Here is a 71,619-nt window from a genome sequence, read left to right as displayed (position 1 = left end):
GACTGTAGAAGGCTTTTTACTTGGTTATGACTCAAACACAAGGGCATATAGGGTCTTTAACAAGTCCACTGGACTAGTTGAAGTCTCATGTGACGTTGTGTTTGATGAGACTAACGGCTCTCAAGTAGAGCAAGTTGATCTTGATGAAATAGGTGAACAAGAGGCTCCGTGCATCGCGCTAAGGAACATGTCCATTGGGGATGTGTGTCCAAAAGAATCCGAAGAGCCTCCAACTACACAAGATCAACCTTCCTCCTCCATGCAAGCATCTCCACCAACTCAAAATGAGGATGAGGCTCAAGTTGATGAAGAAGGAAATCAATCAAATGAGCCACCTCAAGATGATGGCATAGATCAAGGGGGAGATGCAAATGTTCAAGAAAAGGAGGATGAGCAAGAGCAAAGGCCGCCACACCCAAGAGTCCACCAAGCAATCCAACGAGATCACCCCGTCGACACCATCCTCGGCGACATTCATAAGGGGGTAACTACTAGATCTCGTGTTGCACACTTTTGTGAGCATTACTCGTTTGTTTCCTCTATTGAGCCACACAAGGTAGAGGAAGCACTCCAAGATTCGGATTGGGTGATGGCGATGCAAGAGGAGCTCAACAACTTCACTAGAAATGAGGTATGGCATTTAGTTCCACGTCCTAACCAAAATGTTGTAGGAACCAAATGGGTCTTCCGCAACAAACAAGATGAGCATGGTGTGGTGACAAGGAACAAAGCTCGACTTGTGGCCAAGGGATACTCCCAAGTCGAAGGTTTGGATTTCGGTGAAACCTATGCACCCGTAGCTAGGCTTGAGTCAATTCGCATATTATTGGCCTATGCTACTTACCATGGCTTTAAGCTTTATCAAATGGACGTGAAAAGTGCCTTCCTCAATGGACCAATCAAGGAAGAGGTCTATGTTGAGCAACCTCCCGGCTTTGAAGACAGTGAGTATCCTAACCATGTCTATAAGCTCTCTAAGGCGCTTTATGGGCTCAAACAAGCCCCAAGAGCATGGTATGAATGCCTTAGAGATTTTCTTATTGCAAATGGATTCAAAGTCGGAAAAGCCGATCCTACGCTCTTTACCAAAACACTTGAGAATGATTTGTTTGTATGCCAAATTTATGTTGATGATATTATATTTGGGTCTACTAACGAATCTACATGTGAAGAGTTTAGTAGGATCATGACACAAAAGTTCGAGATGTCTATGATGGGGGAGTTGAAGTATTTTCTAGGATTCCAAGTCAAACAACTCCAAGAGGGCACCTTCATCAGCCAAACGAAGTACACTCAAGACATTCTAAACAAGTTTGGGATGAAGGATGCCAAGCCTATCAAGACACCCATGGGAACCAATGGGCATCTCGACCTCGACACGGGAGGTAAGTCCGTGGATCAAAAGGTATATCGGTCGATGATAGGTTCTTTACTTTATTTATGTGCATCTCGACCGGATATTATGCTTTCCGTTTGCATGTGTGCAAGATTCCAATCCGACCCTAAGGAATCCCACCTTACGGCCGTAAAACGAATCTTGAGATATTTGGCTTATACTCCTAAGTTTGGGCTTTGGTACCCTCGGGGATCCACATTTGATTTGATTGGTTATTCGGATGCCGATTGGGCGGGGTGTAAAATTGATAGGAAGAGCACATCGGGGACTTGCCAGTTCTTGGGAAGATCCTTGGTGTCTTGGGCTTCAAAGAAGCAAAATTCGGTTGCTCTTTCCACCGCCGAAGCCGAGTATATTGCCGCAGGCCACTGTTGCGCGCAATTGCTTTGGATGAGGCAAACCCTGCGGGACTACGGTTACAAATTAACCAAAGTCCCTTTGCTATGTGATAATGAGAGTGCAATCAAAATGGCCGACAATCCCGTCGAGCATAGCCGCACTAAGCACATAGCCATTCGGTATCACTTTTTAAGGGATCACCAACAAAAGGGAGATATCGAGATTTCTTACATTAATACTAAAGATCAATTAGCCGATATCTTTACCAAGCCTCTTGATGAACAATCTTTTAACAAACTTAGGCATGAGCTCAATATTCTTGATTCTAGGAACTTCTTTTGTTAAAAATTGCACACATTGCTCTTTTATATACCTTTGATCATGTCTCTTTTATATGCTATGACTAATGTGTTTTCAAGTCTATTTCAAACCAAGTCATAAGGCATATTGAAAGGGAATTGGAGTCTTCGGCGAAGACAAAGGCTTCCACTCCGTAACTCATACTTCGCCATCACTCCAAGCAACTCTCTATTATTTGGGGAGAAATGAGCATCAAACAAAAGGACCGGACTTCATCCTTGGGGGAGAAATGAGCCCAAGGCAAAAGGACCGGACTTCATCTTTGGTATAATCTTAACTCGTTTATTTATGACCAAAGGGGAAGAAAAGCATCTCGAGGGCTCTAATGATTCCGTTTTTGGCGATTCATGCCAAAAAGGGGGAGAAATGAGAAATGAGCCCAAAGCAAAAGGACCGCACCACCACCTATTTCAATTTTCAAAAAACTCGGTGTTGAATATTTTTTCAATTGGTATCCTATCGTATTCAAAAGGGAGAAAGTAGTATTTCAAAATGATACATTAAAACCCTCTTGAGCACTAAGAGGTGGATCTCTTCTAGGGGGAGTTTTGTTTAAGTCAAAGGAAAAGCATTTGAAACAGGGGGAGAAAATTTTCAAATCTTGAAAATGCTTTGCAAAATCTTATTCATTTACCCTTGACTATTTGCAAAAGAACTTTGAAAAGGATTTCCAAAAGAGTTCGCAAAAACAAAACATATGGTGCAAGCATGGTCCAAAATGTTATATAGAAAGAAACAATCCATGCATATCTTGTAAGTACTTATATTGGCTCAATTCCTAGCAACCTTTACACTTACATTATGCAAACTAGTTCAATTATGCACTTCTATATTTGCTTTGGTTTGTGTTGGCATCAATCACCAAAAAGGGGGAGATTGAAAGGGAATTAGGCTTACACCTAGTCCCTAATTAATTTTGGTGGTTGAATTGCCCAACACAAACAATTGGACTAACTAAGTTTGCCCAAGTTTATAGATTACACAAGTGTAAAAGGTTCACACTCAGCCAATAAAAAGACCAAGTTTTGGATTCAACAAAGGAGTATTGTGGGAACCGAAGGCCCTCTGTTCTGGGAGCACCGGACTGTCCGGTGTACACCGGACAGTGTCCGGTGCACCAGAGGACTCCAACGCCAACTTGCCACCTTCGGGAATTTCCAGAGGCGACTCCGCTATAATTCACCGGACTGTCCGGTGTACACCGGACAGTGTCCGGTGCGCCAAGGAAGGTCAGCCTCAGGAACTCGCCAGCTTCGGGAAAACTCCAACGGCTAGTCCGCTAAAATTCACCGGACTGTCCGGTGTGCACCGGACTGTCCGGTGCGACTCCGGAGCAACGGCTATCTTCGCGCCAACGGCTCTCTGCCGCGCATTTAATGCGCGCTCTGCGCGCGCAGATGTCAGGTGCGCCCACTCCGGCACACCAGACAAGGAACAGTGCATGTCCGGTGTGCACCGGACACCCAGGCGGGCCCACAAGACAGAAGCTCCAACGGCTAGAATCCAACGGCAGTGATGACGTGGCAAGGGGCACCGGACTGTCCGGTGTGCACCGGACTGTCCGGTGCGCCATCAGGCAGACAGACTCCCAACGGCCACTTTTGGTGGTTGGGGCTATAAATACCCCAACCACCCCACCATTCATTGCATCCAAGTTTTCCACTTCCCAACTACTACAAGAGCTCTAGCATTCAATTCTAGACACACCAAAGAGATCAAATCCTCTCCAAATTCCACACAACGCCATAGTGACTAGAGAGAGTGATTTGCTTGTGTTCTTTCGAGCTCTTGCGCTTGGATTGCTTCTTTTCTTTCTCGCTTGTTCTTGAGATCATAACTCAATTGTAACCAAGGCAAGAGGCACCAATTGTGTGGTGGCCCTTGCGGGGAAGTTTTGTTCCCATTTGATTGAGAAGAAGAAAAGCTCACTCGGTCCGAGGGACCGTTTGAGAGAGGGAAGGGTTGAAAGAGACCCGGCCTTTGTGGCCTCCTCAACGGGGAGTAGGTTTGCGAGAACCGAACCTCGGTAAAACAAATCGGCGTGTCTCACTTGTTCATTCGCTTGCGATTTGTTTTGCGCCCTCTCTCGTGGACTCGATTTTCTTTCTAACGCTAACCCGGCTTGTAGTTGTGTTTATATTTGTAAATTTCAGTTTCGCCCTATTCACCCCCCCTCTAGGCGACTTTCAGTTTGCTACAAGTGTGGTAAGCCCGGTCACTTTATAGCTAAATGTCCATTATCAAGTGATAGTGACAGGGGCGACGACAAGAAGGGGAGAAGAAAGGAAAAGAAGAAGTACTACAAGAAAAGGGGCGGCGATGCCCATGTTTGTCGGGAGTGGGACTCCGACGAAAGCTCTAGCGACTCCTCCTCCGACGAGGACGCCGCCAACATCGCCATCACCAAGGGACTTCTCTTCCCCAACGTCGGCCACAAGTGCCTTATGGCAAAGGACGGCAAAAGGAAGGTTAAATCTAAATCCTCCACTAAATATGAATCCTCTAGTGATGATAATGCTAGTGATGAGGAAGATAATTTGCGTATTCTTTTTGCCAACCTCAACATGCAACAAAAGGAAAAACTTAATGAATTGATTAGTGCCATCCATGAAAAGGATGATCTCTTGGACACCCAAGAGGACTTCCTAATCAAGGAAAATGAAAAGCATGTTAAGGTTAAAAATTCTTATGCTCTAGAAATTGAGAAATGTGAAAAATTATCTAGTGAGCTAAGCACTTGCCATGAGACAATAGACAACCTTAGAAATGAAAATGCTAATTTGTTAGCTAAGGTTGATTCACATGTTTGTAATATTTCAATTCCCAATCCTAGAGATAATAATGATGATTTGCTTGCTAGGATTGAAGAATTGAACATTTCTCTTGCTAGCCTTAGAGTAGAAAATGAAAATTTAATTGCTAAGGCTAAAGAACTAGATGTTTGCAATGCTACTATTTCCGACCTTAGAACTAAGAATGATATGTTACATGCTAAGGTTGTAGAATTAAAATCTTGCAAACCCTCTACATCTATTGTTGAGCATGTATCTACTTGTACTAGATGTAGAGATGTTGATATTAATGCTATTCATGATCACATGGCTTTAATTAAACAACAAAATGATCATATAGCAATATTAGATGCTAAAATTGCCGAGCATAACTTAGAGAATGAAAATTTTAAATTTGCTAGAAGTATGCTCTATAATGGGAGACGCCCTGGCATCAAGGATGGCATTGGCTTCCAAAAGGGAGACAATGTCAAACTTAGTGCCCCTCCTAAAAGATTGTCTAACTTTGTAAAGGGCAAGGCTCCCATGCCTCAGGATAACGAGGGTTACATTTTGTACCCTGCCGGTTATCCCGAGAGCAAAATTAGGAGAATTCATTCTAGGAAGTCTCACTCTAGCTCTAATCATGCTTTTATGTATAAGGGTGAGACATCTAGTTCTAGGCAACCAACCCGTGCCAAGTTGCCTAAGAAAACTCCTACTGCATCAAATGAACATAGTCTTTCATTTAAAACTTTTGATGCATCTTGTCGGTGTTTTGGGTCCGACCGCACACCCGGGGTTGCCCCTCAAGGTGTTTTTAGGAGTAGGACGGTGTCAACGACTGTAGCAAAATGGTTCGTGCCGATCGCACGAGGAACAATGGACAAGATTTGCAGGTTCGGGCCGCTTAGAAGTGCGTAACACCCTACGTCCTGGTGAGTATATGAGCGTGGTTACAAGAGGACTCTCTGGATCGAAGGCACAGAGAGTTTACGTGGATGGCTAAGTAAAGTAAGGTCGGCCGTTCTGAAGGGGTGCCCCCTAGGCCTTATATACTCGACCGTGGGGCAGTACACGTGGATATAGTAACAACAAGTAGCTGAAAGGTAGTGAACCTCTTGAGTTTATCCTTACGTAACCCTCGCCGACTTATCCTTGCATGGCTCCGTTGCATGGGGGCTTCAGCGCGGGAAAGTCGGGTCTCTGTTGCGATTTGCTCGTTTGACGTTGTGGGCCGTCCGGGTTTGCTCCAATCCAGTCTTACGTCTTCTCTGCTTTGTTGATTGTCTTTCTCCAGGCCCACGAAAGAACGACCTTACGATTTATTGGGCCCTTGGGCCTTTCGTGAGGTCTTTTATCTCTTTAGTGGACCTAGGGGATATCTATCCCCCACAAGCCCCCGATCTTTGGGTTGATTTAGAGGCAATCAACTCAAAGATCCAAGGTCCAAGAAATGACTTCCTGTTGTCTTCTCTTGCTCCGATCACTCGCTCGACCAAAGTTTAGTTTTGTGCTTGTGCCTTAGAGGTCGGCATTTTGAATCGTAGGATTCTGGACTTCATTGGGTGCACCGAAGGTGCACCCAATGGGTGTAGCCCCTGACCTTTGAGTAGATTTTAGAAGATAATCTACTCAAAGGTCTCCCCCAAAGATTATCTCCATTCGCGCTCCTGCATCTCGGTTGAGGATTGGTCTTTTCAATCTTGTCCCACGCCTTAGAAGTCGGCGCTATATTGGTTTAGAATGATAATCCATGGGGTGCACCGGAGGTGCACCCAATGGGTGTAGCCCCCGACCTTCAAATGGATTTTTTAAGGGTAATCCATTCGAAGGTCTTCCTTTTGCTTGAAAAAATTGGCATGAAGCTATTCGTATTATGCTTCGGAGGTCAGCATTATGTCATCAAAATTTTGCTGCAGAGGTCAGCATATATTTTGTCTTTAGCAGCCGAGTTTGCAATCCGTCCATATCTTTGCTAGGTAATGCAATTTATTTGCTTCTGCAACTTGATTGGACGTTTGATGGACGTTCTCTGTCTAGTCCTCACATCGCTTCTGTCGGTCATATCTTGTATTTTGCTGGCTATATTTGGCTTTCCTATGATCCTTACTGATATCTCATTTTTGTCTTGAGGTATTTACTGCGTGCCCTGCACGGATGTGACCGTTTTGAAAAATATACTGATAATTCCTGGGCGTCCCCCCCAATGGGTGTGGGCAAGGGACGGCTTGGTACGCTGAGTGTTTTAGCCGGCTGCTTCTGAGTAGTAATGTGATGGGACGGCTAGTGTAATCATATCCTTCGCGCTGTTGACTGGAGTCCCAATGGGTGTAGTGTTGCATGAAACGGCGTCAGCCGTCTGACGTGTCTTCAGATGGGTGGGAGTGCTTATTGAATGCTTTGCGACTGTTCAGTGACCGCGGTTGGAAGTGAGCGGTTGCCTTTCCTTTCTATAAATAACGCCCTTGCTCCTCTAGTTTTTTCACATCCTTTGCTGATCTCTGTTTCTTCCCTTTCTTCTCTCCCAAAGCTTCCACCATGGGCAAGAACAACAAGCGCAAGCGTGAGCCGACTCCTCCATCGGAGGAGTTTGGTGACTCGGAATACTCAGAGGAGGAGTTCTCCTCTGAGTCCGAGGGGTCTCCGGCTCCCATCCCCCTGCGTGAGTCGTCTGATGACTCAGACGACTCCCAGGGGCTTGCGGCGGAGGTCTGGACGTACATCCGGGCCGTCGAGCGCTCCGGGCTCGAGGGCTCGGATGAGTCTGAGTTCTCCTCGGACGAGGAGGACTCGGACGGCGGCGAGGACGAAGATGACGACGACGACGACGGCGACGACGACGATGGTGGCGACGGCGACGGTGACGGCAGCAACGGCGGCGGAGGCAGCGGCGGCAAGGGCAGCACCAGAGGCGGCAGCAGCACGGGCAGCACCAAGAGCGGCGGCGGCAAGGGCAGCAGCGGCAAGGCCAGTGGCTAAACGCCACTGGTCTTTAGATATTAGTATAGTGTAGTTAAAATAATGTAGTAGTAATGTAGAGTAGTATAGTGTAGTTTAGTAGTAGTAGTAATGTAGAGTAGAAGTAGGGAAGCACCAACTCGCGAAGAGTTGGTTTGTAAACTTATTAACTTCCCCTTAATGAAGAACTGTCGTTGACCCCCCTTTTCGATGACTCGCTTTTTCTGAATGTTGAACTGATTCTTTTTATATAGTAGATGAATAACTTGCGCATCGCATTGACGCCTCCAGAAGTAGCTGCCGAGTAATATCTTAGTCGGTATCGGCGTTTTTAGAAACAACGCCGAGCGATGTGAAGGTTGACATCAGCGTTTTAGAAGTAACACCGAGCAATCGAACACGAAACCGACGTTTTAGAGGCAACGCCGAGTCAGTGAAGATCAACATCGGCATTTTAGAAGTAATGCCGAGCGATAGAATACGAGTTCAGCGTTTTGGAGGCAACGCCGAGTGATAGAAGGTCGGCGTCGGCGTTTTTTAGAAGTAACGCCGAGCGATTGAACACATGGTCGGCGTGTTAGAGGCCACGCCGAGTGATTGGAGGTCGGCGTCGGCATTTTAGAAGTAACGCCGAGCGATAGAATACGAGTTCGGCGTTTTGGAGGCAACGCCGAGTGATTGGAGGTCGGCGTCGGCATTTTAGAAGTAACGCCGAGCGATAGAATACGAGTTCGGCGTTTTGGAGGCAACGCCGAGTGATTTGAAGGTCGGCGTCGGCATTTTGGAAGTAATGCCGAGCGATTGAACGCGAGGTCATCGTTTTAGAGACAACGCCGAGTGTTAAAAGGTCGACGTCGTCATTTTAGAAGTAATGCCGAGCGATTTGAACACGAGGTCGGCGTTTTAGAGGCAACGCCGAGTGATTGAAGGTTGACGCCGGCATTTTAGAAGTAATGCCGAGCGATTGAACACGAGGTCAGCGTTTTAGAGGCAACGCCGAGTGATAGCCAGCCGCACGAGTTATTTTGAGGATAATAATCGAGTGATGAAGTGACACGTCGGCTTTTTTGGAAATAACTGTCGGATGTCCACGTGGCATGCTGGGATTTCGGAAATAACCGCCGGGTGATGACTGGGCACTTTTTGAAAGGGTATCTGGCTCAAGAATATCCCATAAGAGTTGCGCTTTTAGCCGCCTTTGCTTTCCGTGCCCTAGTTCTTGCATTCCCGCATCTGAATCTTCTCTGCCACTCGCCCCCTACTCTGTTCGCCAGTGAGAAGCAAGATGGCGCCCAAGAGGAAAACTGCGAACTCGTCTGCTGCAGTGATCCCCGCAATTGACCCCAACAGTCAGTTACCCTTCGCAGGTAACCACATGTCTGTTATTTCCGAAGCTGAGCTTCTCCGCCTCGTCTCCATCGGGGTTCTTCCTCCGCGGGAACTCTGTTCTTGGCGGATTTGCCACGGGACTACTGTCCCAACCGAAGATACCCACGAGTCAGTAGTTTATGCTCCTTTTCTTCTTCGCGGCCTCGGCCTTCCTATCTCTCCTTTTTTCCGTGGCCTTCTTGACTTTTATCATATCAACTTGACCCATTTGAACCCTAATTCCATTCTCCAAATCTCCATCTTCGTTCACCTATGCGAAGCCTACCTCGGTGTGCTGCCGCATTTCGGTTTGTGGAAGTATCTGTATCATTGTCGCCCTGGGATGGCCGGGGGGCAACACCAGCTGGTCGGAGGTGCCAGTTTGGAGATGCGCCGTGGGCGGAAGACCGAGTATCTTGAGATTCCCCTCAAAGATAGTATTAAAGGGTGGCGTCTGGAGTGGTTTATAGTTGATAATTATGGAAATTCTCTCCCCTCCCGGTCAGGAAGACAGCCAGACGTTCGTACTCCGAGTTGGACTGAGTCTCCCACAGATCAGGAAGTGGCCGAGGCAGGTGTGCTGCTTACTGAAGTCGGATTACTGAAAGAGAGAGGTCTGACTGCCGAAGTTGTGGTCACTGATTTTGTTTTCAAGAACATTCAGCTACTGAAAGACAGGGCCTACCCGGCATATCTGTATCGAGGGCTGCCCGACTCAACTCGGGTTACCAATAGGAGAATTCCTTCTGTTGACTTGGTAAGCCGACTTGAAATGATCCTCAGGGGTAAAGTTTCAAATGTTGGTGCTCCAGTGGCATACTCGGCTTGGAACCTACCTCCTCCCAAAGCTTTCACCCTTTTTGTGTCAAATCCGCCTGTGACTGATAGCAATTTGGGCCTTAGAGTGCGACCTTCTGCTGAGGAAGTCAGTACTTTGGTTGCTTCGCTCGGGGCGATTCCTGATGATGAACGGCAGGTTTATTTTGAAGTGCCTCTGAACCCCAGTGATGCTGACATAAATGACATGCTTGATCTGTTAGCTGAGGATTCGTCCGATGCTGCTCCTGATGGTACCTTGGCAGTGGTGCCCCTTCCAGAGGTTGATACAACTTTGAATGTCCCGAAACCTATCAGCACTCGCCCGAGGCGCCCTAGCCGAACTAGTCAGCCCGAGCCTTCTGCTGATGAGCAAAAGAAAAAGAGAAGACGCCTCCGGCGAGTATCCAGTTTTGATGAGGACGCCGGCACTTTAGCTCCTGCTGCTGAAGAAGTGCCTGCAATTGGTCTTACTGACACTGATCCCAATGGGTGTGCCCAAACTGTTGCTGATCCCAATGAGAGTGCTGCTTGCGTTGCCGCTGTGGAGGATGAAGAGGAAGAAGATGAAGCTCCTTTAACTCGGAAAAACAGTCGGCATTTCATTGCCAGCGGTGGAAGTAGTGGAGTTCCTTCTCCTGCTTTATCTGCCCTTATTGGTCTGCAAGAGCTATCCATGGCCAACTTTGATCAAACTCTAGAGGATATGGTCCCAGAGGATTTGCTATCAGAGCCTGTGGATGTTGATGCAACAGAGACTTGTGCTGCCGTGCCCGATGCTGGGTTGAGGTCATCCCGTGCCTCGTCGACCTTAGAGCATGGTCTCGAGGGTCGGGATGCTGATTTGGATTGTCCTGGTCCCATGGAAGTAGCTGAAGGCCCGTCAACCTTAGAGGTGGTTACGGCAGAGAGCTTGGACCCCTTGAATAGTGCTGACACGCGCCCAGCCCCCGAGGATGTCGCCGGGGAAGACTTAGCTCGGGTGAAGAGTGTAAGCCACTGCCCAACCCCCGAGGGTGTTGCCGGGGATGATCCGGCTCAAGTGGGCAGTGCCAACTTTGACCCAGCCCCCGAGGGTGTCCGAGCGAGGTCTCCTTCCTGCACTTCCATGGATGTTCATGCGGGTTCACCTCCACACTCTGGCGGTATGGTGGTGGCCCAAACTCTGGATCAGGGGGTCGCTTTAGAGGGCAGCATCCCCACTGGTCTGGCGTTAGGCTCTGTTGAATGTACTGAGCTCGTTCCTGCTGGTCTGCTGCAAGCTGCTTCGGGTGGTGGTCTGGCACCTGGTTACCAGCTGATTTCTCCTGACTTGGGGATCCCTTCGCTCTTTTCCAACCTACAGGTGCTGTGCTGTGCTTTAGTTTGATCTTTATGTTGCATGAATTGTTGTCATTATGTTCATCCGCTCTTCTTATCAGGCTTTGGTGGATGGAATGGCCAGCCAGCTGAAGTCGCAGGGTGCTTCCATCCCAGAAGTGGCTTCATCTCTTGAGCGTTGGAATCCGGTGTTGCTTCATCGTCGTGTATCCGAGTTGGAGGCAACTAATGCTGGTTAGTGCCCTTTCTTCTTCTTCTTTGCCTTTGTTCGTGGATTGTTTTACCTTCTGACCTCATTTCGTTTGATTACCTCTTGATAGGAATGACTCGGCAGATTGCAGTTCTTGAGGAAAAACATTCCCAAGATCAAGCTGAAATGGCTCGACGGTGCGCTGACTTCGAGGAGAAGTATTCTCAGAGCCAGACTGAACTGAGTCAGGTCTCCGCGGCTTTGGATGACGCCAACGCTCTGAGTTCTTCTCTTCATGCTCAGCTTGACTCTGAAAAGGTAACTTACAAAACCGTGCTTCGCCTTATCATGCTCTTATTACTTGCTTGGATTCTGAAGGAGTTGATTTTTGTTTGTAGGAAGAAAAACGTATCCTCGCTGCTTCTCGCGACAATCTGGATAGATTGTATCGAGATTCTAGCAATTCGCTGACCATCTTGGAGAGGAGCCACCGTTTTACAATGGAAGAACTGGACAATCAGCGTTGCAGGCTGCAAGAATCTGCGGACGAAGTGACCCGCCTTACGCAGTTGCTATCAGCAAAGGATGCCACCATCAAGGGACTCCGAGCTTCTAAGAAATCCATTGCTCAGGAGTTAGAAGCTGCTCAGCTGGCTGCTAGAGTTGCCGAAGAAACTGCTGTCACTTTCAAAGCTCAGCGTGATAAAGCCCTGGACAAGGCTATTTGGGCGGGACGAATCTTGATGAGAAGACCCGGCGTGGTTGTCCCTGAAGACATAAGAGCCGATGTGAATGCTGCCCCCGATTCTTCGAATCGCCCTTCTTCGTCAGTCGTTCCTGAGAAAGACATTGGAAAATAAAGAAACATTTCGCGTGCTATGAGCGCGCGGTTAGCATGATCAAGTACTCGTTAGGGGTTATCGGCTTATCATTCGAATGACATTATCACTCTCTTATTGTATCAGAATTTATTAATTTGCAAATTTGTGGTAACGCTGCATGATGATTATGAAGTTTGTTTTCGGGATATGGAAGTCATCCCCTGAGTTGCGCAAACGCGAGTAAGCTGCACCGGCTTGAGCCACCACTGACTTTAGCCGATAGCTCCGTTAGTAGGGTATAGTGGTCACCCTGGGTTAAGTAAGCGTGAGCATGTTGCACCGCCTTAAGTCGTTGACGACTTAAGTCGATTGCTCCGTTTGTAGGGCATAGTGGTCACCCCGAGTTAAGTAAGCGTGAGCATGTTGCACCGCCTTAAGTCGTTGTCGACTTAAGTCGATTGCTCTGTTTGTAGGGCATAGTGGTCACCCCGAGTTAAGTAAGCGTGAGCATGTTGCACCGCCTTAAGTCGTTGCCGACTTAGGTCGATTGCTCCGTTCGTAGGGCATAGTGGTCACCCCGAGTTAAGTAAGCGTGAGCATGTTGCACCGCCTTAAGTCGTTGCCGACTTAGGTCGATTGCTCCGTTTGTAGGGCATAGTGGTCACTCCGAGTTAAGTAAGCGTGAGCATGTTGCACCGCCTTAAGTCGTTGCCGACTTAGGTCGATTGCTCCGTTTGTAGGGCATAGTGGTCACCCCGAGTTAAGTAAGAATGCAAGTCAATCGTAAATGAGCCGAGTATCTTTGAAATCCCTCTTTATTGATGACGTATTTTCATTATACAGAATACATGGTCGCCCCAGCTGTTTTGAAATACAGCTAGGGGTAAAACTTTCGAAGGTGCTCTATGTTCCAGGAGTTCCCAACTTCTGTGCCATCCATCTGGGTGAGGCGATACGATCCGGGCCGAGTGACCTCTGCTACTATGAAAGGCCCTTCCCATAAGGGTGATAACTTGTGCCGTCCCTCCCCCGTTAGAATTCGGCGGAGGACGAGGTCTCCTATCGAAAAGAGACGTTGCCGCACAGCTTTGTCGTGATATCGCCTTAGAGTCTGCTGGTACCGTGCTGATTGGATTACTGCATTCAGTCGTTCTTCCTCAAGTACATCAATATCCTCCAGCCTGGTGGCCTCGGCTTCTGCTATGCTTTCGAAGATCAATCTTGGCGCCCCAAATTTGAGATCAGCAGGTAGCACTGCCTCTGACCCATAGACCATGAAGAAGGGTGTTTCCATGCAGGGCTCGGCTAGGTTGGGTTCTCAGGCTCCAAACAACATAAGGCAGTTCTCTTATCCATTTTCCTGCGAATTTTTCATTCTTATCGAAGACCCTTTTCCTGAGTGCCTCCAATATCATTCCGTTGGCTCGCTCAACCTGCCTGTTGGCTCTTGGATGTGCTATGGATGCGTACTTGATCTGAATGCTCTTTTGCTCGCAGAAGTCAAAGAATTCTGAGCTGGTGAAGTTGGATCCCAAGTCAGTAATGATACTGTTTGGTATCCCGAATCTAAATATTATGCTTTGTATGAATTCCACGGCTTTAGCAGAGGTTAAAGAAACAATGGGCTGAAACTCTATCCATTTAGTGAATTTGTCAATTGCCACCAATACATGGGTATATCCTCCTTGAGCTTTCTTGAAAGGTCCAATCATATCCAGTCCCCAGCATGCGAAAGGCCAAGTTACTGGTGTGGTCTGCAGCTGCTGTGCTGGCATGTGCTGTTGCTTTGACAGGTATTGGCAAGCTTCGCATCTCTGAACTAACTCGGCTGCATCGTCCTTCGCCGTCGGCCAATAGAATCCTGACCTGAAAACCTTCCCGACTAGTGTTCTGGATGCTGCATGTACTCCACATTGCCCTGCATGGACTTCCTTCAGAAGTTGCTTCCCGGTGGACGGGAGAACGCACTTCATGAGGACGCCTGACGCGCCCCTCCTGTATAATACCTCCCCAATGAGTGTATAGTGAGCCGATTGTCTGGCAATACGCTCTGCCGAGTTCTTGTCATCTGGTTCTTCTTCATTCTTTATATATTTAATAATCGGTTGTCTCCAGTCATCAGAGTCTGACTCGGGTTGATCTATGATGTTGCACTCTTCTGTTTGATCCATTGAGATACTCGGCTACAGGATTTCTTGTACGAAGACTCCGGGTGGGACCTGAGTTCGACCGGATCCGAGCTTGGACAGTACATCGGCTGCCGTGTTCCGATCTCTTTCTACATGATGAAATTCCAGACCCTCGAATTTATCTTCCAGCTTCCGGACGGCAGCGCAGTATTTTCCCATTGAATCACTTGAACAATCCCATACTTTGTTTATCTGGCTGATGACTACCAGAGAATCTCCATATACCATCAATCTTTTGACGCCCAGTAATATGGCGATGTTTAATCCGTGTATCAAGGCTTCATACTCGGCTGCATTGTTAGAGGCCGGGAATAGCAACTGGAGAGCGTACTTGAGGTGCTCGCCTCCAGGTGCGGTGAAGAGAATCCCTGCTCCTGCTCCCCGCAGCTTCAGCGAGCCATCAAAATACATTCGCCATACTTCTGCAGTTTCTGGATTGTCTGGTACTTGCTGTTCTGTCCATTCCGATACGAAATCAACCAGTGCTTGAGTTTTGATGGCGGTGCGAGGTCGGAACTCGATATCGTGGGATCCCAACTCGCAAGCCCACTTGGCTATTCGGCCAATGGCTTCCTTGTTGTGAAGAATGTCCCCTATTGGAAAACCAGTAACTACTATGACTTTGTGGTCGTCAAAGTAGTGACGCAGCTTGCGGGCAGTTAGAAGTACTGCATATAATAGTTTCTGAACCTGAGGATACTTTTTCTTCGAGGGGCCTAGAACTTCACTGATGAAGTAAACAAGATGTTGTACTGGATAGGCATGTCCTTCTTCTACTCGCTCGACTACCAACGCAGTGCTTACCACGTGAGTCGTGCAAGAGATATACAGCAACAAATCTTCAGCCGGTTGAGTCGGCGTAGCTCGCCGGGGCGGTTTCAATACTGGTGGTGTTGTCAAGAATTTTTTCAGTGCGTCCAGAGCTTCTTGTGCTTCTGAAGTCCACTGAAACTTGTCCACCTTCTTGAGTAGCTTGTAAAATGGCAAACCTTTCTCTCCCAGCCTGGATATAAATCTGCTCAGAGCTGCCATACATCCAGTGAGTCGCTGAACCTTCTTTTGTGACCGAGGAGCTTCCATCTTCATGATAGCTTCAATCTTATCTGGATTAGCCTCAATCCCCCGGTGGCTGACGATAAATCCGAGCAACTTTCCTGCTGGTACCCCGAAAACGCATTTTTCAGGATTGAGCTTCCATCTATATCTTCTCAGGCTGTTGAAAACCAGCTGTAAATCTTCGATGAAGTTTTCCGAATTCTCTGTTTTGATCACCACGTCATCTACGTAAGCCTCCACACGCTTGCCCCAGTGATCGGCTAGGCATGTTTGAATGGCTCTCTGATAAGTCGCTCCAGCGTTTTTGAGGCCGAACGGCATGGAGGTATAACAGAAAGCACCAAACGGAGTGATGAACGCCGTTTTTTCCTCGTCTTCTTTTGCCAAACTAATCTGATGATACCCGGAATAGCAATCTAAGAAAGACAGCACAGAACATCCAGCGGTGGAATCCACCACCTGATCTATCCTCGGGAGCCCGAAGGGGTCCTTCGGACAGTGTTTGTTGAGATCAGTATAGTCGACGCACATGCGCCAATCCACTTTATTCTTTTTTAGTACAAGAACAGGGTTGGCCAACCACTCGGGGTGTAATACTTCTCTAATAAATCCAGCCGCGACCAAGCGAGCTAACTCGGCACGAATGGCCTCTCTCTTGTCGGGCGTGAAACGACGTAGCTTTTGCCGGATCGGCCTCGCCTGGGGATAGACCTTCAATTTGTGCTCGACCAGTTCTCTTGGGACTCCCGGCATATCCGCAGGTTGCCATGCGAATACGTCTCGGTTATCTTGCAAGAACTGGACGAGCGCGCTTTCCTATTTGTCATTCAAACTGGAGCTGATGATGGCTGTTTTGCGCTCATCAGCGAATCCCAGGTTGATTCGCTTGGTTTCTTCAGTCGGCCGCATAGAGGTCGCGGCCTGAGCTTCGTTTGTCGGTACGGCGAGGTCTTCCTCAGGCTTAGAGTTCGCCGGCGTAGAAGGAACCGTTGACGGCTTGGTGGTGAGGGCTGCTTGGATGGCCACTCGGAAACATTCTGCGGCGCCTTGGAAGTCGGCGCACACAGTTATGATTCCTTGCGGTCCTGGCATCTTCAGTATCATGTATGTATAGTGCGGAATGACCATGAATTTAGCCAGCCCCGGCCTCCCGATGATGGCGTTGTACCCGCAGTCGAAGTTCGCCACCTCGAACCTCAGGAACTCGGTTCTGTAGTTCTCCGGAGTTCCGAAGGTGACCGGCATGTAGATGTGGCCCAGCGGGTATTCCCCTTCCGTCGGCACGATGCCGAAGAAAGGGGTGTCCGACTCGCGGAGCTCTTTGAGGTGAACTCCCAAGCCTTGGAGTGTCCGGGGGAAAGTGACATTGATGCTGCTCCCCCCGTCCACTAGCACCTTCTTTACCCGGCTTTCTCAGATCACCGGATCGACGAGAAGCGGGTATTTGCCTGGATGGTCGAAGTTGAGCCATTGATCCTCCCGAGTGAAAGTGATCGGGTGCTCCGACCACCGGTATGGGGCGGGAGGACCGGTGGTCGCCACCAGTATCTGGCGGTCGTTGAGCTTTTGTTGTCTTTTGTTCTCCTGCGACCCATGTCCGCCAAAGATGACGTTGACCTCCCTGTCAACGCGCGGGAAAGCTCCTCCTCCCCCCTCCTCCTGCTGATGGGGCTGTCGTGGTTCATCTGGTCCTCCCCTCGGCGGAGGAGGCGGTAGAGGTTGGAAGGGTCGGCCGTGCCCGACGGAGTGCTTGAAATCCCGGCAGTTACGAAGAGTGTGGCGCATGTCCTTGTGGTACGGGCACTGGGCATCGAGGATGTCGTCCAGCATGCGCTCGCCTCCACGAGGCCCTCCTCGGGCGCGAGAGGCGGGTGGTCCGGCGGCGTGTACTTCTTCACGAGGCCTCTTCTCCCAGCGTTTGTCGGGTGGTTGGTTCGCGTCACGTCGCGGTGCTGCCGGTGCAGGCTTTGCTCCTCCAATGAGATCCTGGGCCCGCTCGTCGGCGGTGATGTAGAGGTCGGCTTCCCGGAACAGCTCCTTGGAGGTAGTCGGTGCCTTTTGTAGTATGGCTCGGACGAAAGCCGAGTCATTGGATCCTCTGTAGAAGTCCTCGATCACGGCCGCCTCCGTGACCTCGGGGATACGGTTTCTCATGGTCTGGAACCTTTTGAGGTACGACCGGAGAGTCTCGTCCCCCCAGCGCTTGATGGATTTGAGGTCCCATGGTTGCGCTGGTTTGTCGGAGAGGGACTGGAAGTTGGCGATGAAACGTCGACTGAAGTCTCCCCAGTCGTCGATGCAGTGTCGGGGTAGATGTCGTAGCCACTGCAGCGCATCTTGCCCAAGGACGATGGGCAGATACGCGGTCATGACGTCTTCAGATGCCCCGGCAGCCCGAGCAGCGGTGGTGTAGACGGCTAGCCAACCCCCTGGATCCTGCTTAGGTTCATATTTGTCGACATTGGATACCTTGAAGTTGGGGGGCCATTGGATGGCCCTAAGGCGCGGAGTAAGAGCGGATACTCCGCACATGTCTTCCTGTCGTCGGGGACGATGTCTGTCCCGGGGAGGGGAATGGTGGTGGTGGTTCCTCGACCGTCCCCGGGTGGTACCGCCAGTTGAAGCTGTTGCCGACTCGGTCCTGGTGGCCTGGCTTTGAGTCAGGAAGCCGTGATCTCGGTCATACTCCTCCCGACGGCGAATTTCGTTTTCATGCCGCCGTTCGCGCGAAGCATTGATAGAGCTTCGCGCGTCTCGGCGACTGTTGATGGCGTGTCGCAAATCGTTCGGCGGGTGAGCGAGCGGTAGAAGATGGTTGGCCGCCTGAGTGAACAGGCGTCGGTATCCCTCGGCGTCGGGAGTCCGAGGAAGTCCGTCAGCTATCCGAGCTAGAACGCCTCCGACTTCGCTCGGCGTGTTCATAGCTCGGGCGAAGTCGGGGTTCAGGTTGCGCCCGAAGAGCGGATTCTCCCGGCGTTGCCTTGCATCTTGCTCGGCTTGCTCCTGAGTCCATCGGCGATCACGTCGTCGGGAGTTCCTTCGTTCCCTGAAGACGCGTTCTTCCGGAGTTTCCCCTATCTCCGAGACCTCGTCTCGCGAGACAGGCTGCTCCGGATCCCGTTCTCCGGCCACGTGATGTCGTCGAACGTTCCTGCGTCGGTTCCTCCGTCGGCGGGATTCTCGTTGAGGTGGTTCTTCTCCAGGCGCGGTCGGTTCGTCATCAGAGACGGCGGGTGACTCCACTCTCCCGATGAAGAGGACGTCGGGGTAGAATGGTGCTGCTGTCATGGCGACTTTCTTTCTGTTCTCCTTTGAGGCCGGAGGAACGGAAAGAACGACTTGCCTTTCCCTGGTCTCCTTCTTCCTCGCGATCCGTGTCCATTCTTTCGTCGGGGAAGTAGACAGCGGAGTCTTCCGGGTCAGCGAGCTTCCAGCTCCAGCCTTCCCGGAGATAATCTTTTTCCGAAGAACCGGAGGTAGCGTCTTTCCAGCATTTTCGAAGTTTGTTGGAGGAGACTTCTTTTCCGGCAAATCTACGAGGCGGTGTAGAATTCCCTCTTCATCCGCTACAGATGAGATTGTCCCGAAGCAGAATACAGATCCGGGACTCATGGCGATCTTGCTGTGGAAGGTGACGGCCATTGAGCTAGCTTGGATCGTCGACACACCCCCTACCTGGCGCGCCAGCTGTCGGTGTTTTGGGTCCGACCGCACACCCGGGGTTGCCCCTCAAGGTGTTTTTAGGAGTAGGACGGTGTCAACGACTGTAGCAAAATGGTTCGTGCCGATCGCACGAGGAACAATGGACAAGATTTGCAGGTTCGGGCCGCTTAGAAGTGCGTAACACCCTACGTCCTGGTGAGTATATGAGCGTGGTTACAAGAGGACTCTCTGGATCGAAGGCACAGAGAGTTTACGTGGATGGCTAAGTAAAGTAAGGTCGGCCGTTCTGAAGGGGTGCCCCCTAGGCCTTATATACTCGACCGTGGGGCAGTACACGTGGATATAGTAACAACAAGTAGCTGAAAGGTAGTGAACCTCTTGAGTTTATCCTTACGTAACCCTCGCCGACTTATCCTTGCATGGCTCCGTTGCATGGGGGCTTCAGCGCGGGAAAGTCGGGTCTCTGTTGCGATTTGCTCGTTTGACGTTGTGGGCCGTCCGGGTTTGCTCCAATCCAGTCTTACGTCTTCTCTGCTTTGTTGATTGTCTTTCTCCAGGCCCACGAAAGAACGACCTTACGATTTATTGGGCCCTTGGGCCTTTCGTGAGGTCTTTTATCTCTTTAGTGGACCTAGGGGATATCTATCCCCCACACATCTTATGTGTTGACTAACAAATCCGGCAAAGTAGTTGCCAAATATGTTGGGGGCAAGCACAAGGGGTCAAAGACTTGTGTTTGGGTACCCAAAGTTCTTGTGTCTAATGCCAAAGGACCCAAAACCATTTGGGTACCTAAAGTCAAGAACTAAACTTGTTTTGTATGTTTATGCATCCGGGGGCTCAAGTTGGATACTCAACAGCGGGTGCACAAACCATATGACTGGGGAGAAAAAGATGTTCTCCTTATATGAGAAAAACCAAGATCCCCAAAGAGCCATCACATTCGGGGATGGAAATCAAGGTTTGGTCAAAGGTTTGGGTAAAATTGCTATATCTCCTGACCATTCCATTTCCAATGTTTTTCTTGTTGATTCTTTAGATTACAACTTGCTTTCTGTATCTCAATTATGTCAAATGGGCTACAACTGTCTATTCACTGATGTAGGTGTCACTGTCTTTAGAAGAAGTGATGATTCAATAGCATTTAAGGGAGTGTTAGAGGGTCAGCTATACTTGGTAGATTTTGATAGAGCTGAACTCGACACTTGCTTAATTGCTAAGACTAACATGGGTTGGCTCTGGCATCGCCGACTAGCCCATGTTGGGATGAAGAATCTTCATAAGCTTCTAAAGGGAGAACACATTTTAGGATTAACAAATGTTCATTTTGAGAAAGACAGGATTTGTAGCGCATGCCAGGCAGGAAAGCAGGTTGGAACCCATCATCCACACAAGAACATCATGACGACCGACAGGCCACTGGAGCTCCTGCACATGGATCTATTCGGCCCGATCGCTTACATAAGCATCGGCGGGAGTAAGTACTGTCTAGTTATTGTGGATGATTATTCTCGCTTCACTTGGGTATTCTTTTTACAGGAAAAATCTCAAACCCAAGAGACCTTAAAGGGATTCTTGAGACGGGCTCAAAATGAGTTCGGCTTAAGGATCAAGAAAATTAGAAGCGACAACGGGACGGAGTTCAAGAACTCTCAAATCGAAGGCTTCCTTGAGGAGGAGGGCATCAAGCATGAGTTCTCTTCTCCCTATACGCCACAACAAAATGGTGTAGTGGAGAGGAAGAATAGAACTCTATTAGACATGGCAAGGACCATGCTTGATGAGTACAAGACTTCGGATCGGTTTTGGGCCGAGGCGGTCAACACCGCTTGCTACGCCATCAACCGGTTGTATCTACACCGAATCCTCAAGAAGACATCATATGAACTCCTAACCGGTAAAAAGCCCAACATTTCATATTTTAGAGTCTTTGGTAGCAAGTGCTTTATTCTTGTTAAAAGAGGTAGAAAATCTAAATTTGCTCCTAAGACTGTAGAAGGCTTTTTACTTGGTTATGACTCAAACACAAGGGCATATAGGGTCTTTAACAAGTCCACTGGACTAGTTGAAGTCTCATGTGACGTTGTGTTTGATGAGACTAACGGCTCTCAAGTAGAGCAAGTTGATCCTGATGAGATAGGTGATGAAGAGGCTCCGTGCATCGCGCTAAGGAACATGTCCATTGGGGATGTGTGTCCTAAGGAATCCGAAGAGCCTCCAAATGCACAAGATCAACCATCCTCCTCCACGCAAGCATCTCCACCAACTCAAAATGAGGATGAGGCTCAAGTTGATGAATAAGAAGATCAATCAAATGAGTCACCTCAAGATGACGACATAGATCAAGGGGGAGATGCAAATAATCAAGACAAGGAGGATGAAGAGCAAAGACCGCCACACCCAAGAGTCCACCAAGCAATCCAACGAGATCACCCCGTCGACACCATCCTCGGCGACATTCATAAGGGGGTAACTACTAGATCTCGTGTTGCACATTTTTGTGAACATTACTCTTTAGTTTCCTCTATTGAGCCACACAGGGTAGAGGAAGCACTCCAAGATTCGGATTGGGTGGTGGCAATGCAAGAGGAGCTCAACAACTTCACTAGGAATGAGGTATGGCATTTAGTTCCACGTCCTAATCAAAATGTTGTAGGAACCAAATGGGTCTTCCGCAACAAGCAAGATGAGCATGGTGTGGTGACAAGGAACAAAGCTCGACTTGTGGCCAAAGGTTACTCCCAAGTCGAAGGTTTGGATTTCGGTGAAACCTATGCACCCGTAGCTAGGCTTGAGTCAATTCGCATATTATTGGCCTATGCTACTTACCATGGCTTTAAGCTTTATCAAATGGACGTGAAAAGTGCCTTCCTCAATGGACCAATCAAGGAAGAGGTCTATGTTGAGCAACCTCCCGGCTTTGAAGACAGTGAGTATCCTAACCATGTCTATAAGCTCTCTAAGGCGCTTTATGGGCTCAAGCAAGCCCCAAGAGCATGGTATGAATGCCTTAGAGATTTTCTTATTGAAAATGGCTTCAAAGTCGGAAAGGCCGATCCTACACTCTTTACAAAAACTCTTGAAAATGACTTGTTTGTATGCCAAATTTATGTTGATGATATTATATTTGGGTCTACTAACGAGTCTACATGTGAGGAGTTTAGTAGGATTATGACACAGAAATTCGAGATGTCTATGATGGGGGAGTTGAAGTATTTTCTAGGATTCCAAGTGAAGCAACTCCAAGAGGGCACCTTCATTAGCCAAACGAAGTACACTCAAGACATTCTAAACAAGTTTGGGATGAAGGATGCCAAGCCCATCAAGACACCCATGGGAACTAATGGGCATCTCGACCTCGACACGGGAGGTAAGTCCGTGGATCAAAAGGTATACCGGTCGATGATAGGTTCTTTACTCTATTTATGTGCATCTCGACCGGATATTATGCTTTCCGTATGTATGTGTGCAAGATTCCAAGCCGACCCTAAGGAAGCTCACCTTACGGCCGTGAAACGAATCTTGAGATATTTGGCTTATACTCCTAAGTTTGGGCTTTGGTATCCTAGGGGATCCACATTTGATTTGATTGGTTATTCGGATGCCGATTGGGCGGGGTGTAAAATCAATAGAAAGAGCACATCGGGGACTTGCCAGTTCTTGGGAAGATCCTTGGTGTCTTGGGCTTCAAAGAAGCAAAATTCGGTCGCTCTTTCCACCGCCGAAGCCGAGTACATTACCGCAGGCCATTGTTGCGCGCAACTACTTTGGATGAGGCAAACCCTGCGGGACTACGGTTACAAATTAACCAAAGTCCCTTTGCTATGTGATAATGAGAGTGCAATCAAGATGGCAGATAATCCCGTCGAGCATAGCCGCACTAAACACATAGCCATTCGGTATCATTTTCTTAGGGATCACCAACAAAAGGGAGATATCGAGATTTCATATATTAACACTAAAGATCAATTAGCCGATATCTTTACCAAGCCTCTTGATGAACAATCTTTTAACAAACTTAGGCATGAGCTCAATATTCTTGATTCGCGCAATTTTTTTTGCTAGATTGCACACATAGCTCACTTATATACCTTTGATCATATCTCTTTCATATGCTATGACTAATGTGTTTTTCAAGTCTATTTCAAACCAAGTCATAGGTGTATTGAAAGGGAATTGGAGTCTTCGGCAAAGACAAAGGCTTCCACTCCGTAACTCATCCTTCACCGTCGCTCCAAGTCACTCTCCATTCTTGGGAGAGAAAGCATGAGCATAAGGACTCCATCTTTGGTATACTCTTCACTCATTTGTTTTGACCAAAGAGGGAGAATGTAACTCGAGGGCTCTATTGATTCCGTTTTTGGCGATTCATGCCAAAGGGGGAGAGAGTAAGAGCCCAAAGCAAAAGGACCGCACCACCACCAATTTCAAAAACTTTGTGTTTCCAAGAATATTATCAATTGGTTTTCCTATTGTGTTCAAAAGGGAGAGAAAGTAGGATTTCAAAAATTATATATCAAAACTCTCTTGAACACTAAGAGGAGGATCTCATTTAGGGGGAGTTTTGTTTAGTCAAAGGAAAAGCATTTGAAACAGGGGGAGAAAATTTCAAATCTTAAAAATGCTTCTCAAAATCTTATTCATTTACCTTTGACTATTTGCAAAAGAACTTTGAAAAAGGATTTACAAAAGAATTTGCAAAAACAAAACATGTGGTGCAAGCATGGTCCAAAATGTTATAAGTAAGAAACAATCCATGCATATCTTGTAAGTATTTATATTGGCTCAATTCCAAGTAACCTTTGCACTTATATTATGCAAACTAGTTCAATTATGCACTTCTATATTTGCTTTGGTTTGTGTTGGCATCAATCACCAAAAAGGGGGAGATTAAAAGGGAATTAGGCTTACACATAGTCCCTAATTAATTTTGGTGGTTGAATTGCCCAACACAAATAAATTGGACTAACTAGCTTGCCCAAGTGTATAGATTATACAGGTGTATAAGGTTCACACTCAGCCAATAAAAAGATCAAGTTTTGGATTCAACAAAGGAGCAAAGAGGCAACCGAAGGCACCTTTGGTCTGGAGACACCGGACTGTCCGGTGTACACCGGACAGTGTCCGGTGCACCAGAGGACTCCAACTCGAACTCGCCACCTTCGGGAATTTCCAGAGGCACTCGCGCTATAATTCACCGGACTGTCCGGTGTACACCGGACAGTGTCCGGTGCGCTAAGGAAGAGCGGCCTCAGGAACTCGCCAGCTTCGGGAATCTCCAACGGCTAGTCCGCTATAATTCACCGGACATGTCCGGTGTGCACCGGACTGTCCGGTGCAACTCCGGAGCAACGGCTATCTCCGCGCCAACGGCTACCTGCGGCGCATTAAATGCGCGCGCAGCGCGCGCAGAAGTCAGGCGTGCCCATACTGGCACACCGGACAGTGAACAGGACATGTCCGGTGTGCACCGGACATCCAGGCGGGCCCAGAAGTCAGAAGCTCCAACGGTCAGAATCCAACGACATTGATGACGTGGCGGGGGCACCGGACATGTCCGGTGCGCCATCGAACAGACAGCCTCCCAACGACCACTTTTGGTGGTTGAGGCTATAAATACCCCAACCACCCCACCATTCATTGTATCCAAGTTTTCCACTTCCCAACTACTACAAGAGCTCTAGCATTCAATTCTAGACACACCAAAGAGATCAAATCCTCTCCAAATTCCACACAACGCCATAGTGACTAGAGAGAGTGATTTGCTTGTGTTCTTTCGAGCTCTTGCGCTTGGATTGCTTTCTTCTTTCTTGATTCTTTCATTGCGATCAAACTCACTTGTAATTGAGGCAAGAGACACCAAACTTGTGGTGGTCCTTGTGGGAACTTTGTGTTCCAAGTGATTGAGAAGAGAAAGCTCACTCGATCCGCGGGATCGTTTGAGAGAGGGAAGGGTTGAAAGAGACCCGGCCTTTGTGGCCTCCTCAACGGGGAGTAGGTTTGCGAGAACCGAACCTCGGTAAAACAAATCCGCGTGTCACACTCTTTATTTGCTTGCGATTTGTTTTGCGCCCTCTCTCGCGGACTCGTTTATATTTCTAACGCTAACCCGGCTTGTAGTTGTGTTTATATTTGTAAATTTCAGTTTCGCCCTATTCACCCCCCCTCTAGGCGACTTTTAGAACCTTTGGCACCTGTAGAACATATAATCTAGAGCAAACTAGTTAGTCCAATTATTTGTGTTAGACATTTCAACCACCAAAATCATTTAGGAAAAGGTTTGACCCTATTTCCCTTTCAGTGATCATCCTGCTCAAAGGTGATAAGGGTGATAACCTTTCATTATACCCATTTTGAAAAACAAACACTTCATGGCGTGCTGGCTCAATTATGGCCCATCTTGTCGTGCCGCCCATCGTGACTAAGTTTAAGGCACGACACGACTCGACTATTCAGGTTGTGTCGGCATGACCCGTTTTACTTCGTGTCGTGCATGCCTTGGGCTCTTATTTTCAAGTCATGCCTGTGCGACCCCAAATGGCCCGACCCAATTTTTCAGGTCTATCCTTAATGATGAAGAGTCCTAGACTAATATGAAAGGTGTAAGGTTAGCATATCTTCATTGTTGATGTTCATAGCGACGTTGGTGATCACGGTGGCATCGGTCGTCGGTCCCGCACATCCAGTTGATCCGCCTCCTACTCCTCTAGTGTGCTCTCCTCCTCCCTGCACGTTAGGTCCTAGAGGGACATCAATGGTTGTTGGTGCTGGTGCGTCCGAGTCCTCCATCGCCATGGTTAGCAGCTAAATTGCAAGCAACGAGTGTTGGCTTGTGCTGACCCCTAGCCCTATTAATATAGCGCTTGGTGATCTACGGCTGCAACCACAAGGTCAGAGATCCCCCCCCGCGATCAGGGTGTAGTAGTTAGGGACGTCCCCAAATTTCGCTCCTTTATGTTACGAGTGTGGAGGACATTCCAACATTCTCACATTTGTTCTCCACTTTTCTTGTTCTTAACGTTTCTGGGTTCCACCCCTTGACAAGTTTACACATCAAGATCAATGGGTAATAATGGTCGATTAAGTGTCGTTGCACTCATTGATTATAACATGATATTCTACATTAGAATGAAATATCTTTTCTAGGTTGCATCTACACGAGTATTGAAACATTCTGCCCTCACTCATACTCATTAACCCATGGGTATAAAATATCACGTATAAACTTGGCCTAACCCAAATACATGAACTTGGTCCAACCTAAAACAACATAAAACCCTACCTATATAACATATTTCTACTCCACAAACATAAGTACTAGTTATATATTTGGATTGATGGATGCATGATATTACGATTTTGTTTAAAACATGTCGTTTGTGTTGTTACTTTGATAGATGTTCACTCTTTGTGGGTATGGATGACCCGGCGGGTGACTTTGACTCACATGGTCCTGGAAAATATGTATCCATCACTGGATATGGGTGATCCGACGGTGTTATTTATTTGTCGTAATTACAGGAATGAGATAGCAATACCTAGTGAGGATTTACCCATTTACATCTCTAATTCTAGCTCTACAGCTGCAACAGTGCTGCTTATAAGAGCAGTTGAACAGGAAATCATCTTCTAGATCCAACTTCATAAAAATCACCTATTTATTCATCCATCACCTTACTTCAACCCTCAGATAAAAAAACTTAGTACAAATAAGTTGATCAAACTATCCATATATTTTTATATGTGACGTATCTCTCTCTCACACGTCCAATAATATAACCCATGTTCTAAATTTATAAGGCGTTTTAATCTTTCTAGATACATTGATTTTATTGTAGCTTAGATATACATTATATTTCGATATACAGTAAATTTACTATATATTTAAAAATTCTATGTATTTGAACGGAAAGAGTACCTTTGCAAGTGAACAAAGATTTTGTTAACAAGTACCACAGAAGAAATCATGCTGAGAAAGGTGCAAAAGGCTGCCAATAATTGAAACGGCACGAAGGATCCTCTACGGCTCTACGTGGAGGTACGATTCATCTCAAATTGTTATTTTGTTCCATGAAACATATGAGTGCTATTTTCATACACTAATATCATATTTTAAATTAGACAAAAACTATTATATAATCAAGTTTTTTTTTCAATTGTCATATAACCAAACTACCAAAAGCCATAAAAATTAACAAAAAATATAGATATAGTTCATCATTTATTTTACTAATATATTAAATTCTAATAAGTTCTAATTTATCTTATGTTAAAAGAGATGAAAAGAGAAAATTCTATCCAATATGAAGGATTAAAAATGATATAGTTTTCTCTTATTTATATCTTTAACATATGAGCTTAAAATCTAAATTAGAGCTTAAAATCTAAATATTGGTGTAATAAATAATGAAGTAGATCCATAATAGTTTTGAGATTTTTTACGACTTTTGGTATTTAATTGCACAGAAAGATTAATTACATATTTTTTTGCTAAGAGTTGCCTTTTAAAAAGGATATGAGATTAAGGATCACGTATTCACTGAAAAATAATAAAACAATATTTACGCAATATGTGGCAGTGTAGGGATGACAATTTAACCCGCAAATTCAAAACCTGACGGATGCGGGTATGGGCAAAGATTTTAACGTGCAGATAGGGGTAACAATGGGCTCTAAATTTTATACTATAAGGTTTATGATCGGATCGGGTCCTATTTCTATTCATTTTTGAACTAAAATTTATTTAGGGCCCCTACCATTTTGTGAAGAAACATTTGGATTGTGACCCATTACCACCCCTACCTGCAGGTGCAACTCGCACCCGATCCGAAGTTTTGCGGGTGCGGGCACGAGTTTCTATTTCAACCCACAGGTGACTTGCACTCAGACCCGAAATTTAGTTTATTCTTTATTTTGGGTAAAAATGATCATCATACAATAGTATTTTTTGAATAACTATATTGGCTAGCGATTCATAAAATATTTTGTTGCTACTCAATGTGAGGAGGCTTAAAATTCATAGATATAACTCAATTATTGTTGATACTTAATTGCTTATAGTTGAATTATTGTTTAAAAGAGTACACCGAGTAAAAACCCGTGGGTGACTGGAAACTCGACGGGTTTCGGTGCAGGTCTGGAATTGCGCCCGCTGGTGTGATTGCGGGTGGGTTTATATAGACTTTAGGGTACGATCGCGGACGGGTTTTTGCTACACCTGACCCGAACCCGACCTATTGACATCCCTATAATAGTGGTACTGTAAGCTAAGATATAACCAGTGATACTGCAATATCAACAACGTAACTAGAATTCAAAATGCTACAAACGAGGTGAGACTACATATGTGTTGCGATACTGTATTTGTTGTAAGGCAATCTCCAACAGCTTTTCTAACACACTCATAATTTCAAACTACATTCTATAAACAGTATAATTTATAGTACAAAACTGTGTTTTACACGACTATATACACGTTCTAACGAGCATAGCCTAAGGATAGAAGTACACAAACAAGGTATGTCAAATTCAAAAAAAATTAAAGAAACTGATTTGAAATATAATAATAGCAGTCATCTAACTCATGGATGATAGCTATGATAATCAGCGTGCCACAAACCTAGCCTGCGTAGAGAATCCTCATTGCCAAAGACACATAGGTCCAGACGTTGGAAAGGTGTCATCACACTAACAGCAGTCCAAATCCAACCTGCTCACCGTCCTAAACAAAACACCAAAAGCCAAGCAGGCGTGATCCATCCTCTTCGACCCCCATTAACCCATAACCCTGCCCCACGGACAGCAGACTACTACGTTCACCGCGCCCATGTCCTCCCGCGGCCGCAATCCCATCCAGGTTCACGCACATCCCACCTCCCCTCGTGCCTTTTCCTAATAAAAAAGAAATCCACGCACGCAGCCACCGCGAAGGTCCGGTGGTGGCCCTGGCCGCCAATTTACAAAACCAAACAAAACGCACCCGCAATATAAAGAGGAGACCAAGCCGTCCGAATTTTTTGTTTTTTAGCCCCTTTCGAGACAAAAATTTACGTTTGGACCCCTAGAAATTTAATTTGCACGTTTGGACCCGAAGCTCGGCGCCATAGGTTGTGGCGCCGAGGTAACACATCTCGGCGCCACAGCCTGTGGCGCCGAGCTCTGTGACGTGGCAGATTGCGTGGCACCTAGCTCGGCGCCACAGATCTTGGCGCCGAGCTAGGAAATATCCACCGCCGCCGTTTCTTCTCTGCGCGTTTCTTCTCTGGCTTCTCTGTTCGCGTTTCTTCTCTGTGCGCGTTTCTCCGACCGCAAAAACCAACACCGCCCGCCCAGCTCGCCGCCGGCCGGGCTCGCCGCCGGCCGCCCGCCCCGCTCCCTGTCGCCGCCGGCCGCCCGCCCCGCTCCCTGTCGCCGGCCGGGCTCGGGCGCCCGGAGTTCGCCGCCGCCGCCCGGAGTTCGCCCCCGCCAACCGGAGCTCGCCGCCGCCGCCCGGAGTTCGCCCCCGCCAACCGGAGCTCGCCGCCGCCGCCCGGAGCTCCGCCAACGGTCGGCCACCGCGCGCTACGGTTGGCCACCGCCAGGTATATTTTTTTAATTTCTTAGTTTAGTAAATTCTTAGTGATTATATAGTTTAGTGTATTCTTAGTAAATTTCTTAGATTAATTTCTTAGTTTAGTAAATTCGTAGTGATTATATAGTTTAGTGTATTCTTAGTAAATTTCTTAGATTAATTTATTAGTTTATTAATTTCTTAGTTTAGTGTTTAGTAAATTCTTAGTGATTATATAGTTAGCATTTTGTTTAGCGCATTAATATTACATGTTTTCTGTGTTGGCAACCATCGTGTTGTCGTTTATTCGCAGGTTCTATAAACATCACTTTACAGGGGAGGTGCTGCCAAATTTTTTACTGACAATAGGTTTTTTTGTACGTAGGTGTTCGTCCGACTTGACCTTCTCCACCGTTAGCTGGACTCGTACGCGTTCTCAGGTATACAATGTTTTCGTACATTATTTATAGATTATGTAATTTCGTTTGATGTGTTTATTTAATATTTACTGTATAGTTATTAGTTAATATATATTTATTACTTAGTAAGTTAGTAGGCTTAAGTATGTAGCCATTATTGAGTTAGTAATCCATTTTTGCAATAGATGGACAGCCTAGTAACACTATACCATGGAGGAAGGGTGGAGATAGATGCTTATGGGAGTGTTACTTTTGATGGTATGAAGATCGTGACCATGTTGTTCGTTGAAAGACCATCTTTTGACCAGCTTTTGGCTCGAGCTTGTGAGGAGATTAGTTGCGACATAAACGACCCTAGAATATCAATTCAGGGTTTGTTGTCCCATATTACATATGGAACAGTTGTCCGACGGTTGATCTCCATTACCTCAGAAGATGATTGGGTGATATATTTAAAAATTGTGAAGACGATGGTTCCACCATGTTTGGATGTGGTTGTTCAAAAGTTACCTGTTAGTCAATGCGAAGGTCCAGTCGGGTTATCTCCACAAATGCCAAATGCATCTCGTATTGAAGCTCCTTTGGTAGAGCTTCATGAAGAAGTCGTTGTTGTGCCCGATGCTCAATCGGGTCCGCACGAGTATGGGATTTCTCGTCCTATTCCCGGCGTTTGTGGGGCTTCTAATGCGGTGGTACCCCCCCAAGAGATCCCATTGACCCAGGATCCAGTTGACGATCATCCTAGTAAGTGTCTTCGACACATTGTTCGTATCCATCATTATTTCGTTTGATTAGACTTTTTAATGTGGTTTTTCTTGCTCCGACCCGATGCAGGATCTCCACATATCAATAATGCTGATGTTCAGATTGATGTGCCTGTGTCATATAATATGGACAACATATGCAGGGCATCGAATAGTGTTGATGTTCAGATTGAGGATGAGGAGGAGCCATATGAGGCTGCACGGGCCGTAGATTCTGATGATGACCGTCCGGTTCAAGAAATGACCGAGCAAGAAATTGAACTCATAAGACGTTTGTGTCCGGAGCGAGACCCTGCAGTACATGAATTTAGCAGTTTAAGTCATTCCACCCGTGCGTATGCTGAAGGACGTGACGATGAACTGCTAGAGGCTCCGGATAACGCCGATAGCATTGAGATTAAGGTTGGCTTACTTTTCAAGGATAGCATTGAGATTAAGATTGGACCGTCTCAGTTGCAGGATGCTCCTACAACTCAGGCATCACAGCTGACACCACGTAGAAGGCGTCCACGAGACCCTTACACTCCAGGCACCGACGCTCTTGGGGCCAAGGGCAAGGGTAAGACTAGGAGGAAATGAATACTTTTGTGATATGGACGGTGTGATTTGGACTTATGCTGGAGACGGTTGTAATATGAACTATGTTTTGTGTTTTGGACTATGTGTTGGGAACTTGTATTTTGGACTTTGTTTGTGGACATTATATGAAGAACTATGTTCTGTGGATGTTTTTATATTCGATGTGATTTTGTGATGGATTATATGTTGAAATGCTTATATGTCTTATAATATGTGATTATTTGAACTGTGGTTGTTAATAAAACAAGGGGAACTCTTGCAAAATTTTTTTGTGAACTGTAAAAAACATAATAATCAATAAATAACGCATCTTTAGAGTTCTAAATTATTTTTGATACGTAAATACTACAGAATAGGCTACAATTCTTCAGTCTGAATCACAATCTATGAGTAACTCATCTTCGGAGTCATCCGTCGCGCAATCCTCAACAACAACCTCATTCCACTTGCTGCATTGTCCTGCATCACACTTGTCACCAGTTCTTTTGTAATAATTGGCTTCTGCTTCATCTGCAGCTTGGGAGAATAGCTCATCCTCAGCCTCAGCCTCATCAGACTTCTTCTTGTAATAAGCTGCCTCTACCTCTGCGGCGGCCTGTGACAGAAACTCATCCTCTTCCTCTTGAGCACGTAATCCTGCCTCAGCTAGTGCTATGAGCTCACTCAACCTTGACATGTCGTCCTCCTCTTCTTCATGTAATCCTGCCTCTGCGAGGGCGATAAGCTCACTCAATCTAGATGTGTCGTCGTCCTCCTCCTCCATCAGCTCAACTGTTGCCATTTTATCCTGAACATATCTCGCATGCGCCTCATCGGCCAAATAGTTTACGCCGCTTCCAATCTCTGCAAATATAATGAGAAAATTAAGTTAGCAAAGTCAGGATAAATAAATTGTACTAACATAATTATAATATCATTTATCTCACTTACTTCCCTTGAGGCGATCAGCAAGATTATCCAACATCTGTTTCTCGGCTTGAGCCGCTTCCCATTCCCTTGCATCCTGTGCTCTCTTCTCATCTGCCGCCTTCAACCTCCTATACTCTGCACGCTTCGGGCTATCATAAAAGGCAGATTTTGCTTCCCTACGCATGTCGCGTATGCGATCGTTAATGTACGAATCAACGAGCTGAGATCCACAACGCATCTTCTGTCCCATTATTCTCTTGGACTCTATTGTCCGCATCACCTCTCCTTTGTCGTCGTAACTCTCCCAACTGCATTTCCTCGTCTCCTACAAAAAAATAGTAAGTACCGCTATAACATTACATCTGGTGCAAAAAAAAATACCAACCTCATCGTAATCGACCATATGTCCACAAAAATATCCAACACCAAGCTCCGAAGGAACTAATCCATACTTAGCTTCAATACCGCATTTGCAGAGTACTGGATCAAATTTGACCTCTTCTGCCGCCCACCCCATGTATCTCTTTTCCTTTACCTCTGGCTCTGGCCAATGGGACAAAGGACCATACAACCACTCTCTGAAACGACACTTACGCCACCCGTATGGCTGCAGGAGAAAAAATTAGTAATTTATTGTAAATAAAAACTAGTTCATATATTTAGCGTATCAATGGGCTCACATAATCAATGTTCGGACAACAGAACTGCTTGTCATAGTCTTCGTCGATGACAGCACGGTCTCCACAATCGCATCGAGGCGGTGAGTCCATCCGTCTTTCTGTTGCTACCTCCTTCTCTGCATCCGTCATTGGTGGAGGATTCGGGGGAGGAGGTACCCAACGCTTAAAACGCTCATGACTGGTCCTTCCACTCAACCAATTAACGAAAAGAAGATATCGAGGGTCAAATTTATCAGGACCATCGATCCACTGGAAAAAGAAACACCTCTGATGTCCCTAAAATAATGGAAAGATGCACTATTACATATCTACAAAATAATGAACGCGAACAAAGTTAAGTGACAAGTCATAAGCTACGTACGTCCAAAGTGCCACAAAGGTAGTAGCAGCGAGCAGCCGTGTCTGGATGTTGTGATTGATGTACCCAAGCCAGTCTGCCACAGTCACAGTTAGGCACGGGGAGTTCCGGAGGAACAGGAGCATCCTTACTAGATACGTCCGGATATAACTCACGAGGACGACCTCTCTTCTGCCACAACGCCTCTCGGTACATGTCTTTCATCTAATAAACGATTATAATTATCACTTGTACCTATTATGCTTTATAATAAGTCTACACAAACTAATATTCGAAATAATAATATAATAGGTGTATACAAATTATTTAACTAACAACCCAATATACTAAACGAATCAGTTCGAAATCATACCTTGGCCTACGAAGTGAACCAACTCAAATCTTTGAATCCAGCAATTTTTGACGAAGTTTGGAAATGGAATGAAATGAGCTGCTCTCGGCCAGCCGCGCGGGCGTTTTTATAGGCATTCGTAGCTCGGCGCCAAGATCTGTGGCGCCGAGCTACGAGGCCGCGCCGCCGCCACATCAGAGCCAGGTAAGCCCTGGACGCAACTAGCCGTTGCGGCCACGTCACAGCTCGGCGCCATAGGCTGTGGCGCCGAGCTGTGTTAGCTCGGCGCCACGGCCTATGGCGCCGAGCAAAGGGTCCAAAACTGCATTTAAAATTTTTTTAGGTCTAAACGTAAATTTACTTCGGTTTAGGGGCTAAAATACAAAAAAATTCGGCCAAGCCGTGAGGTGGACGAGGCGCGCCACCTGCTAAGCCGAATCGAGCAGCAGTAGCCACCTTGCCATGGCGATGCAGGCTGCTTTCCTCGCGGGGTTCTCGCAGCTCGCCGCGCAGCCGAGCCGCGACTGCGCCGTGGCAGTGGCGCCGACGCGGGTGGCCGTTGCTGCGGTGGGTAGCGCCAAGGTGGGCGCGCGGGTAGGCTTGAAGGCGGGGATCGCCGCGCCCGCGCCCGCGGCGGGCCGCGGGGTGCGGTGCCGCGCAAGCCTGATCGAGCCCGACGGCGGGCAGCTGGTGGACCTAGTGGCGCCCGAGGAGGGCGGGCGGCGCGCGGCGCTCCGGCGGGAGGCGGCGGAACTGCCGCACCGGCTGCGCCTCGGCCGCGTCGACAAGGAATGGGTCCACGTCCTCAGCGAAGGGTGGGCGAGTCCGCTGCAAGGGTTCATGCGCGAGCATGAGTTCCTCCAAACACTTCATTTTAATGCCATCCGCGGCCAGGATGGCAGGATGGTCAACATGTCCGTCCCCATCGTGCTCTCCGTAGGGGACGCACAGCGAAGGGCCATCCAGGCCGACGGCGCCACGCGCGTCGCGCTCGTCGACGAACGCGACCGCCCCATCGCCGTCCTCAGCGAGTAAGACAAACCGATTCCCACTTGCTGTTTATTTCTTTGCCCTGTCGCTGTTTCTATGTCTGTATCTATATGCATTGCTAACTGAAGATGATCGAACAGAACATGTGAGTGCGGATCTTATGATCTCGCAAAACAAATAATTGCTGCTAGGTGCCAGTTGGGTTTGGAATTGTGAGCCTGTGCTTCTGGTTAATTAGGTTCATGAATAACCTCTTTAGGCCTGGTTCGGATGCACATGTATCCACCTCAAACCATCAATCCATGTGTCTTGAAGTGGATTGACGTGAAATTTAAACTAAATTCCACCCAACACACTCCAATGCACATGGATTGAGATTGATACATGTGCGTTCAAACAAGCTCTTAGCTAAAAAAAACACACATGGATTCAGAACGTGCATATCTTCCCTCTTTCATCAGGTGCAGAGCATGACATCTCAACAATGTGTACTATACTACTATGTTAGGACTGATTCTGTTACCAGTAATTTACTGAAGGATACATAACTGGTAACGTAGAGCTAACTGTTCTGAGGTGAAATTTCTATCAAGTAGTAATCTTGATGGTCAACATTTTTTTATAGGACATGGTTTCCTCTTTTGTCAGTTCTAGTATTACAACGAGAAGTAGCGTCATACTATATCAAGATATCAGTATGTGTTGGTCGTTATCAGTGGAGTCGTAGTTGGTGTAGGCCAATAGACATGCCCTCGGACTCACTGTATTATTCTAAATCTTAGATCACTTGCGCTAGTAGATATTGTGTTTCACATTTTCGCCACGTCCCATTATTGTAGGTATATTCATTTAAGAGTGTCACATGATAATATCCTTACATGTCACTAACGTTATGTTTCACGTTTTCGTCGTGTCCCAGTATTGTAGGTATATTCATTTAGAAGTGTGGTGTGATAATATCCTCACATGTCATGCCAATAATTTTATTTCATTCTTGTTCACATACTACTAAAGGTGTCAAATCATTGGAAAGGAGAATAGGGAAATAGAATGCCAGTTTTACAGGTGTAGTTATCAAATGTGTGTAACGTCAACCATGTACTTCTCTGGCTCTGTAATCTCAAGTCACGAAAACACAAGCTTTGTTGTAGATACTTATCTGATTGCTAATGAAAATAATGATGATATTGTTAAATGTATCGAATAACTTGTTGATATGACACAAGTGTGTGTAAGATTTATATTTTCACTCCCTGCTGTAACACCCTTTCCTTTTCATGAATGTGCCTGAGCATGCAGTTCATTAAGAGGAAGGGAAAGTTACAACACCACAATCTTAGCAAACCTAATGATCTTTCCTCTCTTCTGCAGCATTGAGATCTATAAGCATAATAAGGAAGAAAGAATAGCACGGACATGGGGGACAACTGCACCTGGATTACCTTATGTTGAGGAGGCAATTACCAATGCTGGTGACTGGTTGATTGGTGGGGACTTGGAGATTATAGAACCAATCAAGTACAATGATGGTCTAGATCAGTATCGCCTGTCTCCAGCACAGCTGCGTGAAGAGTTTGCCAGGCGCAATGCTGATGCAGTATTTGCCTTTCAGCTTCGCAATCCAGTACACAATGGGCATGCTCTACTTATGACCGACACACGCAAACGCCTCCTTGAGATGGGTTATAAAAACCCTGTTCTTCTGCTCCATCCACTGGGAGGATTCACAAAAGCAGATGATGTGCCTCTTAGTTGGAGAATGAAGCAACATGAGAAGGTATCCAGCTGGATAGTTCTACTCTTCCCTTTCATCTCAGAATAATTGGGTTCCATGTCCTTGAACTAAACATCTTGTTTTGATGGGATCTGCTATGTCAGCATTGCAAAATTTTGTTGTCTACAGCAGCAGTTATACCCTAGAAAAGTGTACCCAAATCTAAATTCCAGTAAAAATATCACTTAGACTATAGGACAACAATTACCTAAAACTCTAGTAAGAATTGAGTGATGGCTATTCCTGTAATGAAATAGGTGTTTTGATGGCACCACTACACTATGTTCAACTTCTGTACTGTTCTAACACTGTTGATTTCTACCAGGTTCTTGAGGAAGGTGTCCTCAACCCAGAATCAACTGTTGTTGCGATCTTCCCCTCTCCTATGCATTATGCTGGGCCAACTGAGGTTCAATGGCATGCTAAGGCTCGTATTAATGCTGGTGCAAACTTCTATATCGTTGGAAGGGATCCTGCTGGTATGAGCCACCCCACAGAGAAAAGGGACCTCTATGATGCTGATCACGGAAAGAAGGTTTTGAGCATGGCTCCTGGCCTTGAGAGGCTCAACATCCTTCCTTTCAAGGTATGTCATCCTATCTGACCAGATTTTTTTCTTTCCATGCATATGCAGTGAGTAGAAAACAACATATTGCAATTAACATTTTGCTGCACATCTTTACACATGTCAATCTTGATGCCAAGTATATCATTTTAATTAATCAAGAAAAGATAAACATTTATTGTTTTTTCTGTTCCCTTGATATTTTCCTTGGCTCTTACTTTGGTTCAGGTGGCTGCGTATGACACAAAGCAAAAGAAAATGGATTTCTTTGATCCATCAAGGAAAGATGATTTCCTGTTCATCTCTGGCACAAAGGTAAGTTTTCACAGTTGCTGTGTGACATTGTAAATTTCAGCACCAATCCTCTGTAGCCAAACCCTAACAAATCACGCCTTATTCAGATGCGCACTCTTGCCAAGAACCGAGAGAGTCCCCCAGATGGTTTTATGTGCCCGGGTGGCTGGAAGGTACTCGTTGAATACTATGACAGCTTGGTGCCATCTGAGGGCAGCAGCAAGCTGCGTGAACCAATTGCAGCCTAAAATCTGGAAAATCCTTCATATAAGGAATGCTACTATATCTTAGCAAGCGGTTCTTTGCGACATAGAACCGATGCTATATGATTGTATACTGGCTGTAAGACTGTAAAACACTAGGCTTGATTCGGATGTTAATGTGTGCTTTGTACCCGGTGTACCTTCTCTGCTGGCAGTGTTGCACATGCACTGGAGCACATCAAACGTTTGGTGTTAATAAGGACAGGCTATGTATCCTCTGCCAGATTGTACATATATACATTGTGGTGATATATAATTATAAAGCTGACCTCTGCCGTCCGGGCTCGTAGTGATGAACAGTTTTATCACTAGTTCTCTTTAAGCATCAACCTTTTTGTGTGCTATTATCAATGAGCATAAGTTATTGGGTTCACCTCATGATTTGAATCTTTTGAAAGCCGCAACCTTTTAGGGACGACTTCACATTTGGTATTGAATTCACTACTTGCGAGAGCTATAATGTTAGATTGCAGAAACAAAGAGGAACCATTCATGATTCAGAAGAAATTAAAATGGCTGAGCGCTGAAATGACTAGAAAAGACAACATAGATTCTTAACATAAATACAATCATCAATGAAGGAGTATATCATGTGCAATCAATTATATTGGTGTAACCATGTAATTAAACAATCTGGTGTATTTAATCAAAATTCAATAGTGACTATTATATTATATTTAACTCATTTCAACTGAAACATATAGCTATTTTATATTTAACTTCTTCCCCCTAAAATAGCAGTGACCGTTGAATTTTGATTGAATGCAACAGATTGCTTAATTGCATGATTGCACCAATGTTCCCCGATTGGGGTACTAATTGTTTAAATTTGACGTCAAAATCAACGCAAGTCAAGGCCTAATCCATATCTTAGCGTTTTACGAACTAGATTAGCAGGCTCTTGATGCCACAACAGTAGAGTTTACCATATAGGATTTGCAATCTAATTGACGTTGGACACATTAGTGGACTGGGGTCTGGAGACTAACTGTAATTTTCATGGTAGTTCGCTGTCGGTAAACCTAGTAGAGGTCGTCAATGGATCTTCCTCCTGCTATTTATCGTAACAAAATAAAAGCCACCTATCTAAATATTCATCGTATACATAAGGCCGTTGGCCACCCGTTAATGAGCGTGAGATCACTTTTCCAACCTCCAACACTTCGAATAACACGATCATAGTACTAAGCATACAATTGCAATTTACAGTAGTAGATTTCTGACAGAAGAATCCAACCAAGACGACTACTAGTTCCACACCACATCGCGCCCTTCACCCAGATATTTTCCGCTCAGCGTTCTTCATCATGAGAACGAACTCATCGTAGTTCACCTGACCGTCACCGTCGGTGTCTGCTTCCCTGATCATCTGTTCAACCTCCTCGTCGGTCATCTTCTCCCCGAGACTGGTCATCACCGTCCTCAGCTTCACACACCAAGTCACCAACACGAAAGCAAGGATGAATGGAAACAGCTAGCTAGCATGGTCCGAGGTTGCCGAGGCACAAAGAGACTACCTCAACCGGGGAGATGAAGCCGTTCTGGTCTTTGTCCAGGACCTCAAAGGCTTCCTTGAGCTCTTCGTCGCCGTCGCCATCCTGCAAGCAACGAAGCAGGTGTGCTGTCAACTTTCGGACTGCGATGGTTAATTTCGGGAGTATTCGTGATAGACAAATGAGAGAGAGACTCGCCTTCATCTTCCGGGCAATGAGGCTTAAGAACTCCTGGAAATCGATGATCCCATTGCCGTCCGTATCGACCTCGCTCATCATATCATTGAGCTCCTGATCGCTCGGGTCGAGACCGAGGGAACGGGTGACTGCGGCCAGCTCTTCCATGGTGATGCATCCTACACTTGGCAAAGTTTACATTCCACCTGTCAACTACTCGTAGAAAAGAAAAGCCTGTGATTGCACTACGCTACGCACACAGGTCTCAGCAGAGATCCAAGCGTGGGGTCAGGAGTCCAATGCAAGACGACGAGTGGAAAGGTTGGTCAGAATTTTTTCGATTTTCTCACGGGTTTTTTTTTAGTCAAAACCGTTTTGAAGCCGGAGAGCGCCCCCCCCTAAAACAGGTATAAAAGCATCTCCAAAATAGTTCGTCAAGTCAACTTTTGGCTACTCAACATCAAAATAACTATCTAAGAGACTGGTCATCTGACTCGTCAAGTTATCCGACTTTCCAAATTAGCTCCCTTACTAGCCAAACTTGTCTAGCCAATCTAACTAGCTAAACTAGATAGATAGATAGTTTATCGAGATGAGATGTTACATATAAAATATAACCTTTATGAAAAAATAAATAAAGAGTTAAGTAAAGAGCTAAAATAAAAAGTCCCCGAGAAATGCTCTAAGGAGTTGTTGGGAGATTGTGATCTGCTCATATTATATAATCTAACTTATTTTAAAAAAAAATAGTTTAAAAATAAATTAGATTATATAATTTGTTTGGGATTATAATCCCAACCAAATAGACTCTAAAGCTAGAGTATGATTCGCTACTTAAATATGTGCGGGTCATGAAGCAAATGACCCATAATATCAACACTTCAACCGGAAGCATCACAAAATATAGTTTCCAAAGACGTGACGGGGATTACTCACAGGAAATATTTAAGACCTTTGTGGAAAGCAAAACGGAGCCAATAGCAAACCCTTTTTTTCTGTCACAGCCAGAAAGGTCCTTTGACTACAAGGAGCTAAAAGAGTTGGTAGTAGTAATACAACACATTTCTGTCACCACTAATAGATAGTAGCTAAAAGAACTTTCAAGGAAGCATCTCGCCGCAAAATAAAAGGCCCGGACTACTAGATAGTAGCTAAAAGAATTTTGGTTAGATATAAGGAAATCCAAACAAGGTCTGATGATTGAGGTTAGAACCGATTGCTCTCTATTGACAATTTTTCTCCTTTGTACTAGAAAAAAGCCCGGACTCAACTCAAGTACTCAACTATAGGGATGCGGTAAAAATTCTGGTTAATATCTTACTAATCAAGAACTGTGAAGAACAATGGATATGACATGTGCCGCGTAAGCCTACCACATGCTGACATGCAGAAGAGTAGCATTGCTTCCAAAACCCAGCAACTACAAGTCTAATAACTAGGCAAGGGAAAACAAAAGAAACGTACGATCTGAAGAACAAGCACAAAAATCAAATAAAAAGCAAGCTAGTAGCTAAGCCATCAGCCATGGCGAGAGAAGACGGTAGGAGAGATAGAGATACCGTCGCCGTTCTTGTCGAAGAGCGAGAAGGCCTCCTGGAACGCGAGCCTCTGCTCGTCCGTCAGCCCGTCCATGCAACTGACAGCAAGGCACTATACGGGACCAATGCCAGTTGCCAGGTGAAGGTAGGTGAAGGGGTAGTAGACTAGTAGGTATGTATGCTGGTGCTGAGGAGCGAGCTGATATAAAAAGGGTGGGAGAGGTGGGGGAGTAGGGGAGGGAAGCGGGGCGGAAGCATCCTGTGATTGGAAACCTAGGGCGAGTGAATAAAGATGACTGGACGGTGGCCTTTGTGGGGGAAAAAAACACGGCGGTCTCGTGGTTTTCCTAGTCATTTCCGGCGCTTTGCCCGCGCCTCCGACTCAGCACAGCGGTTCAGCCAGAGGCTTGAGAGAAAAGGCGCTACCATTTGTGCCACGCAAGGCCTTGCTGGAACTGTGGCGCCATAAACAGCAGGTGAATTGCAGCAGGAGGCAGCGAGAGCCGAGAGGCGGTCATGGAGAGATGTTCCGAGATGCAAGTACAGAGTAACAGCTGGCTTGATTTTAATCCGTATCGGCTTCGTTTTGTCTCTTGTCTCTACGGATTACAACCATAATAGTCCGAACAGCTATCTTTAATCTGCTTGATTTTAATTAGTACCAGTTTTTATTGTTTCTGCAGTGTTTTGTCTCTATAGATTACAACCGCAATAGTTCTGACTTTAATCCGCGAAGCGAACAGCCTTCTGTGGTGAACCCTGTTTGTTTGGTCAGGGGGTGCTGGAATACTGTAATTTGATTTCAAAAGACGTGATATATATGGCGCAGCATCGCTCCTTGGTTACAGTAGCTGTAACACCATACCAGACCACCCTGGAGTAAGAAAAAGTCATTACTTGTGGTCAGTGGAGTTTTCATAGTGCTGAAAGAATACCAATGAATTCTTAGGAAAACTGCTCAATACATAGATGATGACTGCTTTATTTGCCGTCGTCATCCAGAAGAAACCCGGCGGTTCTAATAAATGTCATCCACTCACAGAGCAACTTACGACAGCCAAAAAGAAAACAAAACGGAACCATGACCACACAGCAGGCAGGTAGCAGAATACAGACGGTTGCTCACGCATTCAAGCAACCAACCAGCACAGATGATAAATCTGAGCCCCCCAGCACTCCACAGGGCTACCAACATCATATTATAAGTGTAATTGCAGCTAGAAAAAATTGTAAAAATAAAAACAAACCACAACATAAACCGAATAGCAGTAGTCACATAACTAAATAAGCATCCAGGTTTGCACCCCTGAAGTTAACAACTCAACACAAACACAATAACCAAATAACTGATGAAGCAGTACCAGGCAAGCGTTACACAGAGGAGCTCCAACCTGACAGCTCAACTAAAACCTACAGGATGACAAGGACTCGCCGAGGAGCGCACAGAAGTCTAGTTTAAACTAAAGATGCACATCCCCTAGTCTTCACTCCTTGGAGGACTTGTTGATCAGGGACTTGTGAATGTGCGGGATGACACCTCCGCCTGCGATGGTGCCCTTGATGAGGGTGTCCAGCTCCTCGTCTCCACGAATGGCTAGCTGCAAATGGCGAGGGGTGATACGCTTCACCTTCAGATCCTTGCTAGCATTCCCAGCCAGCTCCAGAACCTCGGCAGTCAAGTACTCCAGGATGGCAGCGGAGTAGACGGCTGCGGTGGCACCAACGCGACCATTTGCCTGAGTCCTTTGCTTCAGCTGACGGTGGATACGCCCAACAGGGAACTGAAAGCATAGCAGTGAATATTAGCAATCGTGTATCAAAGCTAAACTCTGCAGAGCAACATCGTAACAACAAACTCAAATCTAGTTTATTTGAACCACTTAGAAAGGCAGTCCTGGTGCAGTGGTAAGAGCTATCTCCCTGAGTCACCAGGTCGCCGGTTCAAATCAGTGAATATTTGCCTAGGTTTACATCCCACATACATGGGAACCTCCGTCTTTAGGTCTTCCCTTTTTTAATGTATTTGCACCACTTAATCAAACCACACCAACATCAAGGTTGTGTTTAGTGGACCATGAACTCCAAGAATCTAGTGACTACAAATAATAATACGTACTCCATCCGTCTCCTATCTTAACGTCACGAAGGTTTGTCCTAAGTCAATTTTTAAAACTTTAACATTTAATAACAAAATATTCATAAATATTGACTAAATAAAAATGGAACTATTACATTTATTATTAAAACATCTACCACAATACATAATTTTTAATTTTAAAATAATTATTCTTATAGATATTGTTGGTCAAAGTTTCAAAAGTTTGACTTAGGACAAAACTTCGTGACCTTGAGATAGGGAACAAAGGGAGTAAGCATAAGGCTAGACAGTCAATAAGAAATGCCTGGTCAGCAACACCATGTAAAGACAAACAGGTTCCACCGACAGTGAAAATTATGCGACAACACCCAAGACAATGTACGACACTTCGCATGGAGGATAGTCTAGTACTATTGATGGATCAGGTCCCCAAGATTTCCCTTTCCATCTCGTCAGCCCACCAAATACCCATTTCCATGCAAAGGGAAAGGATTGCTGGAGTACCATTTACCCGTCAGGAGTTTCGACCAGATAATCAATCAATCATCACAAAATCTCGCCTGCCCCCAAACACATGTCAATAGCAGACCGCCTCAGCACCACTGCAAGTTATAAAACCCTAACATAGGCTGAAATCATAACCTACCAGAACCTACAATTGCTCAAAAGAACATACACAATCATGTGCACGGTAGCCCACATAACACAGCAAGACAAAGACCAAGCTCTGCTTTAGATCTACAATCTGGGCATAGCAATAGAAGCCCTAAATTCTCAAAAAAACCTGACGCAACTAGCGAGCGCAACCTTTTCAAAGGCGCAGCTCATCCAACTCGGACGCGAATCTAACGCCTGTCGATATCATTCGGCGCCACAGCTAACCGTACGAAACCTCAAATTGTCAAACCTAACGCGCATGACTCCGCATAATACACAAATCGCATCAGCTACGCCCGTGGCAGTGCAAATCCAAAAGAGCGATCCCTAGCACGCGCGGCGCGCAAAGAAAAGAGAGCCCAAAGCACAGCACGCAAGGAGGAGGCCGCAAGTCACCTGGAGGCCGGCGCGGGAGGAGCGTGAGATTGGGGCCTTCTTCCCCTTGTCCTTCTCGGCGGACTTGGCCGCCGTAGTCTTCGCGGCGAGCAAGCCTTTCCCTCCCTTCCCAGCCATCGCCTCCGCTCCGAGGAAACTCGAGACACTGCCGCAGAAAAAACAGAATCCGACGGCGCGCGGGCCAAATCAGCGAAGATTGAGGGGCGAATCGGTCGGATCTCGCCGCCAATTCGGGAAATCAAACGGCGAATCGGGCGCCGGGGTCAGAGCGCGGCGGAAGCCCTACCTGAGTTTTCGCCTTTTCGATTCCGTCCGACTCCAGACTCCTCACGCACGTCACGCTAACAAACAGTTTTTTTTTTCGCCTGTGCGTGGGGTGGGTGCGGCCGACCTTTTATATGCAGTGAATTCTATCCAACACCTCTAACTAGGCAGATATTCTCATAATTTTTTTTGCGTAGCAGTTGGGAGTTTTGGATTGATCGGTCACAGAGCCTAGTTGAGTGTGCGGTTTCAAAATAAAGTGGGGGTGGCATTTGTAAAAGTCAAAAGGGAAAAACTCACGTCAGGTCGCATGCTAGTCGCTTGGGTTATAAATGGTACTTGCGTTATCGGTTCGTATTCGATTTATTTAATAGCTTGTTCGATTATTTTTATTTCATCGTGGATTAGAGGGACTGGATAGTGTTAAAGATGGATTTTAACTTGTTATATATTTAAACCGATTTAATATTATTCAATCTATATAGAATCATATCAAAACGAACAAATCTTAGGCCTTATTTGGGTAATCTCGTATTCATCACAATCAATGGGTATTGGGGTGGATTGACATGTAATTTAAACTAATTTACACTCCTATTCACCTCAATATATGTGGATTGAGTGAATATAAGAGTATCCAAACAATACCTTAAGAGTTTATTCGGTTGCATATGGATCTAAATAGATTGAAGTGGATTAAATCCATCAATCCCCTTCGATCTAGACGCAACCAAACAAAGCTTAAGGTTTTGTTTGGATACTCTCGTATTCACCTTAATCCACAGTATTGATGTTGATTGAGGTATAAATTAAACTAATATACATCTCAATCTACATCAATACATTTGTGGTGAATACGAGAGTATCTGCACAAGGTCTAAAAGGGATGAAGTCCGAGTTCGGGTATTTAATATTTGGTCTGTATCTTTTATATATATATATATATATATATATATATAGGGTAGGTATAACGGGAGCCCTGGGCTTCCAATAGTTAAAGGAAGCTCAGGTCGATCATCCCTGCAACCTGGTTCAACCCAGCGCACCGACTGGACCAGGCTGTCGGTTGCACCACCCGCGCCCACGTCTCTGCGCGCAAAAAAGGAATGCATGCATGAGTCAAACACATCCTCTTGCATGCGCATAAATTTAGGAAAGATACGTGTGACGATTTCTATTTTTAAATGCTTTATTTCCTCCATAAATTTAGGATCTCTGCAACAGCCATGCAACTAGACTCGTAAGGACCATTTTATGATATGTACTGCTACTAAATATGCTATCCTATGTAGATAATTATGCAATTCAGTATACTACGTAAAAATCTGTTACCAGCTGCATGTACACGAATTTATGATAAAAATAATGTGCAACGAAAGGAAATAAATTGCACGCATAGAAACAAAAAATCGTATTTAATGTTTTATTTCCTTCATAAATATAGGATCCCTCCAACAGCCATGCAGCTAAACACATTAGATCTAGTTTATGATATATATTGATACAAATTATACTACATGGTGTAGTTATTTATGCAATTCGTTACACTGCGTAAAAAATCTGGCATGTTATTCACTGGTGGACGCATCTCCGGGTTGGAGCGTAATAACCTTAAGTTTTGAGCATAAGATCCTTCAATTATAAGCGTAAGTACCGAGCCAATGTGAGAGGTTGATAGCTCTAGTAGGTTGTTATTACGATCCTATTTTTATGGCAGATCCGAAAAACATGGCAGCCGCATGCATGCGGTTATACAGATCCAAAAATTATGGCAAGATGCATGCATGAGTCAAACACGTTCACTTGCATGCGCGTAAATTTAGGAAAGATATGTGTGGCGGTTTCTACTTTAAATGCTTTATTTCCTCCATAAATTTAGGATCGCTCCAACAGCCATGCAGATAGATCGTAGTAACCATTTTATGATATATACTCATACTAAATATGCCACACTGTGTAGGTATTTATGCAATTCGTCACACTGCGTAAAAAATCTGGCATGTTGTTCACTGGTGGACGTATGCCCGGATGGAGCGTAAAAACCTTAAGTTTTGAGCATAAAATCACTAAATTATAAGCGTAAATACTGAATCAATGTGCGAGGTTGATAGCTCTAGTAGGTTGTTATTACTATCCTATTTTTATGACAGATCCGAAAATATGGCAGCCGCATGCATGCGGTTTCTATTTTTATACAGATCCAAAAATTATGCCAAAAATCGTGGGAGTTTCCAATGCATGCGCGCAAATTACGAACAGCATAAATCAAGGAACTGCCTTTCCAATGTACATGCAGTAAACTGATATACGAACTCTGTGTTTAAGCATAAAATCGTACAGTTTTTGGCGTAAATAATACATGTGATAGGCATAAAACACAATAATCGAAAAAGAAACTGCGCCGGATCAGAGGATGTCACGCGCGATCATCGCTGCGCGCATCTCGGGCCTTCCGTGACGCCGCTCGCTCGAAGATCGCGCCTCATGCGTCGCCGTCGCTACTCGCACGTCGACGGGCGTCGCTTGCTCGCCGGCCTTGGAAGTGCCGCCTCCTCGGGACCTCGGGGACGCCGCCGCTTGCCCGCACAAGGGCCCCGCTGTCGCTCGCCCTCTGGATCGGGTAGCCGCCGCCACCAACCTGGGAACTGCCGCCACTACTCCGAATCGAGGAACCTCCGCCACCGTGCGTCGAGGTCATGGAGTTGCGGCCACCGGCTGGGGATCCACCGTCGCGCACGCTCTGGGACAACCGCCGTCGTCGCACGCGGCGTTGCTAATGAATCGGGGTGGAGTGTAAAAAATTGAACCCTAGCACTCCGAGTCTTGTTTTATAGACGTCTGGATGTGGTCCGACTCGACCGGATTACACCGTCCGACCTGGGCTTCCTCTAGTTATTGGAAGCCCAGGGCTCCTAATATATAAACTATATATATATATACCCATGTTCGATATTTAATATATTGATATCCATTTAAATCTTATCCGACACAAATTAATATATTTGTATCTGATCCGAATGCGGAAAAAATTTGAAAACAATAATGGAACAAGCAATATCAGTTCATATATGATCCGATTACACCCCTTCTCATGGCTGCGTCAGTACGGTAGGTCACTTGTGTGGTTATTCTGTGCGACAAAAATTTAGAAATGCCATCTAAGGTTGTCTGTATCAGATCGTGTAAAATAGGAGATTTATATTGTAGATTATACTGTTTAAAAAGTGAAGTTTTAAATAGGGAATAAGACAGAGAATGAATATGATAGCTACTAAAAACAACCTAATTGTTGTTGTCCAGCACTCATCATGCATAAAACCTTACTAACATAAGGGCGCTTAACGGGTTTGCCAGGATTTCAGATTAAAAAGTGTGTGTTATCTAATTATCTGTTTGGTTTTGGAACGACATGCGTCGGGTCAGAGCCGACCTATTTTTCTGGGTTGGGTCGGACCCGTTCTTGTTTGGTTTCAGGGACGGGTTGAACCTAGTTTCTTGTTTGATTACAGGGTTAAAGTGGGTTGGAGCTGCACCATCTCTTGTTTGGTTTCGTGACGGTGGATGAATGAGGGATGAACTGAATATGGACATCTTCCTGGTCATATTACCACACTTAGAATGATATCTTCAATTCTAAATGAGATGACAACATTCAAAATAAATGGTACTGACACTATTTTAGTATTTGAGAAATCCATAAGCACAAGATATATATAAATTGAAGCCATTAATAACAAAGTCATAAAATTTCAGTGATGATGTCTCACTGTTACATTTTAGTTATAATAAAAGGAACATCCCAACAACACCAAGATGCATTTCAATAATCAAGTTCAACTCACAATTGCATTTTAGTGATCAAGTACAACTCGTTGTTACATTTCAGTCTAGCAAGAGCTACTTCTCACCATCACTGACTATTACAATCTAACAAAAGCTACTTCTCACCATCAACTCAGTTACATTCCCGGGAATTTCTCAGCGATGAACATTGTGATCCAATGTAATTTGTGCTCAAATGGCAGGTTGTAGAAAGTTTTGCCGGTGTGAGGATTGGCCACCAGATGAGCATAGTAGAAAAATATATGTGCAGAATTGAAACCAGGCATTTGATTCAGCATGTCAAATAGTGTCGGGGACCATAATTAGGGATACCCCCAAGACTCCTAAACTCGGTTGGTAATCACCATCAGCACAAGCTGCAAAAGCCTGATGGGCGCAATTCAGGTCAAGGCTCCGTCCACTCAAGGGACACGATCTCGCCTCGCCCGAGCCCAGCCTCGGACAGGAACAGTAGACCTAGGCGGATTCACGCCTCACCCGAGGGCCTCCTCAAGCAACGGGCGCACCTTCGACTCGCCCGAGGCCTAGCTCGAGCAGGCTTCGCAGTGAAGCAACCTTGGCCAGATCGCCTCGCCAACCGACCGTATCACAGGAGCATTCAATGCAAGGATCGCCTGACACCTTATCCTAACATGCGCTCCTCAGTCGGCAGGGCCGAAGTGACCGCAGTCACTTCGCCCCTCCACTGACTGACCTGACAGGAAAACAGCGCTGCCTGCCCTGCTCCGACTGTTGTGCCACCCGCCAGGGTGAGGCTTACAGCAACCGAGTCCAGCCTCAGGCGCCATAGGAAGCTCCGCCTCGCCTGACCCCGGGGCTCACCCCCGCCTCGACCTCGGAAGACGGCCTCCGCCTCGCCCGACCCCGGGGCTCGGCCCCCGCTTTGACCTCGGAAGACAGTCTCCGCCTCGCCCGACCCCAGGGCTCGGCCTCCGCCTCGACCTCGGAAGACGGTCTCCGCCTCGCTCGACCCCAGGGCTCGGCCTCAACCTCGACCTCGGAGGAGTCACCGCCTCGCCCAACCTTGGGCTCGGACCGACCACGTTGCAGGGGGTACATCATTACCCTACCCCTAGCTAGCTCAGGCTACGGGGAACAAGACCGACGTCCCATCTGGCTCGCCCCGGTAAACAAGTAATGATGGCACCCCGCATGCTCCCATGACGACGGCGGTTCTCAGCCCCCTACGGAAGCAAGGAGACGTCAACAAGGTCCCGACAGCCCCGATAGTTGTGCTTCTACAGGGCTCAAGCGCTCCTCCGACGGCCACGACATCACATGCACAGGGCACTAACACCTCTCCGACAGCCACATCAGCATGTACATAGGGCTCTGGCTCCTCTCTGTCGGACACGTTAGCATATTGCTACACCCCCATTGTACACGTGGACCCTCTCCTTACATCTATAAAAGGAAGGTCCAGGGCCCTCGTACGACGGGTGGCCGCGCGGGAGGACGGGCTGACGAGCAGGCTCTCTCTCTCTCTCTCCCCCCCTCGCGAACGCTTGTAACCCCCTACTGCAAGCGCATCCACCCTGGGCGCAGGACAACATGAAGCCGCGGTTCTCCCCTCCTTGTGTTCTGTCTCGCGCCGACCCATCTGGGCTGGGGCACGCAACGACAATTTACTCGTCGGTCCAGGGACCCCCCGGGTCGAAACGCCGACAGTTGGCGCGCCAGGTAGGGTCCTGCTGCGTGTTGACGAACAGCTTCCCGTCAAGCTCCAGATGGGTAGTCTCCAGCAACCTCTCCAGCCCGGGACGCTGCTCCGTTTCGGGAGTCTCGAGTTCATGTCCCTCGACGGCAGCTACGACATGGTACTCCTTCCTCTGCCGTGCGACAACGACAACGACGGCCGTCAGCCCGCCCGGCGGCGGCGGACTCGACGACGTCTTCCCCCCATGGCGGAAGAGCAGCATCCGGGCCTGTCCCGTCACCTTCCCCGCCGCAGGAGGAGGAGGCGGGGCAACCATGGCCAAGCAGGAGGCGGCACCTCGTTGGCTGTCGAGCGAGTTGACGACGCCGGCGCCCCAGCGGGGGACACGTTGGGCGTTGACCTCGCATCTGAGACGAAGACGAGCGTCATTTCCCCGCAACACGCCATCCACAAGCGGACGGATGACGCCAGCACGCTCGCGAAGGACTTGCTGGGCGTTAGCCTCGTACCTGAGATAACGGTGCAGTCCGTCCCCGACGCGACTTCGTCACCATCCGTCGATCAGGAGGTACCGTCCGTTTTCCACCCTGTGCCTTTTAGATTCAGCTTCGACCCACCAAGCGACCCCGCTTCGGTGGACGCTTTCATAAAGGCATATCCTAACCTTCTGGGGTACCATATGTGGTCAACCTGGGACCGACTGACGGCCGTCTCGACTTACGGGCCCCCGGGTTCCGAGGAAGATGACGAGCCCGACTCTGGTTGGGATTTCTCTGGGCTCGATAACCTCAGTGCCATGCGAGACTTCATGGCCGCATGTGACTACTGCCTCTTCGATTACTCCGATGGTGGCCACAGCCTGACGACGAGGACTGTGGCCCAAGTCGCGAATGTTTCCACGTCGATCTAGGGGGTCTCAACGAAGGCAACCACCTTGGTATGCCGGAGGACGACGATCCCCCTAGGCCTGCGCCTCGCGTTGACTTCCTTCGGGAGCTAGCTGTGGTCCCAGTCCCTGCGGGGGGGGGGGGGTCAAGACACACAGCTCGACCAAATCCGCGAGATGTAGGCCAAGCTCGACGAGGAAGCAGGACGACTTGTGCAGCTTCGGCAGAACATCGGGCAGGAGTGGGCAGGCCGAGCACTAGCCGGAGAAGCGCGTCATCTAGCCCAGGACGTCCAGCACCGCGTCGCTGACGATGCCAGGGCAAGGCTGCCCCCGGCTTCCAGTGGGGTCGGCCAGAACCTGGCTGCAGCAGCAATACTACTCCGAGCGATGCCGGAGCCATCCACCACCGAGGGGCGGCGTATCCAGGGAGAGCTCAAGAATCTCCTGAAGGATGTCGCGGTCCGACGGGCCGAAAGCTCTGCCTCCTGAAGGCAAGGGTACCCCCCGGAGCATCGCGCCGTGATTTCCCGATTCATGCGGGAAGCCTCGGCCCACACCGGGCGCACGCGAGATGCAACGCCTGCAGCCCCGGGTCGCCTCGGCAACGAGCACCACCACCGCGACCGTCGAGACCACCTCGACGAGAAGGTGCGCCGAGGCTACCACCCCAGACGTGGAGGACGCTACGACAGCAGGGAGGATCGGAGCCCCTCGCCCGAACCACCCGGTCCGCAAGCTTTCAGCCGGGCCATACGACGGGCGTCGTTCCCGACCCGGTTCCGAGCCCCGACTACCATCACCAAGTACTAGGGGGAAACAAGGCCGGAACTGTGGCTCGCGGACTACCGGCTGGCCTGCCAGCTGGGTGGAACGGACGATGACAACCTCATCATCCGCAACCTCCCCCTGTTCCTTTCCGACGACGCCCAAGCCTGGCTGGAGCATCTGCCTCCTGTGCAGATCTCCAACTGGGACGACCTGGTCAAGGCCTTCGCCGGAAACTTCCAGGGCACATACGTGCGCCCTAGGAACTCCTGGGATCTCCGAAGCTGCCGCCAGCAGCCAGGAGAATCCCTGCGGGACTACATCCGGCGATTTTCGAAGCAGCGCACCGAGCTGCCCAACATCACCGACTCAGATGTCATCGGCGCGTTCCTCGCCGGCACCACTTGCCGCGACCTGGTGAGCAAGCTAGGTCGCAAGACTCCCACCAGGGCAAGCGAGCTGATGGACATCGCCACCAAGTTCGCCTCTGGTCAGGAGGTGGTCGAGGCCATCTTCCGGAAAGACAAGCAGCCTCAGGGACGCCAGCAGGAAGACGTCCCCGAGGCGTCCGCTCAGCGCGGCACGAAGAAGAAGGGCAAGAAGAAGTCATAAGCGAAACGCGACGCCGCCGACGCAGATCTTGTCGCCGCCGCCGAGCACTGGAACCCTCGGAAGCCTCCCGGAGGGGCCAACCTGTTCGACAAGATGCTCAAGGAGTCGTGCCCCTATCATCAGGGTCCCGTCAAGCACACCCTTGAGGAGTGCGTCATGCTTCGGCGCTACTTCCATAAGGCCGGGCCCCCGGCGGAAGGTGGCAAAGGCCATGACAACGACAAGAAGGAGGGCAACAAAGCAGAGGAGTTCCTCGAGGTCCACGACTGCTTCATGATCTACGGAGGGCAGGTGGCGAACGCCTCGGCTCGGCGCCCCAAGCAGGAGCGCCGGGAGGTCTGCTCGGTGAAGGTGGCGGCGCTAGTCTACCTAGACTGGTCCGACAAGCCCATCACCTTCGACCAAGGCGACCACCCCGACCGCGTGCCGAGCCCAGGGAAGTACCCACTCGTTGTCGATCCCATCATCAGCAACGCTAGGCTTACCAAGGTCCTCATGGACGGAGGCAGCAGCCTCAACATCATCTACGCCGAGATCCTCGGGCTCTTGTAGATCGATCTGTCCATGATCCGGGCCGGTGCGGCGCCCTTTCACGGGATCATCCCCGGGAAGCGCGTCCAACCCCTTGGGCAACTCGATCTGCCCGTCTGCTTCGGGACTCCCTCCAACTTCCGAAAGGAAACCCTCACGTTCGAGGTGGTCGGGTTTCGAGGGACCTACCACGCAGTGCTGGGGAGACCATGCTACGCTAAGTTCATGGTCGTCCCCAACTACACCTACCTCAAGCTCAAGATGTCAGGCCCCAACGGGGTCATCACCGTCGGATCCACGTACCGACACGCGTACGAATGCGACGTGGAGTGCGTGGAGTACGCTTAGGCTCTCGCCGAATCTGAGGCCCTCATCGGCGACCTGGATGGCCTCTCCAAGGAGGTGCCAGATGCGAAGCGCCACGCCGGCAACTTCGAGCCAGCAGAGGCGGTTAAGTCCGTCCCTCTCGACTCCAGCAACGACGCCTCCAAGCAAGTTCGGATCGGCTCCGAGCTCGACCCCAAATAGGAAGCAGTGCTCGTCGACTTTCTCCGCGCGAACGCCGAGGTTTTTGCGTGGAGTCCCTCGGACATGCATGGCATACCAAGGGATGTCGCCGAGCACTCGCTGGATATCCGAGCTGGAGCCCGATCCGTGAAGCAGCCTCTACGCCGATTCGATGAAGAAAAGTGCAGAGCCATAGGCGAGGAGATCCACAAGCTAATGGCTGCAGGGTTCATCAAAGAGGTATTCCATCCCAAATGGCTAGCCAACCCTGTGCTTGTGAAAAAGAAAGGTGGGAAATGGAGGATGTGTGTAGACTACACTAGTCTAAACAAAGCATGTCCGAAGGTTCCCTACCCTCTGCCTCGCATTGATCAAATCGTGGATTCCACTGCTGGGTGCGAAACCCTGTCATTCCTTGATGCCTATTCAGGGTATCACCAAATCAGGATGAAAGAGTCCGACCAGCTCGCGACCTCTTTCATCACACCCTTTGGCATGTACTGCTATATTACTATGCCATTTGGTTTAAGGAATGCAGGCGCGACATACCAAAGGTGCATGAACCACGTGTTCGGAGAGCACATTGGCCGAACAGTCGAGGCTTACGTCGATGACATTGTAGTCAAGACGAGGAAAGCCTCCGACCTCCTCACTGACCTTGAAACGACATTCAAGTGTCTGAGAGCGAACGGCGTGAAACTCAATCCCAAGAAGTGTGTCTTCGGAGTCCCCCAAGGCATGCTCCTGGGGTTCATTGTCTCCGAGCGGGGCATCGAGGCCAACCCGGAGAAAATCGCGGCCATCACCAACATGGGGCCTATCAAGGACTTGAAAGGAGTACAGAGGGTCATGGGATGCCTTGCGGCTCTGAGCCGCTTCATCTCGCGCCTCGGTGAAAGAGGCCTACCCCTGTACCGCCTCTTAAGGAAGACCGAGTGCTTCACTTGGACCCCCGAGGCCGAGGAAGCCCTCGGGAACTTAAAGGCGCTCCTGACAAGCGTGCCCATCCTGGTGCCCCCCGCTGCGGGAGAAGCCCTCTTGATCTACGTAGTCGCAACCACTCAGGTGGTCAGTGCCGCAATCGTGGTCGAGAGACGAGAAGAAGGGCATGCATTGCTCGTCCAGAGGCCGGTCTACTTCATTAGTGAAGTACTATCCGAGACCAAAATCCGCTACCCGCAAATTCAGAAGCTACTGTACGCGGTAATTCTGACGCGGCGAAAGTTGCGACACTACTTCAAGTCTCATCCGGTGACTGTGGTGTCATCCTTCCTCCTGGGGGAGATCATCCAGTGCCGAGAGGCCTCGGGTAGGATTGCAAAATGGGCGGTGGAGATCATGGGCGAGACAATCTCGTTCGCTCCTCGGAAGGCCATCAAGTCCCAAGTCTTGGCGGACTTTGTGGCTGAATGGGTCGACACCCAGCTTCCAACAGCTCCGATCCAACCGGAACTCTGGACCATGTATTTCGACGGGTCGCTGATGAAAACAGGAGCGGGTGCGGGCCTGCTCTTCATCTCACCCCTCAGGAAGCACCTGCGCTACGTGTTGCGCCTCCATTTCCCGGCGTCAAACAACGTGGCCGAGTATGAGGCTCTGGTTAACGAGTTGCGCATCGCCATCGAGCTAAGGGTTCGGCGCCTCGACGCTCGTGACGACTCGCAGCTTGTCATCGACCAAGTCATGAAGAACTCCCACTGTCGCGACCCGAAGATGGAGGCCTACTGCGACGAGGTTCGGCACCTGGAAGACAAGTTCTACGGGCTCGAGCTCAACCACATCGCTCGACGGTACAACGAGACTGCGGACGAGCTGGCTAAGATAGCCTTGGGACGGACAACGGTTCCCCCAGACGTCTTCTCCCGAGACCTACATCAACCCTCTGTCAAGACCGACGACACGCCCGAGCCCGGGAAGGCCTGGCCCAGCCCGAGGCACCCTCGGCCGCCGAGGGTGAGGCGCTGCGCATCGAGGAAGAGCGGAATGTGGTCACGCCTAATCGAAACTGGCAGACCCCGTACCTGCAATATCTCCACCGAGGAGAGCTACCCCTCGACAGAGCCGAAGCTCGGCGACTGGCGCGACGCGCCAAGTCGTTCGTCTTGCTGGGTGACGAAAAGGAGCTCTACCACCGCAACCCCCTCAGGCATCCTCCAACGATGCATATCCATCGCCGAAGGTCAGGAGCTATTGCAAGAAATACACTCGGGGTCTTGCGGTCATCACGCAGCACCTCGAGCCCTCGTTGGAAACGCCTTCCGACAAGGTTTCTACTGGCCAACCGCGGTGGCCGACGCCACTTGGATTGTACGCACCTGCCAAGGGTGTCAATTCTACGCAAGGCAGACACACCTGCCCGCTCAGGCCCTGCAAACAATACCCATCACCTGGTCGTTTGCTGTGTGGGGTCTGGACCTCGTCGGTCCCTTGGAGAAGGCACCCGGGGGCTTCACGCACCTGCTGGTCGCTATCGACAAATTATCCAAGTGGATCAAGGTCCGACCCCTAAACAACATCAGGTCCGAACAGGCGGTGGCGTTCTTCACCAACATCATCCATCGCTTTGGGGTCCCGAACTCCATCATCACCGACAACGGCACCTAGTTCACTGGCAGGAAGTTCCTGGACTTCTGCGAGGACCACCACATCTGGGTGGACTGGGCCGCTGTAGCTCACCCCATGACGAATGGGCGGGTAGAGCGTGCCAACGGCATGATTCTGCAGGGACTTAAGCCGAGGATCTACAATGACCTCAACAAGTTCGGCAAGCGATGGATGAAGGAACTCCCCTCGGTGGTCTGGAGTCTGAGGACGACGCCAAGCCGAGCCACGGGCTTCACGCCGTTTTTTCTAGTCTATGGGGCCGAGGCTATCTTGCCCATAGACTTAGAATACGGCTCCCCGAGGACAAGGGCGTACGACGACCGAAGCAACCAGACCAGCCGAGAAGACTCACTGGACCAACTGGAAGAGGCTCGGGACATGGCCTTACTCCACTCGGCACGGTATCAGCAGTCTCTGCGACGCTACCATGCCCGAGGGGTTCGGTCCCGAGACCTCCAGGTGGGGGATTTGGTGCTCCAGCTGCAAAAGCCTGATGGGCGCAATTCAGGTCAAGGCTCTGTCCACTCAAGGGACACGATCTCGCCTCGCCCGAGCCCAACCTCGGGCAGGAACAGTAGACCCAGGCGGATTCACGCCTCGCCCGAGGGCCTCCTCAAGCAACGGGCGCACCTTCGACTCGCCCGAGGCCCAGCTCGGGCAGGCTTCGCAGTGAAGCAACCTTGGCCAGATCGCCTCGCCAACCGACCGTATCACAGGAGCATTCAATGCAAGGATCGCCTGACACCATATCCTGACACGCGCTCCTCAGTCGGCAGGGTCGAAGTGACCGCAGTCACTTCGCCCCTCCACTGACTGACCTGACAGGAAAATAGTGTCGCCTGCCCTGCTCCGACTGCTGTGCCACCCGCCAGGGTGAGGCTGACAGCAGCCGAGTCCAGCCTCAGGCGCCATAGGACACTAACACCTCTCCAACAGCCACGTCGGCATGTACATAGGGCTCTGGCTCCTCTCTGTCGGACACGTTAGCATATTGCTACACCCCCCATTGTACACCTAGACCCTCTCCTTACATCTATAAAAGGAAGGTCCAGGGCCCTCGTACGAGGGGTGGTCGCGCGGGAGGACGGGTTGACGAGCAGGCTCTCTCTCTCTCCCCCTCGCGAACGCTTGTAACCCCCTACTGCAAGCGCATCCACCCTGGGCACAGGACAACACGAAGCCGCGGTTCTCCCCTCCTTGTGTTCCGTCTCGCGCCGACCCATCTGGGCTGGGGCACGCAGCGACAATTTACTCGTCGGTCCAGGGACCCCCCGGGGTCGAAACGCCGACAAATAGATCACTTGGCAGCTCATTATCAGGCTTAGCAACTAATTTGATGGCAGCGACAAGATTCTCACCTACACTTCTGAAAGCTGCAACTAGCCCTTCATCTTCCATTTCAGCTAGCTTGGCCTTCTTACTTGGTCTGGTAGCAGAAGATGTTGCTCCTTGAGTGCTTGTCCCCTCAGTTTGAGCATGAGTAGTAACATCATCTTCTTCGTGGCTTTCACCCACATTCTTTGCACCTAGAGCTGCACTTGAATCTTTTGCAAAGTTTCCAGTAGCCATGCTATTACCAAATATTGATTCCATCTCTCTATAGTTGTTGGGGACTTGTTCTCAAATGCTAAGAGTTAAGAACAAGACAACATAAAAAGTGTTAAATATTATAGTCCTTCGTCCTTCAAGACATTATGTCCCTTTGGATATAATGAATTCCGGACGAAGGTTGTGAAGGAAAAAACCTTCGTAGGCACCATAAATGATAAGAAAGAATTCATATGCAAAATACGAAGAATAATATAAACATTATTATCAACTTATTTTTATTTGCATTACCATATTCAAAATAACAAATTATAAATATACCTTTGGTTCGAAGGAAAGTAAAGATACAAGCGTGATGCACAAATCGAATGCCAAGTCAGCGTGAACAGTACGGGAACACTGTTCATCTATTTATAGGCAAGGGACACAACCCATGTACAATTACATCCATGCCCTTTACATTTGCTAATAACTCTATAGTAATTCTTCGAGGTCTAATTTGCCTTTTCATCTTTAAGTCGGTTCCCCTTTTCTGCTATCATGTCGAAGCTTTCCTTCGCACAGCTTCGTGATCATCTAGACCTTCGTCATAATCATCTTTCGTCTCGTTCAGGCTTCGTCCTGACTGTGCTCTTGTATACTCATAATCCGATTCCTAAGACACCTGCTCACATGCTTCACTTGGAAAACATTGTTCACTTGGAAAACACGGGAAGATATTAAAGATATCATTATGCGCCCTATCTGGCAACCGCCCCCGAAGCATCTTCCGAAGCCTTCGATTATATTTTTCGACATGCTTCGGGGAAAAAGTTGACTGAAAAAGAAAAGCAGGAGGCCCAGTTTTATGCCCAAAAACTGAAATACCCAAAGGGGGCATTGATATTCCACGGCAGCGGAAGAAGAAGACTTCTTATATTGTCTCCCTAACAGCAAGGAGATTTCTGTCTATCGGGAGATGAGCAAGAGCTTCGGACTCCCAACATTAGAAAACAGGCTCCCGGTGTTATCAAAAGACGAGCTAGCCGACAGCTTGGCGTACAATAGCTTAAAGGTGCAAAAATGAGGTCTTTGTATTATTTCTTGAAATCAAAATTTTTTATTTGTTTAAACTTATCGAAACCAAATTTTTTGCAGGGCCTTATACTTAGCAATGCCCTCAGGGCTCAAAAAGATGCTGAAGACGAAGGGTGTGTTATGGCCCTGAGCAACCTTCGTTCTGAAGTAATTGAATTAAGGAACGAAGGTCTCGAAAAAGATAAAATATTATATTCATTGATAAATAGAATAGAAGTGAAAAGAACCATATATGAACGGTCCTGGGGCGACAGTGTGTTCGCTTCATACGGGCACAGCCCGTCGACCTGCTAGCCGTGCCGGGCTGGCCCAGTAGCACGCTGGCCCATCTGAGTATATTGTATAATTTAACAAAAATGTGTAGCTATGGGGCTTGAACACACACACCCACTGTTGGGGACTTGTCCTCAAATGCTATGAATTAAGAACAAGGCAACATAAAGTGTTAAATGCTAATGCCCTTCGTCCGTGAAACATTATTCCTTTCAGGATAATGAGCCTTGGACGAAGGTAAATGGGAATATAATTACGAAGCTTAAGTCTTCGTAATAAAATTTTAATAGACATTATAAGATAATATAAATAAAGGGTACAAAAAGGAGTAAATTAATCATAGATAAATTATATGTATTCATTTAACGTATTGAGTCATTGAATACAATAATACCTTTGCCTTGGCAAAGATTGGTTTCCGAAAGATGCGATTGCAATTATCAGAATGCCTGAACAGTAAAGGAATACTGTTCACTATTTATAGGCACAGGACACAGCCTGTGAGGAATTACAATTATGCCCCTCATAAAAGTTTACAACACTGACTCAGACCTTTATGGACTAAAAGGTCATTCTATCTTTAAGTCGGTTTGTAATACCGAAGCTTCATGAAAAGGATCCTTCGGCCATCTTATACACACACCTTCAGCCGAAGACCGCTTCTTCCTATAGGACCTTCGGCGACGAAGCACAGGCCCAACAGTAGCCCCTTTCGCGGTGCTAGATCGTTTTTCGTAACGAGCTTGATCCGTGAAAAAAGTCTCTTAAGCTTCGGGGAGCCGAAGGTCCAAAAAACACCTTCCCTGAGCTCGTTGTCGAGAAACAATTCAATTTCCCAGCGCGTAGCGGTCCCACCTTGCAGAGTTACTGTTTGGTCTCTGCGGTCCACCGCACAGCGAGTGCAAGCGGGTGTCCGCCTGGTGTAAAAATCCTGGCGCTTCGCCTTCTTACCTGCAGTACTATATAAACAGACGAGTAGGTGTGAAGTTACCACAGCATTCATTGCTATTTGCACTGTTCTGCTGCCAAAATTTTTAACCATCGCCGAAGCTTGTCTGACGGAATCAAACGAAACTCCAGTTTGAAGCCTGCTTCGTCAGAAAAAACTCCGGAAGAAGAAAGTATTAAATTTCCGCACATTCATAATTAAATGGCCAGAGTGCGTTCTACCGCCAGGGTTGAACGTGAGGGGGGCGAAACTGAAGCTTCGGAGACTGTTCCCATCTCCGAAGCTATGCAACGATCCGGGCTGGTAACTTCGGAAAAGATCCCTAGTGATGATGCAGAACAAGCAGAACAAGCAATTGCTGAAGCAGAAGAAGAAGATATTGAGGAAACTGATCCCGAAGATGATTATCGCATTGCCATGCCAAGCAAACCCAGCCACTTGGACTTCGGGAAATCTACTGTTTCGAAGGCTGATCTGTCCAAGATGGTAAAGTCAGGCTTTTTTACTGAAAATCAGAAAAAGCTATTACGCTTCGGGGGAGAAGAGACTACCCCAAAGCCGGAGAAGGATGAAATTGTTATTTTCAAAAGCTTTCTGAAGGCTGGATTAAGATTCCCCCTACATGGGATTATTGCAGAGGTACTGAAGAGGTTCGGTATCTATTTTCACCAGCTGACCCCTAACGCTATTGTCAGGCTTAGCGTTTATATCTGGGCACTCCGAAGCCAAGCAGTGGAACCATTTGCGGACAGCTTTTGCCGGGTTCACGAGCTGCATTATCAGACGAAGGCTAGAAAGGATGGATTGCACGACAATTTTGGTTGCTATAACTTCGCCTATCGGAAAACCACAAAATTTCCTGTAATCAGCTATCGAAGCAAATGGGCAGCAGGCTGGAAGTCGGAGTGGTTTTATGTCAAGGTTGATGACGACAAGGAGAAGCTTGTGCAAAGTCCACTCGAACTAATCTTCGGAGAAACCCGACCTCGCTGTAACATGACACCCGAAGGTCCAACACAACAAGCAATGAATGAATTCAGAATTATTGCAGAGCATATCAGTACAAGGGACCTGGTTCAGGAGTTTTTGGCTTTCAAAGTTTTTCCCAGTTTGAAAGAATGGGAAATGCCGAAGCTAAAGGGGGAAAAAAAGAAGGTGAACTTGTACGTTTACCTTACCATTTCAAGTTTAAGAAATACTTTAAAGCGCCTTGCCAAGAGTGGCTAGACACAATTGAAGTAATGTGTAATGAAATACTTGGCAATTATTCCAAAAAAGAAGATCAATTAATGACTGCGGCCTTCGGCACCCGTTCAAAGCGAAGACTGAACCGAGTGTTGGACGCCTTGGGTTTCGAATACCCTGACTATGAAAATCTGAACAAAGGTGCCGGAGGCCAGAAAAGGAAAAGGGTAACCGAAGCCTCAAATGAAGATGAAAAAGAGACACCAAAGAAGAAAATTCTAAAGAAGAGGAAAGCGTCTTCTCCGAAATGGAAAATATCCGACGAAGAAAAATCCCCCGCATCACCCTCTGCCGCTGACGTTGAGGAAATTCTGAAGGTAATGACTGAATCCTTACCTGCGAAGCTAAGTCCACTGAGGCCCCAACTGACAAAGTTTTTTCAGAAGGACAAGGAGCCCGAGAAATCGAAGAAACAATCAAAACAAAGAGACAAAGAATTATCACTGTGACAGAGGTAATTGACAAGACACCGCCAAGAGCTTCAGCTCAAAAAACACCAGCGTCTGCGGAAGGGGCAGATATTGAAATTACACCTTCGGAGGACGCAGCTGCCGAAGCTGCCCCAGCTGAAGATTTGAACCTGGAGAGCACAATCGAAAACATTGACAGAATACTGCAAGATATGGCTGCAGAAGAAGCTACCACCGCCGCCGAAGAGGCCGTGACCGCAGTGTCGGGGAAAGGGAAGGAAATTGCTGATGAAGCTTCAGAAAACGAAGCCTTCATGTTCCAGAATTTAGTTGGAGAAAAACTGTCAAAAGCTGAAATAGAAGAGCTTAGAGAGTATGCCAAATCCTGCGGATACAAACCTGGAGCACTCATCTTCGGAGGCATTGATGATGAAAAATTAGATTGTATTCGAGATCAAACTGGAGCCAAAGTTATCGGTACTCTGTCAAAGAGCATCGGTTTCCCGAAGCTGGAGACAGACATCAGCCGCTACCGATGACAACATATCGTTGGTAGTTTATTCTATTCCAATTTCAAGGTGAACTAGCTTTCCCTTAACTTTTATTGCTTCTAATAATGAAAACACGTCTGACGAAGGTTGATTTCGTGCAGAGCATGCTGTTGAGCAAAGCCTTGAAAATGCAACAAGATTTTGAAGACAAGAAGCACGAAGTTATAATTGAAAATTTAGAAAGCAGAATAAAGGAGCAATCAGATGCTATCGAGAAAAAGAACTTCGAGCTCCAGGCAACCGAAGGTTTATTGGCAGAAGCCGAAGCAAAAATAACAGAACTGAACACAAAGCTTCTCCGCCAATCTGAGCAGTTCGAACGAGAAAAGCAAGACCTTAATGCAAAACTCGAAGCCGAAGCTCAACAAAATTCAGATTTGAGAAAACTATTGACGAGCCTTCAAGAAAAATGTTTGGAATTTAGCAACAAATGCATTCAACGACTAAGAAAGATTTTCCACTCAGTTGGAGCCAGCAGTGAAAGATTCACCCCCTCAGCTGAAGATCTACCGAAGACCTTCGAACATATTGAGGGTGAAATTGACGAGCTCGACGAAGTCATAGCTGGGCACGGTGACTTCTGCGCCTGGGTGGCTTCTCGGGGCACTGCTGCAGCTTTCCTAAAAGCTGGTTGCGATCATGGAAAGATTGTCAATAGGCCAAATTTCACTTTATCACCATCAATCCTAGACGACATTCCTGATCTCGCCCGAAGTATCTCTAATAGATTTATAAAAATGATATGGACAAAAGGTGGACGAGAAAAGGCTGGAGACGAAGCTCGTAGTCACCTTGAACCAGTAAGAAATCATACCTTGTGCTTATCTTTTCCTTCAAGCTCGATTTTGACTTACAACAATTTAATTCATGTAGGATGAGGAAGCCGAAGCTGATGATTAAAAAATGACGCCGAAGCTGAAGCTCCTTGGAGATTAGATAGGAGTAGACTGTAGATAAACTTAAGAAACCTTTTGAGAAACTTTTGCAAATGTAACTAAAACTTGTCTTTAATAAATTCTGTTCATACCTTGTAATATACTCTTATCCTTCCATTGACGTATAAGAAGTGCTTTGATGTGGATGAAATTTTCTTTTTTGAGCCGAAGGCGAAAAAAACACCTTCCCTTCTTTTCGTACGCAGCGAAGCATAGAAAAGAACATTTCCCTTTTTCCGAAGCTCTCCTTCCGAAGCTTTTTCTTTCCCCTTTTTTTTATTTTGGCGAAACAACCACTTATGCCATGATGATGATTATCCTACATATGCCTGGATGAATGTTTATGAATGCAAATGCTATGATGTAATGTGATGTGCAAATGAATGTCCAAACGCGTATCCGAAGTCATACTCATAGCCATTATTTCCTTAAAAAACAGTCACACCTTAGCTCTGCATTCCCTTAGGAACGACTTTGGAGCTTCTTCGCCTTTACTTTTGGCGGAATCAGCGTTGACTTTTCGCTGTAAGCTCTGCATTCCCTTAGGAACGACTTTGGAGCTTCTTCGCCTTTACTTTTGGCGGAATCAGCGTTGACTTTTCGCTGTAAGCTCTGCATTCCCTTAGGAACGACTTTGGAGCTTCTTCGCCTTTACTTTTCGGCACTCGATGGTGCGTTCTCAGCTTTTACATTTACATTCCTTGGGGGATTTTGCTCTTATAAAACTAAAAAAAAGGAAATTACATGTGATGGTCCCATTAAAAACCTTTCTCCCCCTTCAGAAAGGAAAAGGGTGCCATGAAAGAAAAATAAAAAATGTGAAAAATTACATCGAGTTATACATAATATCGCTGAAGCTCATCCGCATTCCAAGATCTAGGAATGTCGTTGCCGTCCATATCCTTCAATCTGTATGAACCGGGTCTTGACGAAGATGCTACTAAGAAAGGTCCATCCCATTTCAACTGCAACTTGCCCACTGTTTCTGGGTTGGCAACTTTCCGAAGCACCAAGTGTCCTGGCTCAATATTCTTTAGCCGAACCTTTCTATCTCGCCATTTGACTGTTTCGGCTTGATATTTATTGATGTTCTCCACGGCCTGCAGCCTGATCCCTTATAAAGCATCTTTTTCCACAGAATAAGCAGCTTCGGAACCTGATTCTGCCGAAGCTACTACTCTTATTGATCCGGTTTTAGCTTCCTCCGGAGTTATTGCTTCGTCACCGAATAATAACTTGAATGGAGTAAAGCCTGTAGACCTTGATGTTGTTGTATTGTGGCTCCACACCACTTTGGTTAACTGATCTGGCCACTTTCCCCTAGGTTGATTGAAGATTAACTTCATTATTCCTGTCATTATAATGCCATTGGCTCTTTCAACGAGTCCATTTGACTCCGGATGTCTGACTGATGCAAAATGGATCTTCGTACCAATTTGATCACAGAAATCCCTGAAAGCTTCGGAGTCAAACTGTGTTCCATTATCCACAGTAATAGCCTTCGGTACCCCGAAACGACAAACAATATTCTGCCAGAAAAACTTTTGGACGGTGGCCGAAGTTATTGTGGCTAAAGGCTTTGCCTCAATCCATTTAGAAAAATATTCCACCGCCACTACAACATATCTTAGGTTCCCTTGGGCCGGTGGTAACGGACCTAACAAGTCAAGGCCCCACCTTTGCAATGGCCAAATGGGTTGTATGAGCTGTGTTAAGGACGAAAGTTGTTTTTGATCTCTTGCACATTTTTGACAACCTTCGCACTTTTGGACTAATTCCGCTGCATCCGAAGCTGCCTTCGGCCAGTAAAATCCTTGGCGGAAAATTTTTCCAAGTAACGGCCTAGATCCAATGTGAGATCCACACAGGCCTACATGTATTTCTTTCATCAACTCTATACCTTCGGTTCTGGATAAACACTTGAGTAGCGGAGCACAAACTCCATGCTTGTACAACTCCCCTTCTATCATGACATATGGACGAGCTCTTGCCTCTATCCTCCTGTTATAAGCTTCGTCATCTGAAAGGAATTTTCCCTGAAGGTAAGAGATGATCTCAGTTCTCCAATCTTCGCTATAAACAGGAGATATATTGAGGACTGCTCTTTCAAGAAGTTCCACCGAAGGTGCTTTTATTGTTTCGAAGAACACATCCGAAGGTAAAGGCAGCCCCTGTGCTGCTGACTTAGCTAGCAAATCAGCATGCTCATTTTGTCCTCGAGGGATATTTTTGACAGAAAATCCTTCGAAGGAAGCTTCAACTCTTCGAACCATATCCAGATATTTTTCAAGCTTCAGATCTTTAGCCTTGCAACTCTTGTCAATATGACCCGAAACAACCTGGGAATCAGTTTTAAGTATGGCCCTTCTGATTCCCATTGCTTTTAGCTTCCGAAGACCCAGAAGCAAGGCTTCGTACTCAGCAATGTTATTTGTGCAACTAAAATCAAGTTTTGCCGTATAGCAAGTTTTAACTTTGGAAGGTGAAACCAGCACAGCAGCCGCCCCCGCTCCGAAGGTTCCCCAAGATCCATCACAAAACACTGTCCATGCTTCGGCGTCTTTATTTGTTTCTTCCTCCTGAGCCCCTGGCGTCCAGTCAGCAATGAAGTCTGCTAACGCCTGGGACTGTATCGAAGATCTATGAACATATTCAATACAAAATTCGTTGAGCTCTGCGGCCCATTTTCCAATCCTTCCAGTAGCTTCTCGGTTCCTCATAATATCCTTCAGAGGTTGTGAAGAAGGAACAATTATGTTGTAAGCTTGAAAATAGTGCCGAAGCTTCCTGGATGCCATCAAAACAGCATATAACACTTTCTCTAATTCTGTGTAATTTTTCTTTGATATACTAAGAACTTCAGATACAAAATACACTGGAACCTGCTTTCTGACTTGACCAACAAGCTTCTCCTGGACAAGTGCTGCACTTACCGCTGAGTGCGAAGCTGCCACATATAATAACAAAGGAGCCCCTGGCGTAGGTGGAGTTAATGCTGTTAGATCTATCAAATACTGTTTCAGCTCTTCAAAGGCCTTTTGCTGGATTGGTCCCCATTGAAAAACTTCGGCTGACTTCAGCACTTCGAAGAATGGTAAGTTTCTCTCTGCTGATCTGGATATGAATCTATTGAGAGATGCCAATCTTCCTGTCAATCTTTGAGCCCCCTTTTTTGTAGTTGGTGGCTCCATCCGAAGTATAGCTTCAATTTTACTTGGATTAGCTTCAATTCCCTTTGTTGAAACCAAGCATCCAAGAAATTTACCCTTCTTTACTCCGAAGACGCATTTTTCTGGATTCAACTTTAAACCAGCTTGCCTGAAACTGGCAAAGGTCTCCTGCAAATCAGCAATATGATTCTCCTGTTTCGTGCTTTTTACAATGATGTCATCAACATAAGTTAGCACATTCCTGCCTATCTGAGACTGGAGAACCTTCGCAGTCATTCTGCTGAAACTTCCTCCAGCGTTTTTGAGCCCCTCAGGCATCCGAAGATAGCAATATGTGCCACTTGGGGTTATGAAGCTAGTCTTCGGCTCATCTTCCTTCTTCATCCAGATTTGGTGATAACCTGAGTAACAGTCTAGCAGACTCATGAGCTCTGAAGAAGCTGCTGCATCAACTAAAGAGTCTATCCTTGGCAATGGGAACTCGTCCTTCGGACAAGCCTTATTGAGATCTGTGAAATCGATACACATTCGCCACTTGCCAGTGGCCTTTTTTACCATAACAGTGTTAGCTAACCATTCTGGGTACTTTACTTCTCTAATAACTCCTGCAGTGAGGAGTCTTTTGACTTCGTTACGAGCACCTTCGGCCTTATCATCAGACATTTTCCGAAGCCTCTGCTTTCTGGGTCTGAAAGATGGGTCAACATTAAGCGAGTGTTCAATAACATCCCTATTTACTCCGCAGAGATCATTGGCTGACCATGCAAAAACATCTTTGTTGTTGAACAAAAACCTTATCAAGGTTTTCTCCTGTGCTTCGGATAATTGAGAGCCTAACAGCACCTTCTGTTCTGCTATGTCTTCACATAAGAGCACAGGCTTCGGCTGATCTGCTGAAGCTGCTTTCTCCCTTCTGAATTTGTACTGTTCACAAGCTTCAGCTCCATCTATGTTATGGATTGCTTTTGAGTCAGTCCAATTGCCTTCGACCCTTCTGGCAGCTTCCTGACTTCCATGAATAGCGATGGGTCCTTGATCCGAAGGTATCTTCATGCAAAGATAGGCAGGATGAAGAATTGCTTCGAAAGCATTGAGTGTGCCACGACCAATAATTGCATTGTAAGGGTATTCCATGTCAACAATGTCAAACACAACCTGCTCAGTTCTAGTGTTGTTGATGAACCCGAAGGTCACTGACATGGTGATCTTGCCCAGTGCCACAATCTGTCTTCCTCCGAAGCCACAGAGAGGATGTGTAGCATCATGAATCTTATCTTCTGGCTCTTGCATTTGTCTGAAGGCCTTAGCAAATATGATATCAGCTGCACTGCCTGTGTCAACCAAGACATTGTGGACCAGAAATCCTTTGATAACACAAGAGATAACCATGGCATCGTTGTGTGGGTAATCCTTGAGCTGAAGGTCTTCTTGGGAGAAGGTAATAGGAATGTGAGACCATCTTGACTTGATGAAGGGTCCTTGCACCCCAACATGCTGTACCCTTCTCTGTGCTTCCTTCTTCTGTTTCTTGTTGGCTGACTCTGAAGACGAACCACCTGTGATCGGGAGCACCAGCTTCGGGTCCGAAGCAGCTCCAGCTTGATTGTTGAACGAAGCCATCAGCTCAAAAAGTGGAAGTGAGTTTACCGGAGGTGGGCGCCAATGTTGGGGACTTGTCCTCAAATGCTATGAATTAAGAACAAGGCAACATAAAGTGTTAAATGCTAATGCCCTTCGTCCGTGAAACATTATTCCTTTCAGGATAATGAGCCTTGGACGAAGGTAAATGGGAATATAATTACGAAGCTTAAGTCTTCGTAATAAAATTTTAATAGACATTATAAGATAATATAAATAAAGGGTACAAAAAGGAGTAAATTAATCATAGATAAATTATATGTATTCATTTAACGTATTGAGTCATTGAATACATTAATACCTTTGCCTTGGCAAAGATTGGTTTCCGAAAGATGCGATTGCAATTATCAGAATGCCTGAACAGTAAAGGAATACTGTTCACTATTTATAGGCACAGGACACAGCCTGTGAGGAATTACAATTATGCCCCTCATAAAAGTTTACAACACTGACTCAGACCTTTATGGACTAAAAGGTCATTCTATCTTTAAGTCGGTTTGTAATACCGAAGCTTCATGAAAAGGATCCTTCGGCCATCTTATACACACACCTTCAGCCGAAGACCGCTTCTTCCTATAGGACCTTCGGCGACGAAGCACAGGCCCAACACCCACGTATATGAGAGACTTAAACACACCAATCTAGCTAATGTTGTTGCAATTTTATTGTGTTACATGTTGAATTATTATATTTAATATATGTAAAATATTATCTTTAAAATAAAAAATGTAACTGTGTCGTGCCTGTGACAGCACTATGGGTCGAGATGGTGGCCAGGCACGACACTAAGTTGGGAGTTGACTCGAATACAATTCTACGGTCTACGAATGGGTGAAGACCCATGGAATCCCGCGCCTATGCAAACTCATCTACACCCATGGGTATCAACCATTTTGACCCACAATACAAAATAAACCCACCCAATCCAACCCATTCACAATTAAAACTCATCACAACCCACCAAAATAAACTCATTTCTTAAACCCACCTAAAATACCCGCTTACCCCCACCCCGTTTGCAAGCCTAAGTACACAAGGGGCTTGTTCAAGAAATCTGCATCAGACTTGTGATCCTGATCATGGAGGAGAAATTAGTCAATGTAGAACTAGCAGTAGACAATAAATCAAGAATTGATGAAAGGTGGTCAATTACTTGGACATAGTTGTTGTAGTGCTCATTATCAAGTGTAATCATGCAATTCTCTTCATCAAATAAGGCAGCACTCAACTTCTTCAGTTTAATTATCTTTGCATACCTTTTCTGCCATGTTTTTAAATGATTCTTAACTTGTTCACCATTGATTCTAGTGCTGAATTTTTCATTAATAGCCCTTGCACAACCATTGTACATATGTTTCTTGAAGCCCTTTGATGTTTTCAATCCAGCAGCCACCAAGTCATTGAGGTGACAGAGCATTAAAGAAGACATTACTGATGTCCAGGTGGCATGACCACTAGTTCCCCCAGCCCTTCAACTACTTATTCCATTGTTCTAGCATACAAAAATAAATTCAGCTATGAGAAAATTCAGCACCAATACATGTAGAAATTGAGCACCAACACATGCACAAATTCAATACCAGTACAATATAAGCAATGTACCAACACATGTTCATAGAATTGTTATTCAACATCAAGTGCACGTTCACACAAATAGCAATACAATGTCCACAAAAATAGCAATACATTACTTAAGAAAATATTAGTTAACATTGTTGGATTGACGATCTGCCGACATCTGATCTGCTATTTGTTGCCTAAAAGTAACCATAGCAGCATGCTCATTTGCTTGCCCAATTCTTGTGGTAGCATGGTTGTAGCTTGGATAGTTACTCTCCTCTGTAAAGAACTCGTCATGTCCATCTTGTATGACCCAATTGTGAATAATGCAGCAAGCACAAACAATATCAACTTGTGTTGCAAAAGGGAAGAATGGAGTAGCATCATCAAGAATTTTGAATCTCCTCTTTAGTGCCCCAAATGCCCTCTCTACAGTGACACGTAGGGATGAGTGCCTAAGGTTTTCTGGTCTTACCAATGGGCCGACGTTCAACTCTTCAATGTAATGAAGCATGCGGCAAATCGAGTTGTTGTTGGTCTTACCAAATCCATCTCGCCTGTTTTCTCCCCCATTGCACTTAAAATTCGTCCATACCTATAAATAAAAGTGGTGACCCTTTTGGCATGTGAAATAGGTTTTCTTGAAGTCTTTTAGTTTTCCAATATCTTCCAACATGAGATCCAAACATTGTGCAGCACAAGGTGTCCAAAATAATGTTGGAATCCAATCCATTAGAATCCTACATGCTGCCTTATAATTAGCACCATTATCTGTGCCTACTTGAACAACCTTTTCTCTTCCAATCCTATCAATTCTCTCCTGAAGCGAATCAGCTAGCATATTTGCATTATGTTGTACATTTGATGCATCAATAGATTCCATAAAATAAGTACTTTCTCGGTTGTTAACAAGTTGATTAGGTGACGCCCTCTTCTCTCAGTGCATCCATCAAACATTAGGGTGCAACCATAGTCGCTCCATGCTATCTCATGCTCAGTTCTCATATTGCTATCACATGAATTAAGTAAAGGCTCCCCCAAATCATAGAAACTAGGAGGCACATAACCATAATCATATTGTGCAGTAGCTTCACAAGCAACCTGAAATTGTCAGGAACTGGTGGCATTAAAAGGAATGCCACATTCGTAGTCGTAGCCACAGTGTCTATTGCTCATTCACATAATCTTTGTCAGCCTTTGGCTTCAGTCTAGCCTCTATGGTTGTTTAGTGTTGACCCTGAGGAGCGTTTATCATGCATAACTTGTTCGGGGGTTCTCCGAAGCATGGTTACAATATTTCCTATTTTTCATATTGGATGGTTGTGGAGCTGTTGTCCTAAACTGGAATGCAGTTCTCTTCCTTTTAGTGGTTGTCCCTAAGCTAGGTTGATGAATAGATGTGGTATCCTGCTGCCCCTACTGTACATGGTCATCATCATCAAGGAAAATAGGTTTGCATCTCTTATTCTTGTCCAAATATGCTTTCATTTCTTTTCTAGTCTTTGTTGTGGTCTTAGAACATATTAATGTATCCGCAAAACCGCCTGCAAGGTGATCTTTCAACCTTTTGATTCCTCCAGTTGTCACGGTCTTGCAAATGTTGCATGTGACCTTATCTAGGTTCCCAATTTCTGTCCAATACCTATAACCCTAATAGTTCCATCTAGAATCTTTGGACTTTGCTCTCTACTTCGGATCAGCCATAGGGCCATATGCACCAGCATTACCAATACCACCAACCTCACTTGGATCACCATCAACAGAGCTAACACTCTACATTTTTTCAGTTCAGCAAGCTACAAAATATAACCAACATATATTAGGTAGCAGTGGAGGAAAAGGACAAAGGCTACACCGGGACTCCAGGAGCAGAGGTTGTAGTCTATATAGGGATGGATTCATGGACCGATGGAGTGCAGGAGAGGGTAGAGGGAGCATCCGCATGAGACTGAGAGAGGACAGAGGGAGCACGCGCGTCGACGCGAGCGCAGCTGCTCCACGTAGGGATGGATTCGGATCGGATACGCATGGAAACGAATTTGGATGTCACTATTTACCACATTTTAATTCGAATTCGAATACGAATAGTATCGAATATGAATACAAAACGAATAGTTCGAATTCGGATATTTACTTGACTTGGAACGTTTAACGTGTCAATTTATTTTATCGATGAATTTATAGTCGACAAAAATCATGTTACAAGTAAATTATGAGCATAGTGTAAATACAGTGTTAATATATATATCTTATGAGCATATTTAGTAGTATATATAATCTATAACAACAAAAAAAATATGACATAAATTGGTCCATTGATTTCACCAGCACACCCAGGCCATACATTCAGTTCACCGTTAAGTTCACTAGCACACCCATACATGATACATTCAACATAAATTGACAAAAGTGCAGAACAACATAAAGTGCATATTGCTGAATAACAAGCACCAATAATGATTGACTGAAGCAGCTCAGCTTGTCTATAAAAAAAAGATAATCCTAAT

At 46.8% G+C, this 71,619-nt stretch overlaps 3 protein-coding genes across 3 annotated transcripts; 1 reads left to right on the top strand and 2 right to left on the bottom strand.

The window, feature by feature from the left end:
* Positions 1 to 34,266: 34,266 nt before the first annotated feature.
* LOC103643994 (ATP-sulfurylase 3, chloroplastic-like) lies at positions 34,267 to 38,035 on the top strand. Its single transcript, NM_001301511.1, has 5 exons — positions 34,267 to 34,870; positions 36,201 to 36,606; positions 36,929 to 37,189; positions 37,397 to 37,483; positions 37,570 to 38,035. The coding sequence occupies exons 1-5, from the start codon at positions 34,302 to 34,304 to the stop codon at positions 37,708 to 37,710; spliced, it is 1,464 nt and encodes a 487-aa protein (NP_001288440.1). The 5' UTR covers positions 34,267 to 34,301; the 3' UTR covers positions 37,711 to 38,035.
* A 716-nt stretch (positions 38,036 to 38,751) lies between these two features.
* Positions 38,752 to 41,225, bottom strand: LOC606468 (calmodulin-like protein 4). The gene is made up of 4 exons (NM_001301445.2): positions 40,955 to 41,225; positions 39,417 to 39,574; positions 39,243 to 39,323; positions 38,752 to 39,151 (listed from the first exon to the last, which is right to left on the bottom strand). The coding sequence occupies exons 1-4, from the start codon at positions 41,025 to 41,027 to the stop codon at positions 38,999 to 39,001; spliced, it is 465 nt and encodes a 154-aa protein (NP_001288374.1). The 5' UTR covers positions 41,028 to 41,225; the 3' UTR covers positions 38,752 to 38,998.
* A 944-nt stretch (positions 41,226 to 42,169) lies between these two features.
* On the bottom strand, positions 42,170 to 44,453 carry LOC100216638 (uncharacterized). Its single transcript, NM_001143051.2, has 3 exons — positions 44,371 to 44,453; positions 44,085 to 44,229; positions 42,170 to 42,714 (listed from the first exon to the last, which is right to left on the bottom strand). The coding sequence occupies exons 2-3, from the start codon at positions 44,199 to 44,201 to the stop codon at positions 42,418 to 42,420; spliced, it is 414 nt and encodes a 137-aa protein (NP_001136523.1). The 5' UTR covers positions 44,202 to 44,229; positions 44,371 to 44,453; the 3' UTR covers positions 42,170 to 42,417.
* Positions 44,454 to 71,619: the final 27,166 nt, after the last annotated feature.

Source organism: Zea mays, chromosome 1, assembly GCF_902167145.1.
Source record: "Zea mays cultivar B73 chromosome 1, Zm-B73-REFERENCE-NAM-5.0, whole genome shotgun sequence".
Classification (NCBI taxonomy): Eukaryota; Viridiplantae; Streptophyta; class Magnoliopsida; order Poales; family Poaceae; genus Zea; species Zea mays.
This window is presented reverse-complemented; position numbering and strand designations above follow the sequence as displayed.

Excerpts from the sequence above, each read along its gene's own strand:
- LOC103643994 (NM_001301511.1), top strand. The coding sequence starts at position 34,302 with ATGGCGATGCAGGCTGCTTTCCTCGCGGGGTTCTCGCAGCTCGCCGCG. Across the intron at positions 34,871-36,200 it reads CCCATCGCCGTCCTCAGCGA|CATTGAGATCTATAAGCATA; the intron begins GTAAGACAAACC and ends TCTCTTCTGCAG. Across the intron at positions 37,190-37,396 it reads TCAACATCCTTCCTTTCAAG|GTGGCTGCGTATGACACAAA; the intron begins GTATGTCATCCT and ends ACTTTGGTTCAG.
- LOC100216638 (NM_001143051.2), bottom strand. The coding sequence starts at position 44,201 with ATGGCTGGGAAGGGAGGGAAAGGCTTGCTCGCCGCGAAGACTACGGCG. Across the intron at positions 42,715-44,084 it reads CCTCCCGCGCCGGCCTCCAG|TTCCCTGTTGGGCGTATCCA; the intron begins GTGACTTGCGGC and ends CTATGCTTTCAG.
- LOC606468 (NM_001301445.2), bottom strand. The coding sequence starts at position 41,027 with ATGGACGGGCTGACGGACGAGCAGAGGCTCGCGTTCCAGGAGGCCTTC. Across the intron at positions 39,575-40,954 it reads CTTCGACAAGAACGGCGACG|GATGCATCACCATGGAAGAG; the intron begins GTATCTCTATCT and ends TGCCAAGTGTAG. Across the intron at positions 39,152-39,242 it reads GCTTCATCTCCCCGGTTGAG|CTGAGGACGGTGATGACCAG; the intron begins GTAGTCTCTTTG and ends TGGTGTGTGAAG.